The sequence below is a fragment of the Rhipicephalus microplus genome, unplaced genomic scaffold (genome assembly GCF_043290135.1).
Source record: "Rhipicephalus microplus isolate Deutch F79 unplaced genomic scaffold, USDA_Rmic scaffold_12, whole genome shotgun sequence".
Classification (NCBI taxonomy): Eukaryota; Metazoa; Arthropoda; class Arachnida; order Ixodida; family Ixodidae; genus Rhipicephalus; species Rhipicephalus microplus.
The window spans coordinates 14,466,911-14,538,999 of NW_027464585.1; the positions used below are offsets into that span (position 1 = coordinate 14,466,911).

At 53.0% G+C, this 72,089-nt stretch overlaps 8 non-coding genes across 8 annotated transcripts; all 8 read right to left on the reverse strand.

The window, feature by feature from the left end:
- Positions 1-30,995: 30,995 nt before the first annotated feature.
- On the reverse strand, positions 30,996-31,069 carry TRNAN-GUU (transfer RNA asparagine (anticodon GUU)). The gene has a single exon. It is a non-coding gene; the product is annotated as a tRNA-Asn (tRNA).
- A 5,485-nt stretch (positions 31,070-36,554) lies between these two features.
- On the reverse strand, positions 36,555-36,628 carry TRNAN-GUU (transfer RNA asparagine (anticodon GUU)). Its single transcript has one exon. It is a non-coding gene; the product is annotated as a tRNA-Asn (tRNA).
- Positions 36,629-41,971: 5,343 nt separating this feature from the next.
- Positions 41,972-42,045, reverse strand: TRNAN-GUU (transfer RNA asparagine (anticodon GUU)). The gene has a single exon. It is a non-coding gene; the product is annotated as a tRNA-Asn (tRNA).
- A 9,535-nt stretch (positions 42,046-51,580) lies between these two features.
- On the reverse strand, positions 51,581-51,654 carry TRNAN-GUU (transfer RNA asparagine (anticodon GUU)). The gene has a single exon. It is a non-coding gene; the product is annotated as a tRNA-Asn (tRNA).
- Positions 51,655-56,532: 4,878 nt separating this feature from the next.
- TRNAN-GUU (transfer RNA asparagine (anticodon GUU)) lies at positions 56,533-56,606 on the reverse strand. Its single transcript has one exon. It is a non-coding gene; the product is annotated as a tRNA-Asn (tRNA).
- A 1,378-nt stretch (positions 56,607-57,984) lies between these two features.
- Positions 57,985-58,058, reverse strand: TRNAN-GUU (transfer RNA asparagine (anticodon GUU)). Its single transcript has one exon. It is a non-coding gene; the product is annotated as a tRNA-Asn (tRNA).
- Positions 58,059-63,252: 5,194 nt separating this feature from the next.
- Positions 63,253-63,326, reverse strand: TRNAN-GUU (transfer RNA asparagine (anticodon GUU)). Its single transcript has one exon. It is a non-coding gene; the product is annotated as a tRNA-Asn (tRNA).
- Positions 63,327-66,918: 3,592 nt separating this feature from the next.
- TRNAN-GUU (transfer RNA asparagine (anticodon GUU)) lies at positions 66,919-66,992 on the reverse strand. The gene has a single exon. It is a non-coding gene; the product is annotated as a tRNA-Asn (tRNA).
- Between the last annotated feature and the right edge of the window lie 5,097 nt (positions 66,993-72,089).

Genomic DNA, 72,089 nt, shown 5'->3' on the forward strand with positions numbered 1-72,089 from the left:
TCAGCCCAAAGAAAAAAAAGCGCCACACCATTACCGGGTGGGCTCTAACCTCCAACCTTTCGGTTAACAGCCGATCGCGCTAGCCAATTACGCCACGGAGACAGTCGTGCTCCACTCTCACCACCGTCAGAACATGTCTCCAAATCTATCAGCGCAAAGAAAAAAGCAACACACCACTCCCGGGAGGGCTCGAACCTCCAAACTTTCGGTTAACAGCCGATCGCGCTGGCGAATTGCGCCACGGAGACAGTCGTGCTCCAATCTCACCATCGTCAGAACATGTCTCCAAAGCTATCAGCGCAAAGAAAAAATCGACACACCAATCCCGGGAGGGCTCGAAACTCCAACATTTTGGTTAACAGGCGATCGCGCTAGCCAATTGCGCCACGGAGACAGCCGTGCTCCAATCTCGCCACCAACAGAACACATCTTCAAATCTATCAGCGCAAAGAAAAAGCAACACACCACTCCCGAGAGGGCTCGTACCTCCAACCTTTCAGTTAACAGCCGATCGCGCTAGCCAATTACGCCACGAAGACAGTCGTGCTCCACTCTGACCACCGTCAGAACATTTCTTCAGAGCTATCAGCGCAAAAAGCAACACACCACTCCCGGGAGGGCTCGAAACTTCAACCTTTTGGTTAACAGCCGTTCGCGCTAGCCAATCGCGCCACGGAGACAGTCGTGCTCCACTGTCATCCCCATCAGAACACATCTTCAAAGCTATCAGCGCAAAGAAAAAAGCAACACACCACTCCCAGGAGGGCTCGAACCTCCAATGTTTTGGTTAACAGCCGATCGCGCTAGCCAATTGCGCCACGGAGACAGTCGTGCTCCACTCTGACCACCGTCAAAACATTTCTTCAGAGCTATCAGCCCAAAGGAAAAAAAGCGCCGCACCACCACCGCGTGGGCTCGAACCTCCAAACCTACGGTAAACAGCCCATCGCGCTAGCCAATTGCGCCACGGAGCCAGTCGTGCTCCACTCTCACCACCATCAGAACATAATTTCAAAGCTATCAGCGCAAACAAAAAAGCAACACACCACTTCCGGGAGGGCTCCAACCTCCAGTTTTTGGGTTAACAGCCGAACGTGCTAGCCGATTGAGCCACGAAGACAGTCGTGCTCCACTCTCACCACCGTCAGAACATTTCTTCACACCTATCAGCCCAAAGGAAAAAAAGCGCCCCACCACCACCGGGTGGGCTCGAACCTCCAACCTTTCGGTTAACAGCCCATCGCGCTATACAAAATTGCCATGGAGACAGTCGTGCTCCACTGTCACCACTGTCAGAACATTTCTCCAAAGCAATCAGCACAAAGAAAAAAAAGCGACACACCGTCCCCAGGAGCGCTCGAACCTCCAACCTTTCGGTTAACAGCCGATCGCGCTAGCCAATTGCGCCCCGCAGACAGTCCTGCTCCACTCTCACCTCCATCAGAACATATCTTCAAAGCTCTCAGCCCAAAGAAAAAAAAGCGCCGCACCACCACCGGTTGGGCTCGAGCCTCCAACCTTTCGGTTAACAGCCGATCGCGCTAGCCAATTGCGCCACGGTGACAGTCGTGCTCCACTCTCACCACCATCATAACACATCTTCAAAGCTATCAGCGCAAAGAAAAAAGCAACACACCACTCCCGGGAGGGCTCGAACCTTCAACCTTTCGGTTAACAGCCGATCACGCTAGAAAATTGCGCCACGGAGATAGTCGTGCTCCAATCTCACCACCGTCAGAACATTTCTCCAAAGCTATCAGCGCAAAGAAAAAAGCAACACACCACTCCCGGGAGGGCTCGAACCTCCAAACTTTCGGTTAACAGCCGATCGCGCTGGCGAATTGCGCCACGAAGACAGTCGTGCTCCAATCTCACCATCGTCAGAACATGTCTCCAAAGCTATCAGCGCAAAGATAAAATCGACACACCACTCCCGGGAAGGCTCGAAACTCCAACATTTTGGTTAACAGGCGATCGCGCTAGCCAATTGCGCCACGGAGACAGTCGTGCTCCACTCTCACCACTGTCAGAACATTTCTCCAAAGCAATCAGCACAAAGAAAAAAAAGCGACACACCGTCCCCAGGAGCGCTCGAACCTCCAACCTTTCGGTTAACAGCCGATCGTGCTAGCCAATTGCGCCCCGGAGACAGTCCTGCTCCACTCTCACCACCATCAGAACATATCTTCAAAGCTCTCAGCCCAAAGAAAAAAAAGCGCCGCACCACCACCGGGTGGGCTCGAGCCTCCAACCTTTCGTATAACAGCCGATCGCGCTAGCCAATTGCGCCACGGTGACAGTCGTGCTCCACTCTTACCACCATCATAACACATCTTCAAAGCCATCAGCGCAAAGAAAAAAGCAACACACCACTCCCGGGAGGGCTCGAACCTTCAACCTTTCGGTTAACAGCCGATCACGCTAGAAAATTGCGCCACAGAGATAGTCGTGCTCCACTCTCACCACCGTCAGACCATTTCTCCACAGCTATCAGCGCAAAGAGAAAAAGCAACACACCACTCCCGGGAGGGCTCAAACCCCCAATTTTTCGGTTAACAGCTGAACGTGCTAGCCAGTTGGGCAACCCGGACAGTCCTGCTCCACTCTCACCACCATCAGAACATATCATCAAAGCTATCAGCGCAAAGAAAAAAGCAACACACCACTCCCGGGAGGGCTCGAACCTCCAAACTTTCGGTTAACAGCCGATCGCGCTGGCGAATTGCGCCACGGAGACAGTCGTGCTCTAATCTCTCCATCGTCAGAACATGTCTCCAAAGATATCAGCGCAAAGAAAAAATCGACACACCAATCCCGGAAGGGCTCGAAACTCCAACATTTTGGTTAACAGGCGATCGCGCTAGCCAATTGCGCCACGGAGACAGTCGTGCTCCAATCTCGCCACCATCGGAACACATCTTCAAATCTATCAGCGCAAAGAAAAAAGCAACACACCACTCCCGGGAGGGCTCGAAACTTCAACCTTTTGGTTAACAGCCGTTCGCGCTAGCGAATCGCGCCACGGAGACAGTCGTGCTCCACTGTCATCCCCATCAGAACACATCTTCAAAGCTATCAGCGCAAAGAAAAAAGCAACACACCACTCCCAGGAGGGCTCGAACCTCCAACCTTTTGGTTAACAGCCGATCGCGCTAGCCAATTGCGCCACGGAGACAGTCGTGCTCCACTCTGACCACCGTCAGAACATTTCTTCAGAGCTATCAGCCCAAAGGAAAAAAAAGCGCCGCACCACCACCGCGTGGGCTCGAACCTCCAAACTTTCGGTTAACAGCCCATCGCGCTAGCCAATTGCGCCACGGAGCCAGTCGTGCTCCACTCTCACCACCATCAGAACATATTTTCAAAGCTATCAGCGCAAACAAAAAAGCAACACACCACTCCCGGGAGGGCTCCAAACTCCAGTTTTTCGGTTAACAGCCGAACGTGCTAGCCGATTGAGCCACGGAGACAGTCATGCTCCAATCTCACCACCGTCAGAACATGTCTACAAAGCTATCAGCGCAAAGATAAAAGCACCACACCACTCCCGGCAGGGCTCAAACATCCAATTTTTTCGTTAACAGCCGATTGCGCCAGCCAATTGCGCCACGGAGACAGTCGTGCTCCACTCTCACCACCGTCAGAACATTTCTTAACACCTATCAGTCCAAAGGAAAAAAAGCGCCCCACCACCACCGGGTGGGCTCGAACCTGCAACCTTTCGGTTAACAGCCCATCGTGCTATCCAAAATTGCCATGGAGACAGTCGTGCTCCACTGTCACCACTGTCAGAACATTTCTCCAAAGCAATCAGCACAAAGAAAAAAAAGCGACACACCGTCCCCAGGAGCGCTCGAACCTCCAACCTTTCGGTTAACAGCCGATCGCGCTAGCCAATTGCGCCCCGGAGACAGTCCTGCTCCACTCTCCCCTCCATCAGAACATATCTTCAAAGCTCTCAGCCCAAAGAAAAAAAAGCGCCGCACCACCACCGGGTGGGCTCGAACCTCCAACCTTTCGGGTAACAGCCGATCGCGCTAGCCAATTGCGCCATGGTGACAGTCGTGCTCTACTCTCACCACCGTCAGAACACATCTTCAAATCTATCAGCGAAAAGAAAAAAGCAACACACCACTCCCGGGAGGGCTCGAACCTTCAACCTTTCGGTTAACAGCCGATCACGCTAGAAAATTGCGCCACGGAGATAGTCGTGCTCCAATCTCACCACCGTCAGAACATTTCTCCAAAGCTATCAGCGCAAAGGAAAAAGCAACACACCATTCCCGGGAGGGCTCGAAACTCGAACTTTTTGGATAACAGCCGATCGCGCTAGCCAATTGCGCCACGGAGACAGTCGTGCTCCACTCTCACCACCGTCAAACCATTTCTCCACAGCTATCAGCGCAAAGAGAAAAAGCAACACACCACTCCCGGGAGGGCTCAAACCCCCAATTTTTCGGTTAACAGCTGAACGTGCTAGCCAGTTGGGCAACCCGGACAGTCTTGCTCCACTCCCACCACCATCAGAACATATCATCAAAGCTATCAGCCCAAAGAAAAAAAAAGCGCCGCACCATTACCGGGTGGGCTCTAACCTCCAACCTTTCGGTTAACAGCCGATCGCGCTAGCCAATTGCGCCACGGAGACAGTCGTGCTCCACTCTCACCACCGTCAGAACATGTCTCCAAAGCTATCAGCGCAAAGAAAAAAGCAACACACCACTCCCGGGAGGGCTCGAACCTCCAAACTTTCGGTTAACAGCCGATCGCGCTGGCGAATTGCGCCACGGAGACAGTCGTGCTCCAATCTCACCATCGTCAGAACATTTCTTCAGAGCTATCAGCCCAAAGGAAAAAAAGCGCCGCACCACCACCTGGTGGGCTCTAACCTCCAAACTTTCGGTTAACAGCCCATCGCGCTAGCCAATTGCGCCACTGAGACAGTCGTGCTCAACTCTCACCCCCATCAGAACATATCATCAAAACTATCAGCCCAAAGAAAAAAAGCGCCGCACCACCACCGGGTGGGCTCGAACCTCCAACCTTTCGGTTAACAGCCGATCGCGCTAGCCAATTGCGCCACGGAGACAGTCGTGCTCTACTCGCACCACCATCAGAAAACATCTTCAAAGCTATCAGCGCAAAGAAAAAAGCAACACACCACTCCCCGGGAGAGCTCGAACCGCCAACCTTTCGGTTAACGGCCGATCGCGCTAGCAAATTTCGCCACGGAGACAGTCGTGCTCCAATCTCACCATCGTCAGAACATGTCTCCAAAGCTATCATGGCAAAAAAAGCAACACACCACTCCCAGGAGGGCTCGAACCTCCAACCTTTCGGTTAACAGCCGATCGCGCTAGCCAATTGTTCCACGGAGACAGTCGTGCTCCACTCTGACCACCGTCAGAACATTTCTTCAGAGCTATCAGCTCAAAGGAAAAAAAGCGCCGCACCACCACCGCGTGGGCTCGAACCTCCAAACTTTCGGTTAACAGCCCATCGCGCTAGCCAATTGCGCCACCGAGCCAGTCGTGCTCCACTCTCACCACCATCAGAACATATTTTCAAAGCTATCAGCGCAAACAAAAAAGCAACACACCACTCACGGGAGGGCTCCAACCTTCAGTTTTTCGGTTAACAGCCGAACGTGCTAGCCGATTGCGCCACGGAGACAGTCATGCTCCAATCTCACCACCGTCAGAACATGTCTACAAAGCTATCAGCGCAAAGAAAAAAGCAACACACCACTCCCGGGAGGGCTCAAACCTCCAATTTTTCTGTTAACAGCCGATTGCGCCAGCCAATTGCGCCACGGAGACAGTCGTGCTCCACTCTCACCACCAACAGAACACATCTTCAAAGCTATCAGCGCAAAGAAAAAAGCAACACACCACTCCCGGGAGGGCTCGAACCTTCAACCTTTCGGTTAAGAGCCGATCACGCTAGAAAATTGCGCCACGGAGATAGTCGTGCTACAATCTCACCACCGTCAGAACATTTCTCCAAAGCTATCAGCGCAAAGGAAAAAGCAACACACCATTCCCGGGAGGGCTCGAAACTCGAACTTTTTGGATAACAGCCGATCGCGCCAGCCAATTGCGCCACGGAGACAGTCGTGCTCAACTCTCACCACCGTCAAACCATTTCTCCACAGCTATCAGCGCAAAGAGAAAAAGCAACACACCACTCCCGGGAGGGCTCAAACCCCCAATTTTTCGGTTAACAGCTGAACGTGCTAGCCAGTTGGGCAACCCGGACAGTCCTGCTCCACTCCCACCACCATCAGAACATATCATCAAAGCTATCAGCCCAAAGAAAAAAAAAGCGCCGCACCATTACCGGGTGGGCTCTAACCTCCATTCTTTCAGTTACCAGCCGATCGCGCGAGCCAATTGCGCCACAAGGACAGTCGTGCTCCACTCTCACTACCATCAGAACACATCCTCAAAGCTATCGGCGCAAAGAAAAAAGCAACACACCACTCCCGGGAGGGCTCGAACCTCCAAACTTTCGGTTAGCAACCGATCGCGCTAGCAAATTACGCCACGGAAACAGTCGTGCTCCAATCTCACCATCGTCAGAACATGTCTCCAAAAGTATCAGTGCAAAGAAAAAAAAGCGCCGCACCACCACCTGGTGGGCTCGAACCTCCAAACTTTCGGTTAACAGCCCATCGCGCTAGCCAATTGCGCCACTGAGACAGTCGTGCTCAACTCTCACCCCCATCAGAACATATCATCAAAGCTATCAGCCCAAAGAAAAAAAGCGCCGCACCACCACCGGGTGGGCTCGAACCTCCAACCTTTCGGTTAACAGCCGATCGCGCTAGCCAATTGCGCCACGGAGACAGTCGTGCTCCACTCGCACCACCATCAGAAAACATCTTCAAAGCTATCAGCGCAAAGAAAAAAGCAACACACCACTCCCCGGGAGGGCTCGAACCTCCAACCTTTCGGTTAACGGCCAATCGCGCTAGCAAATTGCGCCACGGAGACAGTCGCGCTCCAATCTCACCATCGTCAGAACATGTCTCCAAAGCTATCAGCGCAAAAAAAGCAACACACCACTCCCGGGAGGGCTCGAAACTCCAACCTTTTGGTTAACAGCCGTTCGCGCTAGCCAATCGCGCCACGGAGACAGTCGTGCTCCACTCTCACCACCATCAGAACATATTTTCAAAGCTATCAGCGCAAACAAAAAAGCAACACACCACTCCCGGGAGGGCTCCAACCTCCAGTTTTTCGGGTAACAGCCGAACGTGCTAGCCGATTGCGCCACGGAGACAGTCATGCTCCAATCTCACCACCGTCAGAACATGTCTACAAAGCTATCAGCGCAAAGAAAAAAGCAACACATCACTCCCGGGAGGGCTCAAACCTCCAATTTTTCCGTTAACAGCCGATTGCGCCAGCCAATTGCGCCACGGAGACAGTCGTGCTCCACTCTCACCACTGTCAGAACATTTCTTTAGACCTATCAGCCCAAAGGAAAAAAAAGCGCCCCACCACCACCGAGTGGGCCCGAACCTCCAACCTTTCGGTTAACAGCCCATTGCGCTATCCAAAATAGCCATGGAGACATTCGTGCTCCACTCTCACCACTGTCAGAACATTTCTCCAAAGCAATCAGCACAAAGAAAAAAAGCGACACACCGTCCCCGGGAGCGCTCGAACCTCCAACCTTACGGTTAACAGCCGATCGCGCTAGCCAATTGCGCCACGGAGACAGTCCTGCTCCACTCTCACCACCATCAGAACATATCTTCAAAGCTCTCAGCCCAAAGAAAAAAAAGCGCCGCACCACCACCGGGTGGGCTCGAACCTCCAACCTTTCGGTTAACAGCCGATCGCGCTAGCCAATTGCGCCACGGTGACAGTCGTGCTCCACTCTCACCCCCATCAGAACATATCATCAAAACTATCAGCCCAAAGAAAAAAAGCGCCGCACCACCACCGGGTGGGCTCGAACCTCCAACCTTTCGGTTAACAGCCGATCGCGCTAGCCAATTGCGCCACGGAGACAGTCGTGGTCCACTCGCACCACCATCAGAACATGTCTGCAAAGCTATCAGCGCAAAGAAAAAAGCAACACACCATTCCCGGTAGCGCTCGAACCTCCAACCTTTCGGTTAACAGCTGATCGCGCTAGCCAATTGCGCCACGGAGACAGTCCTGCTCCACTCTCACCACCATCAGAACATATCTTCAAAGCTAATAGCGCAAAGAAGAAAAAGCGCCGCACCACCACTGGGTGGGCTCGAACCTCCATTCTTTCGGTTACCAGCCGATCGCGCGAGCCAATTGCGCCACAAGGACAGTCGTGCTCCACTCTCACCACCATCAGAACACATCCTCAAAGCTATCGGCGCAAAGAAAAAAGCAACACACCACCCCCGGGAGGGCTCGAACCTCCAACCTTTCGGTTAACAGCCGATCGCGCTAGCAAATTGCGCCACGGAGACAGTCGTGCTCCAATCTCACCATCGTCAGAACAGGTCTCCGAAGCTATCAGCGCAAAACAAAGCTACACACCAATCCCGGGAGGGCTCGAAACTCCAACCTTTTGGTTAACAGCCGTTCGTGCTAGCCAATCGCGCCACAGAGACAGTCGTGGTCCACTGTCTTCCCCATCAGAACACATCTTCAAAGCTATCAGCGCAAAGAAAAAGCAACACACAACTCCCAGGAGGGCTCGAACCTCCAACCTTTCGGATAACAGCCGCTCGCGCTAGCCAATTGCGCCACGGACACAGTCGTGCTCCACTCTGACCACCGTCAGAACATTTCTTCAGAGCTATCAGCCCAAAGGAAAAAAGCGCCGCACCACCACCGCGTGGGCTCGAACCTCCCAGCTTTCGGCTAACAGCCCATCGCGCAAGCCAATTGCGCCACGGAGCCAGTCGTGCTCCACTCTCACCACCGTCAGAACATATTTTCAAACTATCAGCGCAAATAAAAAAGCAACACACCACTCCCGGGAGGGCTCCAACTTCTAGTTTTTCGGTTAACAGCCGAACGTGCTAGCCGATTGCGCCACGGAGACAGTCATGCTTCAATCTCACCACCGTCAGAACAAGTCTACAAAGCTATCAGCGCAAAGAAAAAAATAACACACCACCACCGGGTGGGCCCGAACCTCCAACCTTTCGGTTAACAGCCCATTGCGCTATCCAAAATTGCCATGGAGACAGTCGTGCTCCACTCTCACCACTGTCAGAACATTTCTCCAAAGCAATCAGCACAAAGAAAAAAAAGCGACACACCGTCCCCGGGAGCGCTCGAACCTCCAACCTTACGGTTAACAGCCGATCGCGCTAGCCAATTGCGCCACGGAGACAGTCCTGCTCCACTCTCACCACCATCAGAACATATCTTCAAAGCTCTCAGCCCAAAGAAAAAAAAAGCGCCGCACCACCACCGGGTGGGCTCGAACCTCCAACCTTTCGGTTAACAGCCGATCGCGCTAGCCAATTGCGCCACGGTGACAGTCGTGCTCCACTCTCACCACCAACAGAACACAACTTCAAAGTTATCAGCGCAAAGAAAAAAAGCAACACACCACTCCCGGGAGGGCTCGAACCTTCAATCTTTCGGTTAACAGCCGATCACGCTATCAAATTGCGCCGCGGAGATAGTCATGCTCCAATCTCACCACCATCAGAACATGTCTCCAAAGCTATCAGCGCAAAGAAAAAAGCAACACACCATTCCCGGTAGCGCTCGAACCTCCAACCTTTCGGTTAACAGCTGATCGCGCTAGCCAATTGCGCCACGGAGACAGTCCTGCTCCACTCTCACCACCATCAGAACATATCTTCAAAGCTAACAGCCCAAAGAAAAAAAAGCGCCGCACCACCACTGGGTGGGCTCGAACCTCCATTCTTTCAGTTACCAGCCGATCGCGCGAGCCAATTGCGCCACAAGGACAGTCGTGCTCCACTCTCACCACCATCAGAACACATCCTCAAAGCTATCGGCGCAAAGAAAAAAGCAACACACCACTCCCGGGAGGGCTCGAACCTCCAAACTTTCGGTTAGCAACCGATCGCGCTAGCAAATTACGCCACGGAAACAGTCGTGCTCCAATCTCACCATCGTCAGAACATGTCTCCAAAAGTATCAGTGCAAAGAAAAAAAAGCGCCGCACCACCACCTGGTGGGCTCGAACCTCCAAACTTTCGGTTAACAGCCCATCGCGCTAGCCAATTGCGCCACTGAGACAGTCGTGCTCAACTCTCACCCCCATCAGAACATATCATCAAAGCTATCAGCCCAAAGAAAAAAAGCGCCGCACCACCACCGGGTGGGCTCGAACCTCCAACCTTTCGGTTAACAGCCGATCGCGCTAGCCAATTGCGCCACGGAGACAGTCGTGCTCCACTCGCACCACCATCAGAAAACATCTTCAAAGCTATCAGCGCAAAGAAAAAAGCAACACACCACTCCCCGGGAGGGCTCCAACTTCTAGTTTTTCGGTTAACAGCCGAGCGTGCTAGCCGATTGCGCCACGGAGACAGTCATGCTTCAATCTCACCACCGTCAGAACAAGTCTACAAAGCTATCAGCGCAAAGAAAAAAATAACACACCACTGCCGGGAGGGCTCAAACCTCCAATTTTTCAGTTAACGGCCGATTGCGCCAGCCAATTGCGCAACGAAGACAGTCGTGCTCCTTTCTCACCACCGTCAGAACATTTCTTCAGACCTATCAGCCCAAAGGAAAAAAAGCGCCCCACCACCACCGGGTGGGCTCGAACCTCCAACCTTTCGGTTAACAGCCCATCGCGCTATCCAAAATTGCCATGAAGACAGTCGTGCTCCACTCTCACCACTGTCAGAACATGTCTCCAAAGCTATCAGCGCAAAGAAAAAAGCAACACACCATTCCCGGTAGCGCTCGAACCTCCAACCTTTCGGTTAACAGCCGATCGCGCTAGCCAATTGCGCCACGGTGACAGTCGTGCTCCACTCTCACCCCCATCAGAACATATCATCAAAACTATCAGCCCAAAGAAAAAAAGCGCCGCACCACCACCGGGTGGGCTCGAACCTCCAACCTTTCGGTTAACAGCCGATCGCGCTAGCCAATTGCGCCACGGAGACAGTCGTGCTCCACTCGCACCACCATCAGAACATGTCTCCAAAGCTATCAGCGCAAAGAAAAAAGCAACACACCATTCCCGGTAGCGCTCGAACCTCCAACCTTTCGGTTAACAGCTGATCGCGCTAGCCAATTGCGCCACGGAGACAGTCCTGCTCCACTCTCACCACCATCAGAACATATCTTCAAAGCTAATAGCGCAAAGAAGAAAAAGCGCCGCACCACCACTGGGTGGGCTCGAACCTCCATTCTTTCGGTTACCAGCCGATCGCGCGAGCCAATTGCGCCACAAGGACAGTCGTGCTCCACTCTCACCACCATCAGAACACATCCTCAAAGCTATCGGCGCAAAGAAAAAAGCAACACACCACCCCCGGGAGGGCTCGAACCTCCAACCTTTCGGTTAACAGCCGATCGCGCTAGCAAATTGCGCCACGGAGACAGTCGTGCTCCAATCTCACCATCGTCAGAACAGGTCTCCGAAGCTATCAGCGCAAAAAAAAGCTACACACCAATCCCGGGAGGGCTCGAAACTCCAACCTTTTGGTTAACAGCCGTTCGTGCTAGCCAATCGCGCCACAGAGACAGTCGTGGTCCACTGTCTTCCCCATCAGAACACATCTTCAAAGCTATCAGCGCAAAGAAAAAGCAACACACAACTCCCAGGAGGGCTCGAACCTCCAACCTTTCGGATAACAGCCGCTCGCGCTAGCCAATTGCGCCACGGACACAGTCGTGCTCCACTCTGACCACCGTCAGAACATTTCTTCAGTGCTATCAGCCCAAAGGAAAAAAGCGCCGCACCACCACCGCGTGGGCTCGAACCTCCCAGCTTTCGGCTAACAGCCCATCGCGCAAGCCAATTGCGCCACGGAGCCAGTCGTGCTCCACTCTCACCACCGTCAGAACATATTTTCAAACTATCAGCGCAAACAAAAAAGCAACACACCACTCCCGGGAGGGCTCCAACTTCTAGTTTTTCGGTTAACAGCCGAACGTGCTAGCCGATTGCGCCACGGAGACAGTCATGCTTCAATCTCACCACCGTCAGAACAAGTCTACAAAGCTATCAGCGCAAAGAAAAAAATAACACACCACCACCGGGTGGGCCCGAACCTCCAACCTTTCGGTTAACAGCCCATTGCGCTATCCAAAATTGCCATGGAGACAGTCGTGCTCCACTCTCACCACTGTCAGAACATTTCTCCAAAGCAATCAGCACAAAGAAAAAAAAGCGACACACCGTCCCCGGGAGCGCTCGAACCTCCAACCTTACGGTTAACAGCCGATCGCGCTAGCCAATTGCGCCACGGAGACAGTCCTGCTCCACTCTCACCACCATCAGAACATATCTTCAAAGCTCTCAGCCCAAAGAAAAAAAAAGCGCCGCACCACCACCGGGTGGGCTCGAACCTCCAACCTTTCGGTTAACAGCCGATCGCGCTAGCCAATTGCGCCACGGTGACAGTCGTGCTCCACTCTCACCACCAACAGAACACAACTTCAAAGTTATCAGCGCAAAGAAAAAAGCAACACACCACTCCCGGGAGGGCTCGAACCTTCAATCTTTCGGTTAACAGCCGATCACGCTATCAAATTGCGCCGCGGAGATAGTCATGCTCCAATCTCACCACCATCAGAACATGTCTCCAAAGCTATCAGCGCAAAGAAAAAAGCAACACACCATTCCCGGTAGCGCTCGAACCTCCAACCTTTCGGTTAACAGCTGATCGCGCTAGCCAATGGCGCCACGGAGACAGTCCTGCTCCACTCTCACCACCATCAGAACATATCTTCAAAGCTAACAGCCCAAAGAAAAAAAAGCGCCGCACCACCACTGGGTGGGCTCGAACCTCCATTCTTTCAGTTACCAGCCATTCGCGCGAGCCAATTGCGCCACAAGGACAGTCGTGCTCCACTCTCACCACCATCAGAACACATCCTCAAAGCTATCGGCGCAAAGAAAAAAGCAACACACCACTCCCGGGAGGGCTCGAACCTCCAAACTTTCGGTTAGCAACCGATCGCGCTAGCAAATTACGCCACGGAAACAGTCGTGCTCCAATCTCACCATCGTCAGAACATGTCTCCAAAAGTATCAGTGCAAAGAAAAAAAAGCGCCGCACCACCACCTGGTGGGCTCGAACCTCCAAACTTTCGGTTAACAGCCCATCGCGCTAGCCAATTGCGCCACTGAGACAGTCGTGCTCAACTCTCACCCCCATCAGAACATATCATCAAAGCTATCAGCCCAAAGAAAAAAAGCGCCGCACCACCTCCGGGTGGGCTCGAACCTCCAACCTTTCGGTTAACAGCCGATCGCGCTAGCCAATTGCGCCACGGAGACAGTCGTGCTCCACTCGCACCACCATCAGAAAACATCTTCAAAGCTATCAGCGCAAAGAAAAAAGCAACACACCACTCCCCGGGAGGGCTCCAACTTCTAGTTTTTCGGTTAACAGCCGAGCGTGCTAGCCGATTGCGCCACGGAGACAGTCATGCTTCAATCTCACCACCGTCAGAACAAGTCTACAAAGCTATCAGCGCAAAGAAAAAAATAACACACCACTGCCGGGAGGGCTCAAACCTCCAATTTTTCAGTTAACGGCCGATTGCGCCAGCCAATTGCGCAACGAAGACAGTCGTGCTCCTTTCTCACCACCGTCAGAACATTTCTTCAGACCTATCAGCCCAAAGGAAAAAAAGCGCCCCACCACCACCGGGTGGGCTCGAACCTCCAACCTTTCGGTTAACAGCCCATCGCGCTATCCAAAATTGCCATGAAGACAGTCGTGCTCCACTCTCACCACTGTCAGAACATTTCTCCAAAGCAATCAGCGCAAAGAAAAAAAAGCGACACACCGTCCTCGGGAGCGCTCGAACCTCCAACCTTACGGTTAACAGCCGATCGCGCTAGCCAATTGCGCCACGGAGACAGTCCTGCTCCACTCTCACCACCATCAGAACATATCTTCAAAGCTCTCAGCCCAAAGAAAAAAAAGCGCCGCACCACCACCGGGTGGGCTCGAACCTCCAACCTTTCGGTTAACAGCCGATCGCGCTAGCCAATTGCGCCACGGTGACAGTCGTGCTCCACTCTCACCACCAACAGAACACAACTTCAAAGTTATCAGCGCAAAGAAAAAAGCAACACACCACTCCCGGGAGGGCTCGAACCTTCAATCTTTCGGTTAACAGCCGATCACGCTATCAAATTGCGCCGCGGAGATAGTCATGCTCCAATCTCACCACCATCAGAACATGTCTCCAAAGCTATCAGCGCAAAGAAAAAAGCAACACACCATTCCCGGTAGCGCTCGAACCTCCAACCTTTCGGTTAACAGCTGATCGCGCTAGCCAATTGCGCTACGGAGACAGTCCTGCTCCACTCTCACCACCATCAGAACATACCTCACCATCCAATCTCACCATCGTCAGAACAGGTCTCCGAAGCTATCAGCGCAAAAAAAAGCTACACACCACTCCCGGGAGGGCTCGAAACTCCAACCTTTTGGTTAACAGCCGTTCGTGCTAGCCAATCGCGCCACAGAGACAGTCGTGGTCCACTGTCTTCCCCATCAGAACACATCTTCAAAGCTATCAGCGCAAAGAAAAAGCAACACACAACTCCCAGGAGGGCTCGAACCTCCAACCTTTCGGATAACAGCCGCTCGCGCTAGCCAATTCCGCCACGGACACAGTCGTGCTCCACTCTGACCACCGTCAGAACATTTCTTCAGAGCTATCAGCCCAAAGGAAAAAAGCGCCGCACCACCACCGCGTGGGCTCGAACCTCCCAGCTTTCGGCTAACAGCCCATCGCCCAAGCCAATTGCGCCATGGAGCCAGTCGTGCTCCACTCTCACCACCGTCAGAACATATTTTCAAACTATCAGCGCAAACAAAAAAGCAACACACCACTCCCGGGAGGGCTCCAACTTCTAGTTTTTCGGTTAACAGCCGAACGTGCTAGCCGATTGCGCCACGGAGACAGTCATGCTTCAATCTCACCACCGTCAGAACAAGTCTACAAAGCTATCAGCGCAAAGAAAAAAATAACACACCACCACCGGGTGGGCCCGAACCTCCAACCTTTCGGTTAACAGCCCATTGCGCTATCCAAAATTGCCATGGAGACAGTCGTGCTCCACTCTCACCACTGTCAGAACATTTCTCCAAAGCAATCAGCACAAAGAAAAAAAAGCGACACACCGTCCCCGGGAGCGCTCGAACCTCCAACCTTACGGTTAACAGCCGATCGCGCTAGCCAATTGCGCCACGGAGACAGTCCTGCTCCACTCTCACCACCATCAGAACATATCTTCAAAGCTCTCAGCCCAAAGAAAAAAAAAGCGCCGCACTACCACCGGGTGGGCTCGAACCTCCAACCTTTCGGTTAACAGCCGATCGCGCTAGCCAATTGCGCCACGGTGACAGTCGTGCTCCACTCTCACCACCAACAGAACACAACTTCAAAGTTATCAGCGCAAAGAAAAAAGCAACACACCACTCCCGGGAGGGCTCGAACCTTCAATCTTTCGGTTAACAGCCGATCACGCTATCAAATTGCGCCGCGGAGATAGTCATGCTCCAATCTCACCACCATCAGAACATGTCTCCAAAGCTATCAGCGCAAAGAAAAAAGCAACACACCATTCCCGGTAGCGCTCGAACCTCCAACCTTTCGGTTAACAGCTGATCGCGCTAGCCAATTGCGCCACGGAGACAGTCCTGCTCCACTCTCACCACCATCAGAACATATCTTCAAAGCTAACAGCCCAAAGAAAAAAAAGCGCCGCACCACCACTGGGTGGGCTCGAACCTCCATTCTTTCAGTTACCAGCCGATCGCGCGAGCCAAGTGCGCCACAAGGACAGTCGTGCTCCACTCTCACCACCATCAGAACACATCCTCAAAGCTATCGGCGCAAAGAAAAAAGCAACACACCACTCCCGGGAGGGCTCGAACCTCCAAACTTTCGGTTAGCAACCGATCGCGCTAGCAAATTACGCCACGGAAACAGTCGTGCTCCAATCTCACCATCGTCAGAACATGTCTCCAAAAGTATCAGTGCAAAGAAAAAAAAGCGCCGCACCACCACCTGGTGGGCTCGAACCTCCAAACTTTCGGTTAACAGCCCATCGCGCTAGCCAATTGCGCCACTGAGACAGTCGTGCTCAACTCTCACCCCCATCAGAACATATCATCAAAGCTATCAGCCCAAAGAAAAAAAGCGCCGCACCACCACCGGGTGGGCTCGAACCTCCAACCTTTCGGTTAACAGCCGATCGCGCTAGCCAATTGCGCCACGGAGACAGTCGTGCTCCACTCGCACCACCATCAGAAAACATCTTCAAAGCTATCAGCGCAAAGAAAAAAGCAACACACCACTCCCCGGGAGGGCTCCAACTTCTAGTTTTTCGGTTAACAGCCGAGCGTGCTAGCCGATTGCGCCACGGAGACAGTCATGCTTCAATCTCACCACCGTCAGAACAAGTCTACAAAGCTATCAGCGCAAAGAAAAAAATAACACACCACTGCCGGGAGGGCTCAAACCTCCAATTTTTCAGTTAACGGCCGATTGCGCCAGCCAATTGCGCAACGAAGACAGTCGTGCTCCTTTCTCACCACCGTCAGAACATTTCTTCAGACCTATCAGCCCAAAGGAAAAAAAGCGCCCCACCACCACCGGGTGGGCTCGAACCTCCAACCTTTCGGTTAACAGCCCATCGCGCTATCCAAAATTGCCATGAAGACAGTCGTGCTCCACTCTCACCACTGTCAGAACATTTCTCCAAAGCAATCAGCGCAAAGAAAAAAAAGCGACACACCGTCCTCGGGAGCGCTCGAACCTCCAACCTTACGGTTAACAGCCGATCGCGCTAGCCAATTGCGCCACGGAGACAGTCCTGCTCCACTCTCACCACCATCAGAACATATCTTCAAAGCTCTCAGCCCAAAGAAAAAAAAGCGCCGCACCACCACCGGGTGGGCTCGAACCTCCAACCTTTCGGTTAACAGCCGATCGCGCTAGCCAATTGCGCCACGGTGACAGTCGTGCTCCACTCTCACCACCAACAGAACACAACTTCAAAGTTATCAGCGCAAAGAAAAAAGCAACACACCACTCCCGGGAGGGCTCGAACCTTCAATCTTTCGGTTAACAGCCGATCACGCTATCAAATTGCGCCGCGGAGATAGTCATGCTCCAATCTCACCACCATCAGAACATGTCTCCAAAGCTATCAGCGCAAAGAAAAAAGCAACACACCATTCCCGGTAGCGCTCGAACCTCCAACCTTTCGGTTTACAGCTGATCGCGCTAGCCAATTGCGCTACGGAGACAGTCCTGCTCCACTCTCACCACCATCAGAACATACCTCACCATCCAATCTCACCATCGTCAGAACAGGTCTCCGAAGCTATCAGCGCAAAAAAAAGCTACACACCACTCCCGGGAGGGCTCGAAACTCCAACCTTTTGGTTAACAGCCGTTCGTGCTAGCCAATCGCGCCACAGAGACAGTCGTGGTCCACTGTCTTCCCCATCAGAACACATCTTCAAAGCTATCAGCGCAAAGAAAAAGCAACACACAACTCCCAGGAGGGCTCGAACCTCCAACCTTTCGGATAACAGCCGCTCGCGCTAGCCAATTGCGCCACGGACACAGTCGTGCTCCACTCTGACCACCGTCAGAACATTTCTTCAGAGCTATCAGCCCAAAGGAAAAAAGCGCCGTACCACCACCGCGTGGGCTCGAACCTCCCAGCTTTCGGCTAACAGCCCATCGCGCAAGCCAATTGTGCCACGGAGCCAGTCGTGCTCCACTCTCACCACCGTCAGAACATATTTTCAAACTATCAGCGCAAACAAAAAAGCAACACACCACTCCCGGGAGGGCTCCAACTTCTAGTTTTTCGGTTAACAGCCGAACGTGCTAGCCGATTGCGCCACGGAGACAGTCATGCTTCAATCTCACCACCGTCAGAACAAGTCTACAAAGCTATCAGCGCAAAGAAAAAAATAACACACCACTGCCGGGAGGGCTCAAACCTCCAATTTTTCAGTTAACGGCCGATTGCGCCAGCCAATTGCGCAACGAAGACAGTCGTGCTCCTTTCTCACCACCGTCAGAACATTTCTTCAGACCTATCAGCCCAAAGGAAAAATAGCGCCCCACCACCACCGGGTGGGCTCGAACCTCCAACCTTTCGGTTAACAGCCCATCGCGCTATCCAAAATTGCCATGAAGACAGTCGTGCTCCACTCTCACCACTGTCAGAACATTTCTCCAAAGCAATCAGCGCAAAGAAAAAAAAGCGACACACCGTCCTCGGGAGCGCTCGAACCTCCAACCTTTCGGTTAACAGCCGATCGCGCTAGCCAATTGTGCCACGGAGACAGTCCTGCTCCACTCTCACCACCATCAGAACATATCTTCAAAGCTCTCAGCCCAAAGAAAAAAAAGCGCCGCACCACCACCGGGTGGGCTCGAACCTCCAACCTTTCGGGTAACAGCCGATCGCGCTAGCCAATTGCGCCATGGTGACAGTCGTGCTCCACTCTCACCACCGTCAGAACATGTCTCCAAAGCTATCAGAGAAAAGAAAAAAACAACACACCACTCCCGGGAGGGCTCGAAACTCCAACCTTTTGGCTAACAGCTGATCGCGCTAGCCAATTGCGCCACGGAGACAGTCGTACTCCACTCTCACCACCGTCAGAACATTTCTTCAAAGCTATCAGCGCAAAGAAAAAAGCAACACCCCACTCCAGGGAGGGCTCGAACCTCCAACCTTTCGGCTAACAGCCGCACGTGCTAGCCAATTGCGCCACGGAGACGGTCGTGCTCCAATCTCACCACCGTCAGAACATTTCTCCAAAGCTATCAGCGCAAAGAAAAAAGCAACACACCACTCCCGGAAGGGCTCGAACCTCCAATTTTTCGGTTAACAGCCGAACGTGCTAGCCAATTGCGCGACGGAGACATTCGTGCTCCAATCTCACCACCGTCAGAACATGTCTCCAAAGCTATCAGCGCAAACAAAAAAGCAACACACCACTCCCGGGAGGGCTCCAACCTCTAGTTTTTCGGTTAACAGCCGAACGTGCTAGCCGATTGCGCCACGGAGACAGTCATGCTCCAATCTCACCACCGTCAGAACATGTCTACAAAGCTATCAGCGCAAAGAAAAAAGCAACAAACCACTCCCGGGAGGGCTCAAACCTCGAATTTTTCGGTTAACAGCCGATTGCGCCAGCCAATTGCGCAACGAAGACAGTCGTGCTTCACTCTCACCACCGTCAGAACATTTCTTCAGACCTATCAGCCCAAAGGAAAAAAAGCCCCCACCACCACCGGGTGGGCTCGAACCTCCAACCTTTCGGTTAACAGCCGATCGCGCTAGCAAATTGCGCCACGGAGACAGTCGTGCTCCAATCTCACCATCGTCAGAACATGTCTCCAAAGCTATCAGCGGAAAAAAAGCCACACACCACTCCCGGGAGGGCTCGAAACTCCAACCTTTTGGTTAACAGCCATTCGCGCTAGCCAATTGCGCCACGGACACAGTCGTGCTCCACTCTGACCACCGTCAGAACATTTTTTCAGAGCTATCAGCCCAAAGGAAAAAAGCACCACACCACCACCGCGTGCGCTCGAACCTCCAACCTTTCGGTTAACGGCCAATCGCGCTAGCAAATTGCGCCACGGAGACAGTCGTGCTCCAATCTCACCATCGTCAGAACATGTCTCCAAAGCTATCAGCGCAAACAAAAAAGCAACACACCACTCTCGGGAGGGCTCCAACTTCTAGTTTTTCGGTTAACAGCCGAACGTGCTAGCCGATTGCGCCACGGAGACAGTCATGCTTCAATCTCACCACCGTCAGAACAAGTCTACAAAGCTATCAGCGCAAAGAAAAAAATAACACACCACTGCCGGGAGGGCTCAAACCTCCAATTTTTCAGTTAACGGCCGATTGCGCCAGCCAATTGCGCAACGAAGACAGTCGTGCTCCTTTCTCACCACCGTCAGAACATTTCTTCAGACCTATCAGCCCAAAGGAAAAAAAGCGCCCCACCACCACCGGGTGGGCTCGAACCTCCAACCTTTCGGTTAACAGCCCATCGCGCTATCCAAAATAGCCATGAAGACAGTCGTGCTCCACTCTCACCACTGTCAGAACATTTCTCCAAAGCAATCAGTGCAAAGAAAAAAAAGCGACACACCGTCCTCGGGAGCGCTCGAACCTCCAACCTTTCGGTTAACAGCCGAACGTGCTAGCCAATTGCGCGACGGAGACATTCGTGCTGCAATCTCACCACCGTCAGAACTTGTCTCCAAAGCTATCAGCGCAAAGAAAAAAGCAACACACAACTCCCGGGAGGGCTCCAAACTCCAACCTTTTGGTTAACAGCCGATTGCGCCAGCCAAATGCGCAACGGAGACAGTCCTGCTCCACTCTCACCACCATCAGTACATATCATCAGAGCTATCAGCCCAAAGAAAAAAAGCGCCGCACCACCACCGGGTGGGCTCGAACCTCCAACCTTTCGGTTAACAGCCGATCCCGCTAGCTGATTGCGCCACGAAGACAGTCGTGCTCCACTCGCACCACCATCAGAATACATCTTAAAAGCTATCAGCGCAAAGAAAAAAGCAACACACCACTCCCCGGGAGGGCTCGAACCTCCAACCTTTCGGTTAACAGCCGATCGCGCTAGCAAATTGCGCCACGGAGACAGTCGTGCTCTAATCTCACCATCGTCAGAACATGTCTCCAAAGCTATCAGCGGAAAAAAAGCCACACACCACTCCCGGGAGGGCTCGAAACTCCAACCTTTTGGTTAACAGCTTTTCGCGCTAGCCAATTGCGCCACGGACACAGTCGTGCTCCACTCTGACCACCGTCAGAACATTTCTTCAGAGCTATCAGCCCAAAGGAAAAAAGCACCACACCACCACCGCGTGCGCTCGAACCTCTAAACTTTCGGTTAACAGCCCATCGCGCTAGCCAATTGCGCCACGAAGCCAATCGTGCTCCACTCTCACCACCATCATAACATATTTTCAAACTATCAGCGCAAACAAAAAAGCAACACACCACTCCCGGGAGGGCTCCAACCTCTAGTTTTTCGGTTAACAGCCGAACGTGCTAGCCGATTGCGCCACGGAGACAGTCATGCTCCAATCTCACCACCGTCAGAACATGTCTACAAAGCTATCAGCGCAAAGAAAAAAGCAACAAACCACTCCCGAGAGGGCTCAAACCTCCAATTTTTCGGTTAACAGCCGATTGCGCCAGTCAATTGCGCAACGAAGACAGTCGTGCTTCACTCTCACCACCGTCAGAACATTTCTTCAGACCTATCAGCCCAAAGGAAAAAAAGCGCCCCACCACCACCGGGTGGGCTCGAACCTCCAACCTTTCGGTTAACAGCCCATCGCACTATCCAAAATTGCCATGGAGACAGTCGTGCTCCACTCTCACCACTGTCAGAACATTTCTCCAAAGCAATCAGCGCAAAGAAAAAAAAGCGACACACCGTCCCCGGGAGCGCTCGAACCTCCAACCTTTCGGTTAACAGCCGATCGCGCTAGAAATTTGCGCCACGGAGACAGTCCTGCTCCACTCTCACCACCATCAAAACATATCTTCAAAGCTCTCAGCCCAAAGAAAAAAAGCGCCGCACCACCACCGGGTGGGCTCGAACCTCCAAACTTTCGGGTAACAGCCGATCGCGCTAGCCAATTGCGCCACGGTGACAGTCGTGCTCCACTCTCACCACCGTCAGAACACATCTTCAAAGCTATCAGCGCAAAGAAAAAAGAAACACACCACTCCCCGGGATGGCTCGAACCTCCAACCTTTCGGTTAACAGCCGATCGCGCTAGCAAATTGCGCCACGGAGACAGTCGTGCTCCAATCTCACCATCGTGAGAACATGTCTCCAAAGCTATCAGCGCAAAAAAAAGCTACACACCACTCCCGGGAGGGCTCGAAACTCCAACCTTTTGGTTAACAGCCGTTCGTGCTAGCCAATCGCGCCACAGAGACAGTCGTGGTCCACTGTCATCCCCATCAGAACACATCTTCAAAGCTATCAGCGCAAAGAAAAAGCAACACACAACTCCCAGGAGGGCTCGAACCTCCAACCTTTCGGATAACAGCCGCTCGCGCTAGCCAATTGCGCCACGGACACAGTCGTGCTCCACTCTGACCACCGTCAGAACATTTCTTCAGAGCTATCAGCCCAAAGGAAAAAAGCGCCGCACCACCACCGCGTGGGCTCGAACCTCCCAACTTTCGGCTAACAGCCCATCGCGCAAGCCAATTGCGCCACGGAGCCAGTCGTGCTCCACTCTCACCACCGTCAGAACATATTTTCAAACTATCAGCGCAAACAAAAAAGCAACACACCACTCCCGGGAGGGCTCCAACTTCTAGTTTTTCGGTTAACAGCCGAACGTGCTAGCCGATTGCGCCACGGAGACAGTCATGCTTCAATCTCACCACCGTCAGAACAAGTCTACAAAGCTATCAGCGCAAAGAAAAAAATAACACACCACTGCCGGGAGGGCTCAAACCTCCAATTTTTCAGTTAACGGCCGATTGCGCCAGCCAATTGCGCAACGAAGACAGTCGTGCTCCTTTCTCACCACCGTCAGAACATTTCTTCAGACCTATCAGCCCAAACGAAAAAAAGCGCCCCACCACCACCGGGTGGGCTCGAACCTCCAACCTTTCGGTTAACAGCCCATCGCGCTATCCAAAATTGCCATGAAGACAGTCGTGCTCCACTCTCACCACTGTCAGAACATTTCTCCAAAGCAATCAGCGCAAAGAAAAAAAAGCGACACACCGTCCTCGGGAGCGCTCGAACCTCCAACCTTTCGGTTAACAGCCGATCGCGCTAGCCAATTGTGCCACGGAGACAGTCCTGCTCCACTCTCACCACCATCAGAACATATCTTCAAAGCTCTCAGCCCAAAGAAAAAAAGCGCCGCACCACCACCGGGTGGGCTCGAACCTCCAACCTTTCGGGTAACAGCCGATCGCGCTAGCCAATTGCGCCATGGTGACAGTCGTGCTCCACTCTCACCACCGTCAGAACATGTCTCCAAAGCTATCAGAGAAAAGAAAAAAACAACACACCACTCCCGGGAGGGCTCGAAACTCCAACCTTTTGGCTAACAGCTGATCGCGCTAGCCAATTGCGCCACGGAGACATTCGTGCTCCAATCTCACCACCGTCAGAACATGTCTCCAAAGCTATCAGCGCAAACAAAAAAGCAACACACCACTCCCGGGAGGGCTCCAACCTCTAGTTTTTCGGTTAACAGCCGAACGTGCTAGCCGATTGCGCCACGGAGACAGTCATGCTCCAATCTCACCACCGTCAGAACATGTCTACAAAGCTATCAGCGCAAAGAAAAAAGCAACAAACCACTCCCGGGAGGGCTCAAACCTCCAATTTTTCGGTTAACAGCCGATTGCGCCAGCCAATTGCGCAACGAAGACAGTCGTGCTTCACTCTCACCACCGTCAGAACATTTCTTCAGACCTATCAGCCCAAAGGAAAAAAAGCGCCCCACCACCACCGGGTGGGCTCGAACCTCCAACCTTTCGGTTAACAGCCGATCGCGCTAGCAAATTGCGCCACGGAGACAGTCGTGCTCCAATCTCACCATCGTCAGAACATGTCTCCAAAGCTATTAGCGGAAAAAAAGCCACACACCACTCCCGGGAGGGCTCGAAACTCCAACCTTTTGGTTAACAGCCATTCGCGCTAGCCAATTGCGCCACGGACACAGTCGTGCTCCACTCTGACCACCGTCAGAACATTTCTTCAGAGCCATCAGCCCAAAGGAAAAAAGCACCACACCACCACCGCGTGCGCTCGAACCTCCAAACTTTCGGTTAACAGCCCATCGCGCTAGCCAATTGCGCCACGAAGCCAATCGTGCTCCACTCTCCCCACCATCATAACATATTTTCAAACTATCAGCGCAAACAAAAAAGCAACACACCACTCCCGAGAAGGCTTCAACCTCTAGTTTTTCGGTTAACAGCCGAACGTGCTAGCCGATTGCGCCACGGAGACAGTCATGCTCCAATCTCACCACCGTCAGAACATGTCTACAAAGCTATCAGCGCAAAGAAAAAAGCAACAAACCACTCCCGGGAGGGCTCAAACCTCCAATTTTTCGGTTAACAGCCGATTGCGCCAGCCAATCGCGCAACGAAGACAGTCGTGCTTCACTCTCACCACCGTCAGAACATTTCTTCAGACCTATCAGCCCGAAGGAAAAAAAGCGCCCCACCACCACCGGGTGGGCTCGAACCTCCAACCTTTCGGTTAACAGCCCATCGCGCTATCCAAAATTGCCATGGAGACAGTCGTGCTCCACTCTCACCACTGTCAGAACATTTCTCCAAAGCAATCAGCGCAAAGAAAAAAAGCGACACACCGTCCTCGGGAGCGCTCGAACCTCCAACCTTTCAGTTAACAGCCGATCGCGCTAGCCAATTGCGCCATGGTGACAGTCGTGCTCCACTCTCACCACCGTCAGAACATTTCTCCAAAGCTATCAGCGCAAAGAAAAAAGCAACACACCACTCCCGGGAGGGCTCGAACCTCCAATTTTTCGGTTAACAGCCGAACGTGCTAGCCAATTGCGCGACGGAGACATTCGTGCTCCAATCTCACCACCGTCAGAACATTTCTTCAAAGATATCAGCGCAAAGAAAAAAGCAACACCCCACTCCAGGGAGGGCTCGAACCTCCAACCTTTCGGCTAACAGCCGCACGTGCTAGCCAATTGCGCCACGGAGACGGTCGTGCTCCAATCTCACCACCGTCAGAACATTTCTCCAAAGCTATCAGCGCAAAGAAAAAAGCAACACACCACTCCCGGGAGGGCTCGAACCTCCAATTTTTCGGTTAACAGCCGACCGTGCTAGCCAATTGCGCGACGGAGACAGTCATGCTCCAATCTCACCACCGTCAGAACATGTCTACAAAGCTATCAGCGCAAAGAAAAAAGCAACAAACCACTCCCGGGAGGGCTCAAACCTCCAATTTTTCGGTTAACAGCCGATTGCGCCAGCCAATTGCGCAACGAAGACAGTCGTGCTTCACTTTCACCACCGTCAGAACATTTCTTCAGACCTATCAGCCCAAAGGAAAAAAAGCGCCCCACCACCACCGGGTGGGCTCGAATCTCCAACCTTTCGGTTAACAGCAGATCGCGCTAGCAAATTGCGCCACGGAGACAGTCGTGCTCCAATCTCACCATCGTCAGAACATGTCTCCAAAGCTATCAGCGGAAAAAAAGCCACACACCACTCCCGGGAGGGCTCGAAACTCCAACCTTTTGGTTAACAGCCATTCGCGCTAGCCAATTGCGCCACAGACACAGCCGTGCTCCACTCTGACCACCGTCAGAACATTTCTTCAGAGCTATCAGCCCAAAGGAAAAAAGCACCACACCACCACCGCGTGCGCTCGAACCTCCAAACTTTCGGTTAACAGCCCATCGCGCTAGCCAATTGCGCCACGAAGCCAATCGTGCTCCACTCTCACCACCATCAGAAAACATCTTAAAAGCTATCAGCGCAAAGAAAAAAGCAACACACCACTCCCCGGGAGGGCTCGAACCTCCAACCTTTCGGTTAACAGCCGATCGCGCTAGCAAATTGCGCCACGGAGACAGTCGTGCTCCAATCTCACCATCGTCAGAACATGTCTCCAAAGCTATCAGCGGAAAAAAAGCCACACACCACTCCCGGGAGGGCTCGAAACTCCAACCTTTTGGTTAACAGCCATTCGCGCTAGCCAATTGCGCCACAGACACAGTCGTGCTCCACTCTGACCACCGTCAGAACATTTCTTCAGAGCTATCAGCCCAAAGGAAAAAAGCACCACACCACCACCGCGTGCGCTCGAACCTCCAAACTTTCGGTTAACAGCCCATCGCGCTAGCCAATTGCGCCACGAAGCCAATCGTGCTCCACTCTCACCACCATCATAACATATTTTCAAACTATCAGCGCAAACAAAAAAGCAACACACCACTCCCGGGAGGGCTCCAACCTCTAGTTTTTCGGTTAACAGCCGAACGTGCTAGCCGATTGCGCCACGGAGACAGTCATGCTCCAATCTCACCACCGTCAGAACATGTCTACAAAGCTATCAGCGCAAAGAAAAAAGCAACAAACCACTCCCGGGAGGGCTCAAACCTCCAATTTTTCGGTTAACAGCCGATTGCGCCAGCCAACTGCGCAACGAAGACAGTCGTGCTTCACTCTCACCACCGTCAGAACATTTCTTCAGACCTATCAGCCCAAAGGAAAAAAAGCGCCCCACCACCACCGGGTGGGCTCGAACCTCCAACCCTTCGGTTAACAGCCCATCGCGCTATCCAAAATTGCCATGGAGACAGTCGTGCTCCACTCTCACCACTGTCAGAACATTTCTCCAAAGCAATTAGCGCAAAGAAAAAAAAGCGACACACCGTCCCCGGGAGCGCTCGAACCTCCAACCTTTCGGTTAACAGCCGATCGCGCTAGAAATTTGCGCCACGGAGACAGTCCTGCTCCACTCTCACCACCATCAAAACATATCTTCAAAGCTCTCAGCCCAAAGAAAAAAAAACGCCGCACCACCACCGGGTGGGCTCGAACCTCCAAACTTTCGGGTAACAGCCGATCGCGCTAGCCAATTGCGCCACGGTGACAGTCGTGCTCCACTTTCACCACCGTCGGAACACATCTTCAAAGCTATCAGCGCAAAGAAAAAAGGAACACACCACTCCCCGGGATGGCTCGAACCTCCAACCTTTCGGTTAACAGCCGATCGCGCTAGCGAATTGCGCCACGGAGACAGTCGTGCTCCAATCTCACCATCGTCAGAACATGTCTCCAAAGCTATCAGCGCAAAAAAAAAGCTACACACCACTCCCGGGAGGGCTTGAAACTCCAACCTTTTGGTTAACAGCCGTTCGTGCTAGCCAATCGCGCCACAGAGACAGTCGTGGTCCACTGTCATCCCCATCAGAACACATCTTCAAAGCTATCAGCGCAAAGAAAAAGCAACACACAACTCCCAGGAGGGCTCGAACCTCCAACCTTTCGGATAACAGCCCATCGCGCAAGCCAATTGCGCCACGGAGCCAGTCGTGCTCCACTCTCACCACCGTCAGAACATATTTTCAAACTATCAGCGCAAACAAAAAAGCAACACACCACTCCCGGGAGGGCTCCAACTTCTAGTTTTTCGGTTAACAGCCGAACGTGCTAGCCGATTGCGCCACGGAGACAGTCATGCTTCAATCTCACCACCGTCAGAACAAGTCTACAAAGCTATCAGCGCAAAGAAAAAAATAACACACCACTGCCGGGAGGGCTCAAACCTCCAATTTTTCAGTTAACGGCCGATTGCGCCAGCCAATTGCGCAACGAAGACAGTAGTGCTCCTTTCTCACCACCGTCAGAACATTTCTTCAGACCTATCAGCCCAAAGGAAAAAAAGCGCCCCACCACCACCGGGTGGGCTCGAACCTCCAACCTTTCGGTTAACAGCCCATCGCGCTATCCAAAATTGCCATGAAGACAGTCGTGCTCCACTCTCACCACTGTCAGAACATTTCTCCAAAGCAATCAGCGCAAAGAAAAAAAAGCGACACACCGTCCTCGGGAGCGCTCAAACCTCCAACCTTTCGGTTAACAGCCGAACGTGCTAGCCAATTGCGCGACGGAGACATTCGTGCTCCAATCTCACCACCGTCAGAACATATCTTCAAAGCTCTCAGCCCAAAGAAAAAAAAGCGCCGCACCACCACCGGGTGGGCTCGAACCTCCAACCTTTCGGGTAACAGCCGATCGCGCTAGCCAATTGCGCCATGGTGACAGTCGTGCTCCACTCTCAACACCGTCAGAACACATCTTCAAATCTATCAGCGAAAAGAAAAAAGCAACACACCACTCCCGGGAGGGCTCGAACCTTCAACCTTTCGGTTAACAGCCGATCGCGCTAGCAAATAGCGCCACGGAGATAGTCGTGCTCCACTCTGACCACCGTCAGAACATTTCTTCAGAGCTATCAGCCCAAAAGAAAAAAGCGCCGCACCACCACCGCGTGCGCTCGAACCTCCAAACATTCGGTTAACAACCCATCGCGCTAGCCAATTGCGCCACGGAGCCAGTCGTGCTCCACTCTCACCACCATCAGAACATATTTTTCAAACTATCAGCGCAAACAAAAAAGCAACACACCACTCCTGGGATGGCTCCAACCTCTAGTTTTTCGGTTAACAGCCGAACGTGCTAGCCGATTGCGCCACGGAGACAGTCATGCTCCAATCTCACCACCGTCAGAACATGTCTAGAAAGCTATCAGCGCAAAGAAAAAAGCAACAAACCACTCCCGGGAGGGCTCAAACCTCCAATTTTTCGGTTAACAGCCGATCGCGCTAGCCAATTGCGCCATGGTGACAGTCGTGCTCCACTCTCACCACCGTCAGAACATGTCTCCAAAGCTATCAGAGAAAAGAAAAAAACAACACACCACTCCCGGGAGGGCTCGAAACTCCAACCTTTTGGCTAACAGCTGATCGCGCTAGCCAATTGCGCCACGGAGACATTCGTGCTCCAATCTCACCACCGTCAGAACATGTCTCCAAAGCTATCAGCGCAAACAAAAAAGCAACACACCACTCCCGGGAGGGCTCCAACCTCTAGTTTTTCGGTTAACAGCCGAACGTGCTAGCCGATTGCGCCACGGAGACAGTCATGCTCCAATCTCACCACCGTCAGAACATGTCTACAAAGCTATCAGCGCAAAGAAAAAAGCAACAAACCACTCCCGGGAGGGCTCAAACCTCCAATTTTTCGGTTAACAGCCGATTGCGCCAGCCAATTGCGCAACGAAGACAGTCGTGCTTCACTCTCACCACCGTCAGAACATTTCTTCAGACCTATCAGCCCAAAGGAAAAAAAGCGCCCCACCACCACCGGGTGGGCTCGAACCTCCAACCTTTCGGTTAACAGCCGATCGCGCTAGCAAATTGCGCCACGGAGACAGTCGTGCTCCAATCTCACCATCGTCAGAACATGTCTCCAAAGCTATTAGCGGAAAAAAAGCCACACACCACTCCCGGGAGGGCTCGAAACTCCAACCTTTTGGTTAACAGCCATTCGCGCTAGCCAATTGCGCCACGGACACAGTCGTGCTCCACTCTGACCACCGTCAGAACATTTCTTCAGAGCCATCAGCCCAAAGGAAAAAAGCACCACACCACCACCGCGTGCGCTCGAACCTCCAAACTTTCGGTTAACAGCCCATCGCGCTAGCCAATTGCGCCACGAAGCCAATCGTGCTCCACTCTCCCCACCATCATAACATATTTTCAAACTATCAGCGCAAACAAAAAAGCAACACACCACTCCCGAGAAGGCTCCAACCTCTAGTTTTTCGGTTAACAGCCGATCGCGCTAGAAATTTGCGCCACGGAGACAGTCCTGCTCCACTCTCACCACCATCAAAACATATCTTCAAAGCTCTCAGCCCAAAGAAAAAAAAACGCCGCACCACCACCGGGTGGGCTCGAACCTCCAAACTTTCGGGTAACACCCGCTCGCGCTAGCCAATTGCGCCACGGTGACAGTCGTGCTCCACTCTCACCACCGTCAGAACACATCTTCAAATCTATCAGCGAAAAGAAAAAAGCCACACACCACCACCGGGTGGGCTCGAACCTCCAACCTTTCGGTTAACAGCCCATCGCTCTATCCAAAATTGCCATGGAGACAGACGTGCTCCAATCTCACCACCGTCAGAACATGTCTCCAAAGCTATTAGCGCAAAGGAAAATCAACACACCATTCCCGGGAGGGCTCGAAACTCGAACCTTTTGGATAACAGCCGATCGCGCTAGGCAATTGCGCCACGGAGCCAGTCCTGCTCCACTCTCACCACCGTCAGAACATGTCTCCAAAGCTATCAGCGCAAAGAAAAAAGCCAACCACCGGGTGGGCTCGAACCTCCAACGTTTCGGTTAACAGCCAATCGCGCTAGCCAATTGCGCCACGGAGACAGTCGTGCTCCACTCTCACCTCCGTCAGAACATTTCTTCAAAGCTATCAGCGCAAAGAAAAAAGCGGCACACCACTCCCGGGAGGGCTCGAAACTCCAAATTTTCGGTTAACAGCCGAACGTGCTAGCCAATTGGGCGACCGAGACAGTCCTGCTCCACTCTCACCACCATCGGAACACATCTTCAAAGCTATCAGAGCAAAGAAAAAACAACACACCACTCCCTGGAGGGCTCGAACCTCCAGCCTTTCGGTTAACAGCCGATTGCGCTAGGCAATTGCGCCACGGAGCCAGTCCTGCTCCACTCTCACCACCGTCAGAACATGTCTCCAAAGCTATCAGCGCAAAGAAAAAAGGAAACCACCGGGGGGGCTCGAACCTCCAACCTTTCGGTTAACAGCCGATCGCACTAGCCAATTGCGCCACGGAGACAGTCAGGCTCCACACTCACCACCATCAGAACACATCTTCAAAGCTATCAGAGCAAAGAAAAAAACAACACACCACTCCCTGGAGGGCTCGAACCTCCAGCCTTTCGGTTAACAGCCGATCGCGCTAGCAAATTGCGCCACGGAGACAGTCGTGCTCCAATCTCACCACCGTCAGAACATGTCTCCAAAGCTATCAGAGCAAAGAAAAAAAAGCGCCACACCACCACCGGGTGGGCTCGAACCTCCAACCTTTCGGTTAACAGCCCATCGAGCTATCCAAATTTGCCATGGAGACTGTCGTGCTCCACTCTCACCACTGTCAGAACATTTCTCCAAAGCAATCAGCGCAAAGAAAAAAAGCGACACACCGTCCCCGGGAGCGCTCGAACCTCCAACCTTTCGGTTAACAGCCGATCGCGCTAGCCAATTGCGCCACGGAGACAGTCCTGCTCCACTCTCACCACCATCAGAACATATCTTCAAAGCTCTAAGCCCAAAGAAAAAAAACCGCCGCACCACCACCGGGTGGGCTCGAACCTCCAACCTTTCGGGTAACAGCCGCTCGCGCTAGCCATTTGCGCCACGGTGACAGTCGTGCTCCACTCTCACCACCGTCAGAACACATCTTCAAATCTAACAGCGAAAAGAAAAAAGCAACACACCACCACCGGGTGGGCTCGAACCTCCAACCTTTCGGTTAACAGCCCATCGCGCTACCCAAAATTGCCATGGAGACAGTCGTGCTCCACTCTCACCATTGTCAGAACACATCTTCAAAGCTATCAGCGTAAAGAAAAAAGCAACACACCACTCCCGGGAGGGCTCGAACCTTCAACCTTTCGGTTAACAGCCGATCGCGCTAGCAAATTGCGCCACGGAGATAGACGTGCTCCAATCTCACCACCGTCAGAACATGCCTCCAAAGCTATTAGCGCAAAGGAAAAAGCAACACACCATTCCCGGGAGGGCTCGAAACTCGAACCTTTTGGATAACAGCTGATCGCGCTAGCCAATCGCGCCACGGAGACAGTCGTGCTCCAGTCTCACCTCCGTCAGAACATTTCTTCAAAGCTATCAGCGCAAAGAAAAAAGCGACACACCACTCCCGGGAGGGCTGGAAACTCCAATTTTCTGGTTAACAGCCGAACGTGCTAGCCAATTGGGCGACCGAGACAGTCCTGCTCCACTCTCACCACCATCAGAACATATCATCAAAGCTATCTGCTCAAAGAAAAAGAAAGCGCCGTACCATTACCGGGTGGGCTCGAACCTCCAACCTTTCGGTTAACAGCCGATTGCGCTAGCCAATTGCGCCACGGAGACAGTCGTGCTCCACTCTCACCACCGTCAGAACATTTTTTCGGAGCTATCAGCCTAAAGGAGAAAAAGCGCCGCACCACCACCGGGTGGGCTCGAACCTCCAACCTTTCGGTTAACAGCCCATCGCGCTAGCGAAAATCGCCACGGAGACAGTCGTGCTCCACTCTCACCACTGTCAGAGCATTTCTCCAAAGCTATCAGCGCAAAGAAAAAAAGCGACACACCATCCCCGGGAGCGCTCGAACTTCCAGCATTTCGGTTAACAGGCGATTGCGCTAGGCAATTGCGCCACGGAGCCAGTCCTGCTCCACTGTCACCACCGTCAGAACATGTCTCCAAAGCTATCAGCGCAAAGAAAAAAGCAAACCATCGGGTGGGCTCGAACCTCCAACCTTTCGGGTAACAGCCGATCGCGCTAGCCAATTGCGCCACGGAGACAGTCGTGCTCCACACTCACCACCATCAGAACACATCTTCAAAGCTATCAGCGCAAAGAAAAAAGCAAAACACCACTCCCGGGAGGGCTCGAACCTCCAACCTTTCGGTTAACAGCCGATCGCGCTAGCTGATTGCGTCCACGGAGACAGTCGTGCTCCACTCTCACCACCATCAGAACACATCCTCAAAGCTATCGGCGCAGAGAAAAAAGCAACACACCACTCCCGGGAGGGCTCGAACCTCCAACCTTTCGGTTAAGAGCCGATTGCGCTAGCCAATTGCGCCACGGAGACAGTCGTGCTCCACTCTCACCACCGTCAGAACATTTTTTCGGAGCTATCAGCCTAAAGGAAAAAAAGCGCCGCACCACCACCGGGTGGGCTCGAACCTCCAACCTTTCGGTTAACAGCCCATCGCGCTAGCGAAAATCGCCACGGAGACAGTCGTGCTCCACTCTCACCACTGTCAGAGCATTTCTCCAAAGCTATCAGCGCAAAGAAAAAAAGCGACACACCATCCCCGGGAGCGCTCGAACTTCCAGCATTTCGGTTAACAGGCGATTGCGCTAGGCAATTGCGCCACGGAGCCAGTCCTGCTCCACTGTCACCACCGTCAGAACATGTCTCCAAAGCTATCAGCGCAAAGAAAAAAGCAAACCATCGGGTGGGCTCGAACCTCCAACCTTTCGGGTAACAGCCGATCGCGCTAGCCAATTGCGCCACGGAGACAGTCGTGCTCCACACTCACCACCATCAGAACACATCTTCAAAGCTATCAGCGCAAAGAAAAAAGCAATACACCACTCCCGGGAGGGCTCGAACCTCCAACCTTTCGGTTAACAGCCGATCGCGCTAGCTGATTGCGTCCACGGAGACAGTCGTGCTCCACTCTCACCACCATCAGAACACATCCTCAAAGCTATCGGCGCAGAGAAAAAAGCAACACACCACTCCCGGGAGGGCTCGAACCTCCAACCTTTCGGTTAACAGCCGATCGCGCTAGCAAATTGCGCCACGGAGACAGTCGTGCTCCAATCTCACCACCGTCAGAACATGTCTCCAAAGCTATCAGAGCAAAGAAAAAAACAACACACCACTCCCGGGAGGGCTCGAACCTCCAACCTTTTGGCTAACAGCCGATCGCGCTAGCCAATTGCGCCACGGAGACAGTCGTGCTCCACTCTCACCTCCGTCAGAACATTTCTTCAAAGCTATCAGCGCAAAGAAAAAAACGAAAAACCACTCCCGGGAGGGCTCGAAACTCCAATTTTTCGGTTAACAGCCCATCGCGCTAGCCAATTGCGCCACGGAGCCAGTCGTGCTCTACTCTCACCACCATCAGAACATATTTTCAAACTATCAGCGTAAACAAAAAAGCAACACACCACTCCCGGGAGGGCTCCAACCTCTAGTTTTTCGGTTAACAACCGAACGTGCTAGCCGATTGCGCCACGGAGACAGTCATGCTCCAATCTCACAACCGTCATGACATGTCTACAAAGCTATCAGCGCAAAGAAAAAAGCAACACACCACTCCCGGGAGGGCTCAAACCTCCAATTTTTCGGTTAACAGCCGATTGCGCCAGCTAATTGCGCAACGGAGACAGTCGTGCTTCACTCTCACCACCGTCAGAACATTTCTTCAGACCTATCAGCCCAAAGGAAAAAAGCGCCCCACCACCTCCGGGTGGGCTCGAACCTCCAACCTTTCGGTTAACAGCCCATCGCGCTATCCAAAATTGCCATGGAGACAGTCGTGTTCCACTCTCACCACCGTCAGAACATGCTTCCAAAGCTACTAGCGCAAAAGAAAAAGCAACACACCATTCCCAGGAGGGCTCGAAACTCGAACCTTTTGGACAACAGCTGATCGCGCTAGCCAATTGCGCCACGGAGACAGTCGTGCTCCAGTCTCACCTCCGTCAGAACATTTCTTCAAAGCTATCAGCCTAAAGGAAAAAAAGCGCCGCACCACCACCGGGTGGGCTCGAACCTCGAACCTTTCGGTTAACAGCACATCGCGCTAGCGAAAATCGCCACGGAGACAGTCGTGGTCCACTCTCACCACTGTCAGAACATTTCTCCAAAGCTATCAGCGCAAAGAAAAAAAAAGCGACACACCATCCCCGGGAGCGCTCGAACCTCCAGCCTTTCGGTTAACAGCCGATTGCGCTAGGCAATTGCGCCACGGAGCCAGTCCTGCTCCACTCTCACCACCGTCAGAACATGTCTCCAAAGCTATCAGCGCAAAGAAAAAAGCAAACCATCGGGTGGGCTCGAACCTCCAACCTTTCGGGTAACAGCCGATCGCGCTAGCCAATTGCGCCACGGAGACAGTCGTGCTCCACACTCACCACCATCAGAACACATCTTCAAAGCTATCAGCGCAAAGAAAAAAGCAACACACGACTCCCGGGAGGGCTCGAACCTCCAACCTTTCGGTTAACAGCCGATCGCGCTAGCCGATTGCGTCCACGGAGACAGTCGTACTCCACTCTCACCACCATCAGAACACATCCTCAAAGCTATCGGCGCCAAGAAAAAAGCAACACACCACTCCCGGGAGGGCTCGAACCTCCAACCTTTCGGTTAACAGCCGATCGCGCTAGCAAATTGCGCCACGGAGACAGTCGTGCTTCACTCTCACCACCGTCAGAACATTTCTTCAGACCTATCAGCCCAAAGGAAAAAAAGCGCCCCACCACCACCGGGTGGGCTCGAACCTCCAACCTTTCGGTTAACAGCCCATCGCGCTATCCAAAATTGCCATGGAGACAGTCGTGCTCCACTCTCACCACTGTCAGAACATTTCTCCAAAGCAATCAGCGCAAAGAAAAAAAGCGACACACCGTTCCCGGGAGCGCACGAACTTCCAACTTTTCGGTTAACAGCCGATCGCGGTAGCCAATTGCGCCACGGAGACAGTCGTGCTCCACTCTCACCACCATCAGAACATATCTTCCAAGCTCTTAGCCCAAAGAAAAAAAAGCGCCGCACCACCACCGGGTGGGCTCGAACCTCCAACCTTTCGGGTAAGAGCCGATCGCGCTAGCCTATTGCGCCACGGTGACAGTCGTGCTCCACTCTCACCACCGTCAGAACATATCATCAAAGCTATCAGCTCAAAAAAAAGAAAGCGCCGCACCATTACCGGGTGGGCTCGAACCTCCAACCTTTCGGTTAACAGCCGATCGCGCTAGCCAATGGCGCCACGGAGACAGTCGTGCTCCACTCTCACCACCGTCAGAACATTTCTTCGGAGCTATCAGCCTAAAGGAAAAAAAGCGCCGCACCACCACCGGGTGGGCTCGAACCTCCAACCTTTCGGTTAACAGCCCATCGCGCTAGCGAAAATCGCCACGGAGACAGTCATGCTCCACTCTCACCACTGTCAGAACATTTCCCCAAAGCTATCAGCGCAAAGAAAAAAAAGCGACACACCATCCCCGGGAGCGCTCGAACCTCCAGCCTTTCGGTTAACAGCCGATTGCGCTAGGCAATTGCGCCACGGAGCCAACCCTGCTCCACTCTCACCATCGTCAGAACATGTCTCCAAAGCTATCAGCGCAAAGAAGAAAGCAAACCACCCGGTGGGCTCGAACCTCCAACCTTTCGGTTAACAGCCGATCGCGCTAGCCAATTGCGCCACGGAGACAGTCGTGCTCCACACTCACCACCATCAGAACACATCTTCAAAGCTATCAGCGCAAAGAAAAAAGAAACACACCACTCCCGGGAGGGCTCGAACCTCCAACCTTTCGGTTAACAGCCGATCGCGCTAGCCAATTGCGTCCACGGAGACAGTCGTGCTTCACTCTCACCACCATCAGAACACATCCTCAGAGCTATCGGCGCCAAGAAAAAAGCAACACACCACTCCCGGGAGGGCTCGAACCTCCAATTTTTCGGTTAACAGCCGATTGCGCTAGCAAATTGCGCCACGGAGACAGTCGTGCTTCACTCTCACCACCGTCAGAACATTTCTTCAGACCTATCAGCCCAAAGGAAAAAAAGCGCCCCACCACCACCGGGTGGGCTCGAACCTCCAACCTTTCGGTTAACAGCCCATCGCGCTATCCAAAATTGCCATGGAGACAGTCGTGCTCCACTCTCACCACTGTCAGAACATTTCTCGAAAGCAATCAGCGCAAAGAAAAAAAAGCGACACACCGTCCCCGGGAGCGCTCGAACCTCCAACCTTTCGGTTAACAGCCGATCGCGCTAGCCAATTGCGCCACGGAGACAGTCCTGCTCTACTCTCACCACCATCAGAACATATCTTCAAAGCTCTCAGCCCAAAGAAAAAAAAGCGCCGCACCACTACCGGGTGTGCTCGAACCTCCAACCTTTCGGTTAACAGCCGATTGCACCAGCCAATTGCGCAACGGAGACAGTCGTGCTCCACTCTCACCACCGTCAGAACATTTCTTCAGACCTATCAGCCCAAAGGAAAAAAAGCGCCCCACCACCACCGGGTGGGCTCGAACCTCCAACCTTTCGGTTAACAGCCCATGGCGCTATCCAAAATTGCCATGGAGACAGTCGTGCTCCACTCTCAACACTGTGAGAACATTTCTCCAAAGCAATCAGCGCAAAGAAAAAAAGCGACACACCGTCCCCGGGAGCGCACGAACTTCCAACCTTTCGGTTAACAGCCGATCGCGGTAGCCAATTGCGCCACGGAGACAGTCCTGCTCCACTCTCACCACCTTCAGAACATATCTTCAAAGATCTCAGCCCAATGAAAAAAAAGCGCCGCACCACCACCGGTTGGGCTCGAACCTCCAACCTTTCGGGTAACAGCCGATCGCGCTAGCCAATTGCGCCACGGTGACAGTCGTGCTCCACTCTCACCACCGTCAGAACATATCATCAAAGCTATCAGCTCAAAGAAAAAGAAAGCGCCGCACCATTACCGGGTGGGCTCGAACCTCCAACCTTTCGGTTAACAGCCGATCGCGCTAGCCAATTGCGCCACGGAGACAGTCGTGCTCCACTCTCACGACCGTCAGAACATTTCTTCGGAGCTATCAGCCTAAAGAAAAAAAAGCGCCGCACCACCACCGGGTGGGCTCGAACCTCCAACCTTTCGGTTAACAGCCCATCGCGCTAGCGAAAATCGCCACGGAGACAGTCGTGCTCCACTCTCACCACTGTCAGAACATTTCTCCAAAGCTATCAGCGCAAAGAAAAAAAAGCGACACACCATCCCCGGGAGCGCTCGAACCTCCAGCCTTTCGGTTAACAGCCGATTGCGCTAGGCAATTGTGCCACGGAGCCAACCCTGCTCCACTCTCACCACCGTCAGAACATGTCTCCAAAGCTATCAGCGCAAAGAAAAAAGCAAACCACCGGGTGGGCTCGAACCTCCAACCTTTCGGTTAACAGCCGATCGCGCTAGCCAATTGCGCCATGGAGACAGTCGTGCTCCACACTCACCACCATCAGAACACATCTTCAAAGCTATCAGCGCAAAGAAAAAAGCAACACACCACTCCCGGGAGGGCTCGAACCTCCAACCTTTCGGTTAACAGCCGATCGCGCTAGCCAATTGCGCCACGGAGCCAGTCGTGCTCTACTCTCACCACCATCACAACATCTTTTCAAACTATCAGCGCAAACAAAAAAGCAACACACCACTCCCGGGAAGGCTCCAACCTCTAGTTTTTCTGTTAACAACCGAACGTGCTAGCAGATTGCGCCACGGAGACAGTCATGCCCCAATCTCACCACCGTCATGACATGTCTACAAAGCTATCAGCGCAAAGAAAAAGCAACACACCACTCCCGGGAGGGCTCGAAACTCCAACCTTTTGGCTAACAGCCGATCGCGCTAGCCAATTGCGCCACGGAGACAGTCGTGCTCCACTCTCACCTCCGTCAGAACATTTCTTCAAAGCTATCAGCGCAAAGAGAAAAGCGACACACCACTCCCGGGAGGGCTCGAAACTCCAATTTTTCGGTTAACAGCCCATCGCGCTAGCCAATTGCGCCACGGAGCCAGTCGTGCTCTACTCTCACCACCATCAGAACATATTTTCAAACTATCAGCGCAAACAAAAAAGCAACACACCACTCCCGGGAAGGCTCCAACCTCTAGTTTTTCGGTTAACAACCGAACGTGCTAGCCGATATCGCCACGGAGACAGTCATGCTCCAATCTCACCACCGTCATGACATGTCTACAAAGCTATCAGCGCAAAGAAAAAAGCAACACACCACTCCCGGGAGGGCTCAAACCTCCAATTTTTCGGTTAACAGCCGATTGCGCCAGCCAATTGCGCAACGGAGACAGTCGTGCTTCACTCTCACCACCGTCAGAACATTTCTTCAGACCTATCAGCCCAAAGGAAAAAAAGCGCCCCACCACCACCGGGTGGGCTCGAACTTCCAACCTTTCGGTTAACAGCCCATCGCGCTATCCAAAATTGCCATGGAGACAGTCGTGCTCCACTCTCACCACTGTCAGAACATTTCTCCAAAGCAATCAGCGCAAAGAAAAAAAAGCGACACACCATCCCCGGGAGCGCTCGAACCTCAAATGGTTCGGTTAACAGCCGATCGCGCTAGCCAATTGCGCCACGGAGACAGTCCTGCTCCACTCTCACCCCCATCAGAACATATCTTCAAAGCTCTCAGCCCAAAGAAAGAAAAGCGCCGCACCACCACCGGGTGGGCTCGAACCTCCAACCTTTCGGTTAACAGCCGATTGCGCCAGCCAATTGCGCAACGGAGACACTTGTGCTCCACTCTCACCACCGTCAGAACATTTCTTCAGACCTATCAGCCCAAAGGAAAAAAAGCGACACACCACTCCCGGGAGGGCTCGAAACTCCAATTTTTCGGTTAACAGCCGAACGTGCTAGCCAATTGCGCCACGGAGACGGTCGTGCTCCAATCTCACCACCGTCAGAACAATTCTCCAAAGCTATCAGCGCAAAGAAAAAAAAGCGCCCCACCACCACCGGGTGGGCTCGAACCTCCAACCTTTCGGTTAACAGCCCATCGCGCTAGCGAAAATCGCCACGGAGACAGTCGTGCTCCACTCTCACCACTGTCAGAACATTTCTCCAGAGCTATCAGCGCAAAGAAAAAAAGCGACACACCATCCCCGGGAGCGCTCGAACCTCCAGCCTTTCGGTTAACAGCCGATTGCTCTAGGCAATTGCGCCACGGAGCCAGTCCTGCTCCACTCTCACCACCGTCAGAACATGTCTCCAAAGCTATCAGCGCAAAGAAAAAAGCAAACCACCGGGTGGGCTCGAACCTCCAACCTTTCGGTAAACAACCGATCGCGCTAGCCAATTGCGCCACGGAGACAGTCGTGCTCCACTCCCACCTCCGTCAGAACATTTCTTCAAAGCTATCAGCGCAAAAGAAAAAAGCGACACACCACTCCCGGGAGGGCTCGAAACTCCAATTTTTCGGTTGACAGCCGAACGTGCTAGCCAATTGCGCCACGGAGACGGTCGTGCTCCAATCTCACCACCGTCAGAACATGTCTCCAAAGCTATCAGCGCAAAGAAAAAAGCAACACACCACTCCCGGGAGGGCTCGAAACTCCAACCTTTTGGTTAACAGCCATTCGCGCTAGCCAATCGCGCCACGGAGACAGTCGTGCTCCACTGTCATCCCCATCAGAACACATCTTCAAAGCTATCAGCGCAAAGAAAAAAGCAACACACCACTCCCAGGAGGGCTCAAACCTCCAACCTTTCGGTTAACAGCCGCTCGCGCTAGCCAATTGCGCCACGGACACAGTCGTGCTCCACTCTGACCACCGTCAGAACATTTCTTCAGAGCTATCAGCCCAAAGAAAAAAAGCGCCGCACCACCACCGCGTGGGCTCGAACCTCCAAACTTTCGGTTAACAGCCCATCGCGCTAGCCAATTGCGCCACGGAGCCAGTCGTGCTCCACTCTCACCACCATCAGAACATATTTTCAAACTATCAGTGCATACAAAATAGCAACACACCACTCCCGGGAGGGCTCCAACCTCTAGTTTTTCGGTCAACAGCCGAACGTGCTAGCCGATTGCGCCACGAAGACAGTCATGCTCCGATTTCACCACCGTCCGAACATGTCTACAAAGCTATCAGCGCAAAGAAAAAAGCAACACACCACTCCCGGGAGGGCTCGAACCTCCAATTTTTCGGTTAACAGCCGATTGCGCCAGCCCATTGCGCAACGGAGACAGTCGTGCTCCACTCTCACCACCGTCAGAACATTTGTTCAGACCTATCAGCCCAAAGGAAAAAAAGCGCCCCACCACCATCGGGTTGGCTCGAACCTCCATCCTTTTGGTTAACAGCCCATCACGCTATCTAAAATTGCCATGGAGACAGTCGTGCTCCACTCTCACCACTGTCAGAACATTTCTCCACAGCTATCAGCGCAAAGAGAAAAAGCAACACACCACTCCCGGGAGGGCTCAAACCTCCAATTTTTCGGTTAACAGCCGAACGTGCTAGCCAATTGGGCGACCGAGACAGTCCTGCTCCACTCTCACCACCATCAGAACATATCATCAAAGCTATCAGCCCAAAGAAAAAAAAAAGCGCCGCACCATTACCGGGTGGGCTCGAACCTCCGACCTTTTGGTTAACAGCCGATCGCGCTAGCCAATTGTGCCACGGAGACTGTCGTGCTCCACTCTCACCACCGTCAGAACATGTCTCCAAAGCTATCAGCGCAAAGAAAAAAGCAACACACCACTCCCGGGAGGGCTCGAAACTCCATCCTTTTGGTTAACAGCCGTTCGCGCTAGCCAATCGCGCCACGGAGACAGTCGTGCTCCACTGTCATCCCCATCAGAACACATCTTCAAAGCTATCAGCGCAAAGAAAAAAGCAACACACCACTTCCAGGAGGGCGCCAACCTCCAACATTTCGGTTAACAGCCGATCGCGCTAGCCAATTGCGCCACGGACACAGTCGTGCTCCACTCTGACCACCGTCAGAACATTTCTTCAGAGCTATCAGCCCAAAGGAATAAAAGCGCCGCACCACCACCGCGTGGGCTCGAACCTCCAAACTTTCGGTTCACAGCCCATCGCGCTAGCCAATTGCGCCACGGAGCCAGTCGTGCTCCACTCTCACCACCATCAGAACATATTTTCAAACTATCAGCGCAAACAAAAAAGCAACACACCACTACCGGGAGGGCTCCTACCTCTAGTTTTTCGGTTCACAGCCGAACATGCTAGCCGATTGCGCCACGGAGACTCCAATCTCACCAACGTCATGACATCACTACAAAGCTATCAGCGCAAATAAAAAAGCAACACACCACTCCCGCGAGGGCTCAAACCTCCAATTTTTCGGTTAACAGCCGATTGCGCCAGCCAATTGCGCAACGGAGACAGTCGTGCTCCACTCTCACCACCGTCAGAACATTTCTTCAGACCTATCGGCCCAAAGGAAAAAAAGCGCCCCACCACCACCGGGTGGGCTCGAACCTCCAACCTTTCGGTTAACAGCCCATCGCGCTATCCAAAATTGCCATGGAGACAGTCGTGCTCCACTCTCACCACTGTCAGAACATTTCTCCAAAGGAATCAGCGCAAAGAAAAAAAAGCGACACACCGTCCCCGGGAGCGCTCGAACCTCCAACCTTTCGGTTAACAGCCGACCGCGCTAGCCAATTGCGCCACAGAGACAGTCCTGCTCCACTCTCACCACCATCAGAACATATCTTCAAAGCTCTCAGCCCAAAGAAAAAAAAGCGCCGCACCACCACCGGGTGGGCTCGAACCTCCAACCTTCCGGGTAACAGCCGATCGCGCTAGCCAATTGCTCCACGGTGACAGTCGTGCTCCGCTCTCACCACCGTCAGAACACATCTTCAAAGCTATCAGCGCAAAGAAAAAAGCAACACACCACTCCCGGGAGGGCTCGAACATTCAACCTTTCGGTTACCAGCCGATCGCGCTAGCAAATTGCGCCACGGAGATAATCGTGCTCCAATCTCACCACCGTCAGAACATGTCTCCAAAGCTATCAGCGTAAAGGCAAAAGCAACACACCTTCCCGGGAGGGCTCGAAACTCCAGCCTTTCGGTTAACAGCCCATCGCGCTATCCAATATTGCCATGGAGACAGTCGTGCTCCACTCTCACCACTGTCAGAACATTTCTCCAAAGCAATCAGCGCAAAGAAAAAAAGCGACACACCGTCCCCGGGAGCGCACGAACTTCCAACCTTTCGGTTAACAGCCGATCGCGGTAGCCAATTGCGCCACGGAGACAGTCCTGCTCCACTCTCACCACCATCAGAACATATCTTCAAAGCTCTCAGCCCAATGAAAAAAAAGCGCCGCACCACCACCGGGTGGGCTCGAAGCTCCAACCTTTCGGGTAACAGCCGATCGCGCTAGCCAATTGCGCCACGGTGACAGTCGTGCTCCACTCTCACCACCGTCAGAACATATCATCAAAGCTATCAGCTCAAAGAAAAAGAAAGCACCGCACCATTACCGGGTGTGCTCGAACCTCCAACCTTTCGGTTAACAGCCGATCGCGCTAGCCAATTGCGCCACGGAGACAGTCGTGCTCCACTCTCACGACCGTCAGAACATTTCTTCGGAGCTATCAGCCTAAAGGAAAAAAAGCGCCGCACCACCACCGGGTGGGCTCGAACCTCCAACCTTTCGGTTAACAGCCCATCGCGCTATCCAAAATTGCCATGAAGACAGTCGTGCTCCACTCTCACCACTGTCAGAACATTTCTCCAAAGCAATCAGCGCAAAGAAAAAAAGCGACACACCGTCCCCGGGAGCGCACGAACTTCCAACCTTTCGGTTAACAGCCGATCGCGGTAGCCAATTGCGCCACGGAGACAGTCCTGCTCCACTCTCACCACCATCAGAACATATCTTCAAAGCTCTCAGCCCAATGAAAAAAAAGCGCCGCACCACCACCGGGTGGGCTCGAAGCTCCAACCTTTCGGGTAACAGCCGAACGTGCTAGCCGATTGCGCCACGGAGACAGTCATGCTTCAATCTCACCACCGTCAGAACAAGTCTACAAAGCTATCAGCGCAAAGAAAAAAATAACACACCACTGCCGGGAGGGCTCAAACCTCCAATTTTTCAGTTAACGGCCGATTGCGCCAGCCAATTGCGCAACGAAGACAGTCGTGCTCCTTTCTCACCACCGTCAGAACATTTCTTCAGACCTATCAGCCCAAACGAAAAAAAGCGCCCCACCACCACCGGGTGGGCTCGAACCTCCAACCTTTCGGTTAACAGCCCATCGCGCTATCCAAAATTGCCATGAAGACAGTCGTGCTCCACTCTCACCACTGTCAGAACATTTCTCCAAAGCAATCAGCGCAAAGAAAAAAAAGCGACACACCGTCCTCGGGAGCGCTCGAACCTCCAACCTTTCGGTTAACAGCCGATCGCGCTAGCCAATTGTGCCACGGAGACAGTCCTGCTCCACTCTCACCACCATCAGAACATATCTTCAAAGCTCTCAGCCCAAAGAAATAAGCGCCGCACCACCACCGGGTGGGCTCGAACCTCCAACCTTTCGGGTAACAGCCGATCGCGCTAGCCAATTGCGCCATGGTGACAGTCGTGCTCCACTCTCACCACCGTCAGAACATGTCTCCAAAGCTATCAGAGAAAAGAAAAAAACAACACACCACTCCCGGGAGGGCTCGAAACTCCAACCTTTTGGCTAACAGCTGATCGCGCTAGCCAATTGCGCCACGGAGACATTCGTGCTCCAATCTCACCACCGTCAGAACATGTCTCCAAAGCTATCAGCGCAAACAAAAAAGCAACACACCACTCCCGGGAGGGCTCCAACCTCTAGTTTTTCGGTTAACAGCCGAACGTGCTAGCCGATTGCGCCACGGAGACAGTCATGCTCCAATCTCACCACCGTCAGAACATGTCTACAAAGCTATCAGCGCAAAGAAAAAAGCAACAAACCACTCCCGGGAGGGCTCAAACCTCCAATTTTTCGGTTAACAGCCGATTGCGCCAGCCAATTGCGCAACGAAGACAGTCGTGCTTCACTCTCACCACCGTCAGAACATTTCTTCAGACCTATCAGCCCAAAGGAAAAAAAGCGCCCCACCACCACCGGGTGGGCTCGAACCTCCAACCTTTCGGTTAACAGCCGATCGCGCTAGCAAATTGCGCCACGGAGACAGTCGTGCTCCAATCTCACCATCGTCAGAACATGTCTCCAAAGCTATTAGCGGAAAAAAAGCCACACACCACTCCCGGGAGGGCTCGAAACTCCAACCTTTTGGTTAACAGCCATTCGCGCTAGCCAATTGCGCCACGGACACAGTCGTGCTCCACTCTGACCACCGTCAGAACATTTCTTCAGAGCCATCAGCCCAAAGGAAAAAAGCACCACACCACCACCGCGTGCGCTCGAACCTCCAAACTTTCGGTTAACAGCCCATCGCGCTAGCCAATTGCGCCACGAAGCCAATCGTGCTCCACTCTCCCCACCATCATAACATATTTTCAAACTATCAGCGCAAACAAAAAAGCAACACACCACTCCCGAGAAGGCTCCAACCTCTAGTTTTTCGGTTAACAGCCGAACGTGCTAGCCGATTGCGCCACGGAGACAGTCATGCTCCAATCTCACCACCGTCAGAACATGTCTACAAAGCTATCAGCGCAAAGAAAAAAGCAACAAACCACTCCCGGGAGGGCTCAAACCTCCAATTTTTCGGTTAACAGCCGATTGCGCCAGCCAATCGCGCAACGAAGACAGTCGTGCTTCACTCTCACCACCGTCAGAACATTTCTTCAGACCTATCAGCCCAAAGGAAAAAAAGCGCCCCACCACCACCGGGTGGGCTCGAACCTCCAACCTTTCGGTTAACAGCCCATCGCGCTATCCAAAATTGCCATGGAGACAGTCGTGCTCCACTCTCACCACTGTCAGAACATTTCTCCAAAGCAATCAGCGCAAAGAAAAAAAGCGACACACCGTCCTCGGGAGCGCTCGAACCTCCAACCTTTCAGTTAACAGCCGATCGCGCTAGCCAATTGTGCCACGGAGACAGTCCTGCTCCACTCTCACCACCATCAGAACATATCTTCAAAGCTCTCAGCCCAAAGAAAAAAAAGCGCCGCACCACCACCGGTTGGGCTCGAACCTCCAACCTTTCGGGTAACAGCCGATCGCGCTAGCCAATTGCGCCATGGTGACAGTCGTGCTCCACTCTCACCACCGTCAGAACATTTCTCCAAAGCTATCAGCGCAAAGAAAAAAGCAACACACCACTCCCGGGAGGGCTCGAACCTCCAATTTTTCGGTTAACAGCCGAACGTGCTAGCCAATTGCGCGACGGAGACATTCGTGCTCCAATCTCACCACCGTCAGAACATTTCTTCAAAGCTATCAGCGCAAAGAAAAAAGCAACACCCCACTCCAGGGAGGGCTCGAACCTCCAACCTTTCGGCTAACAGCCGCACGTGCTAGCCAATTGCGCCACGGAGACGGTCGTGCTCCAATCTCACCACCGTCAGAACATTTCTCCAAAGCTATCAGCGCAAAGAAAAAAGCAACACACCACTCCCGGGAGGGCTCGAACCTCCAATTTTTCGGTTAACAGCCGAACGTGCTAGCCAATTGCGCGACGGAGACATTCGTGCTCCAATCTCACCACCGTCAGAACATGTCTCCAAAGCTATCAGCGCAAACAAAAAAGCAACACACCACTCCCGGGAGGGCTCCAACCTCTAGTTTTTCGGTTAACAGCCGAACGTGCTAGCTGATTGCGCCACGGAGACAGTCATGCTCCAATCTCACCACCGTCAGAACATGTCTAGAAAGCTATCAGCGCAAAGAAAAAAGCAACAAACCACTCCCGGGAGGGCTCAAACCTCCAATTTTTCGGTTAACAGCCGATTGCGCCAGCCAATTGCGCAACGAAGACAGTCGTGCTTCACTTTCACCACCGTCAGAACATTTCTTCAGACCTATCAGCCCAAAGGAAAAAAAGCGCCCCACCACCACCGGGTGGGCTCGAATCTCCAACCTTTCGGTTAACAGCAGATCGCGCTAGCAAATTGCGCCACGGAGACAGTCGTGCTCCAATCTCACCATCGTCAGAACATGTCTCCAAAGCTATCAGCGGAAAAAAAGCCACACACCACTCCCGGGAGGGCTCGAAACTCCAACCTTTTGGTTAACAGCCATTCGCGCTAGCCAATTGCGCCACAGACACAGCCGTGCTCCACTCTGACCACCGTCAGAACATTTCTTCAGAGCTATCAGCCCAAAGGAAAAAAGCACCACACCACCACCGCGTGCGCTCGAACCTCCAAACTTTCGGTTAACAGCCCATCGCGCTAGCCAATTGCGCCACGAAGCCAATCGTGCTCCAATCTCACCATCGTCAGAACATGTCTCCAAAGCTATCAGCGCAAAAAAAAAAGCTACACACCACTCCCGGGAGGGTTCGAAACTCCAACCTTTTGGTTAACAGCCGTTCGTGCTAGCCAATCGCGCCACAGAGACAGTCGTGGTCCACTGTCATCCCCATCAGAACACATCTTCAAAGCTATCAGCGCAAAGAAAAAGCAACACACAACTCCCAGGAGGGCTCGAACCTCCAACCTTTCGGATAACAGCCGCTTGCGCTAGCCAATTGCGCCACGGACACAGTCGTGCTCCACTCTGACCACCGTCAGAACATTTCTTCAGAGCTATCAGCCCAAAGGAAAAAAGCGCCGCACCACCACCGCGTGGGCTCGAACCTCCCAACTTTCGGCTAACAGCCCATCGCGCAAGCCAATTGCGCCACGAAGCCAATCGTGCTGCACTCTCACCACCATCATTACATATTTTCAAACTATCAGCGCAAACAAAAAAGCAACACACCACTCCCGGGAGGGCTCCAACCTCTAGTTTTTCGGTTAACAGCCGAACGTGCTAGCCGATTGCGCCACGGAGACAGTCATGCTCCAATCTCACCACCGTCAGAACATGTCTACAAAGCTATCAGCGCAAAGAAAAAAGCAACAAACCACTCCCGGGAGGGCTCAAACCTCCAATTTTTCGGTTAACAGCCGATTGCGCCAGCGAACTGCGCAACGGAGACAGTCGTGCTTCACTCTCACCACCGTCAGAACATTTCTTCAGACCTATCAGCCCAAAGGAAAAAAAGCGCCCCACCACCACCGGGTGGGCTCGAACCTCCAACCCTTCGGTTAACAGCCCATCGCGCTATCCAAAATTGCCATGGAGACAGTCGTGCTCCACTCTCACCACTGTCAGAACATTTCTCCAAAGCAATCAGCGCAAAGAAAAAAAAGCGACACACCGTCCCCGGGAGCGCTCGAACCTCCAACCTTTCGGTTAACAGCCGATCGCGCTAGAAATTTGCGCCACGGAGACAGTCCTGCTCCACTCTCACCACCATCAAAACATATCTTCAAAGCTCTCAGCCAAAAGAAAAAAAAACGCCGCACCACCACCGGGTGGGCTCGAACCTCCAAACTTTCGGGTAACAGCCGATCGCGCTAGCCAATTGCGCCACGGTGACAGTCGTGCTCCACTTTCACCACCGTCGGAACACCTTTCGGTTAACAGCCCATCGCGCTATCCAAAATTGCCATGAAGACAGTCGTGCTCCACTCTCACCACTGTCAGAACATTTCTCCAAAGCAATCAGCGCAAAGAAAAAAAAGCGACACACCGTCCTCGGGAGCGCTCGAACCTCCAACCTTTCGGTTAACAGCCGAACGTGCTAGCCAATTGCGCGACGGAGACATTCGTGCTCCAATCTCACCACCGTCAGAACATGTCTCCAAAGCTATCAGCGCAAAGAAAAAAGCAACACACAACTCCCGGGAGGGCTCCAAACTCCAACCTTTTGGTTAACAGCCGATTGCGCTAGCCAAATGCGCCACGGAGACAGTCCTGCTCCACTCTCACCACCATCAGTACATATCATCAGAGCTATCAGCCCAAAGAAAAAAAGCGCCGCACCACCACCGGGTGGGCCTGAACCTCCAACCTTTCGGTTAACAGCCGATCCCGCTAGCTGATTGCGCCACGAAGACAGTCGTGCTTCACTTGCACCACCATCAGAAAACATCTTAAAAGCTATCAGCGCAAAGAAAAAAGCAACACACCACTCCCCGGGAGGGCTCGAACCTCCAACCTTTCGGTTAACAGCCGATCGCGCTAGCAAATAGCGCCACGGAGATAGTCGTGCTCCAATCTCACCACCGTCAGAACATGTCTCCAAAGCTATCAGCGCAAAGGAAAAAGCAACTCACCATTCCCGGGAGGGCTCGAAACTCGAACCTTTTGAATAACAGCCGATCGCGCTAGCCAATTGCGCCACGGAGACAGTCGTGCTCCACTCTCACCACCGTCAGAACATATCATCAAAGCTATCAGCCCCCACCAAAAAAAAGCGCCGCACCATTACCGGGTGGGCTCGAACCTCCAACCTTTCGGTTAACAGCCGATCGCGCTAGCCAATTGCGCCACGGAGACAGTCGTGCTCCACTCTCAACACCGTCAGAACATGTCTCCAAAGCTATCAGCGCAAAGAAAAAAGCAACACACCACTCCTAGGAGGGCTCGAACCTCCAACCATTCGTTTAACAGCCGCTCGCGCTAGCCAATTGCGCAACGGACACAGTCGTGCTCCACTCTGACCACCGTCAGAACATTTCTTCAGAGCTATCAGCCCAAAAGAAAAAAGCGCCGCTCCACCACAGCGTGCGCTCGAACCTCCAAACATTCGGTTAACAACCCATCGCGCTAGCCAATTGCGCCACGGAGCCAGTCGTGCTCCACTCTCACCACCATCAGAACATATTTTTCAAACTATCAGCGCAAACAAAAAAGCAACACACCACTCCTGGGAGGGCTCCAACCTCTAGTTTTTCGGTTAACAGCCGAACGTGCTAGCCGATTGCGCCACGGAGACAGTCATGCTCCAATCTCACCATCGTCAGAACATGTCTACGAAGCTATCAGCGCAAAGAAAAAAGCAACACACCACTCCCGGGAGGGCTCAAACCTCCAATTTTTCGGTTAACAGCCGATTGCGCCAGCCAATTGCGCAACGAAGACAGTCGTGCTCCACTCTCACCACCGTCAGAACACATCTTCAAAGCTATCAGCGCAAAGAAAAAAGGAACACACCACTCCCCGGGAGGGCTCGAACCTCCAACCTTTCGGTTAACAGCCGATCGCGCTAGCAAATTGCGCCACGGAGACAGTCGTGCTCCAATCTCACCATCGTCAGAACATGTCTCCAAAGCTATCAGCGCACAAAAAGCAACACACCACTCCCGGGAGGGCTCGAAACTCCAACCTTTTGGTTACAGCCGTTCGCGCTAGCCAATCGCGCCACAGAGACAGTCGTGCTCCACTGTCATCCCCATCAGAACACATCTCCAAAGCTATCAGCGCAAAGAAAAAGGCAACACAAAACTCCTAGGAGGGCTCGAACCTCCAACCTTTCGGTTAACAGCCGCTCGCGCTAGCCAATTGCGCCAGGAACACAGTCGTGCTCCACTCTGACCACCGTCACAACATTTCTTCAGAGCTATCAGCCCAAAGGAAAAAAGCGCCGCACCACCGCCGCGTGGGCTCGAACCTCCAAACTTTCGGTTAACAGCCCATCGCGCTAGCCAAAATTGCCATGGAGACAGTCGTGCTCCACTCTCACCACTGTCAGAACATTTCTCCAAAGCTATCAGCGCAAAGAAAAAAGCAACACACCACTCCCGGGAGGGCTCGAACCTCCAAAGTTTCGGTTAACAGCCGATCACGCTAGCGAATTGCGCCACGGAGACAGTCGTTCTCCAATCTCACCATCGTCAGAACATGTCTCCAAAGCTATCAGCGCAAAGAAAAAAGCAACACACCACTCCCGGAACGGCTCGAACCTCCAAACTTTCGGTTATCAGCCGAACGTGCTAGCCGATTGCGCCACGGAGACAGCCATGCTCCAATCTCACCACCGTCATGATATGTCTACAAAGCTATCAGCGCAAAGAAAAAAGCAACACACCACTCCCGGGAGGGCTCAAACCTCCAATTTTTCGGTTAACAGCCAATTGCGCCAGCCAATTGCGCAACGGAGACAGTCGTGCTCCACTCTCACCACCGTCAGAACATTTCTTCAGACCTATCAACCCAAAGGAAAAAAAGCGCCCCACCACCACCGGGTGGGCTCGAACCTGCAACCTTTCGGTTAACAGCCCATCGCGCTATCCAAAATTGCCATGTAGACAGTCGTGCTCCACTCTCACCACTGTCAGAACATTTCTCCGAAGCAATCAGCGCAAAGAAAAAAAAGCGACACACTGTCCCCGGGAGCGCTCGAACCTCCAACCTTTCGGTTAACAGCCGATCGCGCTAGCCATTTGCGCCACGGAGACAGTCCTGCTCCACTCTCACCACCATCAGAACATATCTTCAAAGCTCTCAGCCCAAAGAAAAAAAAGCGCCGCACCACCACCGGGTGGGCTCGAACCTCCAACCTTTCGGGTAACAGCCGCTCGCGCTAGCCAATTGCGCCACGGTGACAGTCGTGCTCCACTCTCACCACCGTCAGAACACATCTTCAAATCTATCAGCGAAAAGAAAAAGCAACACACCACTCCCGGGAGGGCTCGAACCTTCAACCTTTCAGTTAACAGCCCATCGCGCTATCCAAAATTGCCATGGAGACAGTCGTGCTCCACTCTCACCACTGTCAGAACACATCTTCAAAGCTATCAGCGCAAAGAAAAAAGCAACAAATCACTCCCGGGAGGGCTCGAACCTTCAACCTTTCGGTTAACAGGCGATCGCGCTAGCAAACTGCGCCACGGAGACAGTCATGCTCCAATCTCAACACCGTCATGACATGTCTACAAAGCTATCAGCGCAAAGAAAAAAGCAACACACCACTCCCGGGAGGGCTCAAACCTCCAATTTTTCGGTTAACAGCCGATTGCGCCAGCCAATTGCGCAACGGAGACAGTCGTGCTCCACTCTCACCACCGTCAGAACATTTCTTCAGACCTATCAGCCCAAAGGAAAAAAAGCGCCCCACCACCACCGGGTGGGCTCGAACCTTCAACCTTTCGGTTAACAGCCCATCGCGCTATCCAAAATTGCCATGGAGACAGTCGTGCTCCACTCTCACCACTGTCAGAACATTTCTCCAAAGCAATCAGCGCGAAGAAAAAAAAGCGAGACACCGTCCCCGGGAGCGCTCGAACCTCCAACCTTTCGGTTAACAGCCGATCGCGCTAGCCGATTGCGCCACGGAGACAGTCCTGCTCCACTCTCACCACCATCAGAACATATCTTCAAAGCTCTAAGCCCAAAGAAAAAAAAGCGCCGCACCACCACCGGGTGGGCTCGAACCTCCAACCTTTCGGTTAACAGCCCATCGCGCTAGCGAAAATCGCCACGGAGACAGTCGTGCTCCACTCTCACCACTGACAGAACATTTCTCCAAAGCTATCAGCGCAAAGAAAAAAAAGCGACACACCATCCCCGGGAGCGCTCGAACTTCCAGCCTTTCGGTTAACAGCCGATTGCGCTAGGCAATTGCGCCACGGAGCCAGTCCTGCTCCACTCTCACCACCGTCAGAACATGTCTCCAAAGCTATCAGCGCAAAGAAAAAAGCAAATCACCGGGTGGGCTCGAACCTCCAACCTTTCGGTTAACAGCCGATCGCGCTAGCCAATTGCGCCACAGAGACAGTCGTGCTCCACACTCACCACCATCAGAACACATCTTTAAAGCTATCAGCGCAAAGAAAAAAAGCAACACATCACTCCCGGGAGGGCTTGAACCTCCAACCTTTCGGTTAACAGCCGATCGCGCTAGCCAATTGCGTCCACGGAGACTGTCGTGCTTCACTCTCACCACCATTTAGAACACATCCTCAAAGCTATCGGCGCAAAGAAAAAAGCAACCCACCATTCCCAGGAGGGCTCGAACCTCCAACCTTTCGGTTAACAGCCGATCGTGCTAGCAAATTGCGCCACGGAGACAGTCGTGCTCCAATCTCACCACCGTCAGAACATGTCTCCAAAGCTATCAGAGCAAAGAAAAAAACAACACACCACTCCCGGGAGGGCTCGAAACTCCAACCTTTTGGCTAACAGCCGATCGCGCTAGCCAATTGCGCCACGTAGACAGTCGCGCTCCACTTTCACCTCCGTCAGAACATTTCTTCAAAGCTATCAGCGCAAAGAAAAAAGCGACACACCACTCCCGGGAGGGCTCGAAACTCCTATTTTTCGGTTAACAGCCGAACGTGCTAGCCAATTGCGCCACAGAGACGGTCGTGCTCCAATCTCACCACCGTCAGAACATTTCTCCAAAGCTATCAGCGCAAAGAAAAAAGCAACACACCACTCCCGGGAGGGCTCGAAACTCGAACCTTTTGGATAACAGCCGATCGCGCTAGCCAATTGCGCCACGGAGACAGTCGTGCTCCACTCTCACCTCCGTCAGAACATTTCTTCAAAGCTATCAGCGAGAAGAAAAAAGCGACACACCACTCCCGGGAGGGCTCGAAACTCCAATTTTTCGGTTAACAGCCGAACGTGCTAGCCAATTGGGCGACCTAGACAGTCCTGCTCCACTCTCACCACCATCAGAACATATCATCAAAGCTATCAGCTCAAAGAAAAAGAAAGCGCCGCACCATTACCGGGTGGGCTCGAACCTGCAACCTTTCGGTTAACAGCCGATCGCGCTAGCCAATTGCGCCACGGAGACAGTCGTGCTCCACTCTCACCACCGTCAGAACACATCTTCAAATCTATCAGCAAAAAGAAAAAAGCAACACACCACCACCAGGTGGGCTCGAACCTCCAGCCTTTCGGTTAACAGCCGATTGCGCTAGGCAATTGCGCCACGGAGCCAGTCCTGCTTCACTCTCACCACCGTCAGAACATGTCTCCAAAGGTATCAGTGCAAAGAAAAAAGCAAACCACCGGGTGGGCTCGAACCTTCAACCTTTCGGTTAACAGCCGATCGCGCTAGCCAATTGCGCCACGGAGACAGTCGGGCTCCACACTCACCACCATCAGAACACATCTTCAAAGCTATCAGCGCAAAGAAAAAAGCAACACACCGTTCCCGGGAGGGCTCGAAACTCGAACCTTTTGGATAACAGCCGATCGCGCTAGCCAATTGCGCCACGGAGACAGTCGTGCTCCACTCTCACCTCCGTCAGAACATTTCTTCAAAGCTATCAGCGCAAAGAAAAAAGCGACACACCACTCCCGGGAGGGCTCGAAACTCCAATTTTTCGGTTAACAGCCGAACGTGCTAGCCAATTGGGCGACCGAGACAGTCCTGCTCCGCTCTCACCACCATCGGAACATATCATCAAAGCTATCAGCTCAAAGAAAAAGAAAGCGCCGCACCATTACCGGGTGGGCTCGAACCTCCAACCTTTCGGTTAACAGCCGATCGCGCTAGCCAATTGCGCCACGGAGACAGTCGTGCTCCACTCTCACCACCGTCAGAACATTTCTTCGGAGCTATCAGCCTAAAGGAAAAAAAGCACCGCACCACCACCGGGTGGGCTCGAACCTCCAACCTTTCGGTTAACAGCCCATCGCACTAGCGAAAATCGCCACGGAGACAGTCGTGCTCCACTCTCACCACTGTCAGAACATTTCTCCAAAGCTATCAGCGCAAAGAAAAAAAAGCGACACACCATCACCGGGAGCGCTCGAACCTCCAGCCTTTCGGTTAACAGCCGATTGCGCTAGGCAATTGCGCCACGGAGCCAGTCCTGCTCCACTCTCACCACCGTCAGAACATGTCTCGAAAGCTATCAGCGCAAAGAAAAAAGCAAACCACCGGGAGCGCTCGAACCTCCAGCCTTTCGGTTAACAGCCGATTGCGCTAGGCAATAGCGCCACGGAGCCAGTCCTGCTCCACTCTCACCACCGTCAGAACATGTCTCCAAAGCTATCAGCGCAAAGAAAAAAGCAAACCACCGGGTGGGCTCGAACCTCCAACCTTTCGGTTAACAGCCGATCGCGCTAGCCAATTGCGCCACGGAGACAGTCGTGATCCACACTCACCACCATCAGAACACATCTTCAAAGCTATCAGCGCAAAGAAAAAAGCAACACACCACTCCCGGGAGGGCTCGAACCTCCAACCTTTCGGTTAACAGCCGATCGCGCTAGCAAATTGCGCCACGGAGATAGTCGTGCTCCAATCTCACCACCGTCAGGACATGTCTCCAAAGCTATCAGAGCAAAGAAAAAAACAACACACCACCACCGGGTGGGCTCGAACCTCCAACCTTTCGGTTAACAGCCCATCGCGCTATCCAAACTTGCCATAGAGACAGTCGTGCTCCACTCTCACCACTGTCAGAACACATCTTCAAAGCTATCAGCGCAAAGAAAAAAGCAACACACCACTCCCGGGAGGATCGAACCTTCAACCTTTCGGTTAACAGCCGATCGCGCTAGCAAATTGCGCCATGGAGATAGACGTTCTCCAATCTCACCACCGTCAGAACATGTCTCCAAAGCTATTAGCGCAAAGGAAAAAGCAACACACCATTCCCGGGAGGGCTCGAAACTCGAACCTTTTGGATAACAGCCGATCGCGCTAGCCAATTGCGCCACGGAGACAGTCGTGCTCCACTCTCACCTCCGTCAGAACATTTCTTCAAAGCTATCAGCAAAAAGAAAAAAGCGACACACCACTCCAGGGAGGGCTCGAAACTCCAATTTTTCGGTTAACAGCCGAACGTGCTAGCCAATTGGGCGACCGAGACAGTCCAGCTCCACTCTCACCACCATCAGAACATATCATCAAAGCTATCAGCTCAAAGAAAAAGAAAGCGCCGCACCATTACCGGGCGGGCTCGAACCTCCAACCTTTCGGTCTACAGCCGATCGCGCTAGCCAATTCCGCCACGGAGACAGTCGTGCTCTACTCTCACCACCGTCAGAACATTTCTTCGGAGCTATCAGCCTAAAGGAAAAAAAGCGCCGCACCACCACCGGGGGTGCTCGAACCTCCAACCTTTCGGTTAACAGCCCATCGCGCTAGCGAAAATCGCCACGGAGACAGTCGTGCTCCACTCTCACCACTGTCAGAACATTTCTCCAAAGCTATCAGCGCAAAAAAAAAGCGACACACCATCCCCGGGAACGCTCGAACCTCCAGCCTTCCGGTTAACAGCCGATTGCGCTAGCCAATTGCGCCACGGAGCCAGTCCTGCTCCACTCTCACCACCGTCAGAACATGTATCCAAAGCTATCAGCGCAAAGAAAAAAGCAAACCACCGGGTGGGCTCGAACCTCCAACCTTTCGGTTAACAGCCGACGCGCTAGCCAATTGCGCCACGGAGACAGTCGTGCTCCACACTCACCACCATCAGAACACATCTTCAAAGCTATCAGAGCAAAGAAAAAAGCAACACACCACTCCCGGGAGGGCTCAAACCTCCAAACTTTCGGTTAACAGCCGATCGCGCTAGCAAATTGCGCCACGGAGACAGTCGTGCTCCAATCTCACCACCGTCAGAACATGTCTCCAAAGCTATCAGAGCAAAGAAAAAAACAACACACCACTCCCGGGAGGGCTCGAAACTCCAACCTTTTGGCTAACAGCCAATCGTGCTAGCCAATTGCGCCACGGAGACAATCGTGCTCCACTCTCACCTCCGTCAGAACATTTCTTCAAAGCTATCAGCGCAAAGAAAAAAGCGACACACCACTCCCGGGAGGGCTCGAAACTCCAATTTTTCGGTTAACAGCCGAACGTGCTAGCCAATTGCGCCACGGAGACGGTCATGCTCCAATCTCACCACCGTCAGAACATTTCTCCAAAGCTATCAGCGCAAAGAAAAAAGCAACACACCACTCCCGGGAGGGCTCAAACCTCCAATTTTTCGGTTAGCAGCCGATTGCGCCAGCCAATTGCGCAATGGAGACAGTCGTGCTCTCACCACCGTCAGAACATTTCTTCAGACCTATCAGCCCAAAGGAAAAAAAGCGCCCCACCACCACCGGGTGGGCTCGAACCTCCAACCTTTCGGTTAACAGCCCATCGCGCTATCCAAAATTGCCATGGAGACTGTCGTGCTCCACTCTCACCACTGTCAGAACATTTCTCCAAAGCAATCAGCGCAAAGAAAAAAAATCGACACACCGTCCCCGGGAGCGCTCGAACCTCCAACCTTTCGGTTAACAGCCGATCGCGCTAGCCAATTGCGCCACGGAGACAGTCCTGCTCCACTCTCACCACCATCAGAACATATCTTCAAAGCTCTAAGCCCAAAGAAAAAAAAGCGCCGCACCACCACCGGGTTGGCTCGAACCTCCAACCTTTCGGGTAACACCCGCTCGCGCTAGCCAATTGCGCCACGGTGACAGTCGTGCTCCACTCTCACCACCGTCAGAACACATCTTCAAATCTATCAGCGAAAAGAAAAAAGCCACACACCACCACCGGGTGGGCTCGAACCTCCAACCTTTCGGTTAACAGCCCATCGCTCTATCCAAAATTGCCATGGAGACAGACGTGCTCCAATCTCACCACCGTCAGAACATGTCTCCAAAGCTATTAGCGCAAAGGAAAATCAACACACCATTCCCGGGAGGGCTCGAAACTCGAACCTTTTGGATAACAGCCGATCGCGCTAGGCAATTGCGCCACGGAGCCAGTCCTGCTCCACTCTCACCACCGTCAGAACATGTCTCCAAAGCTATCAGCGCAAAGAAAAAAGCCAACCACCGGGTGGGCTCGAACCTCCAACGTTTCGGTTAACAGCCGATCGCGCTAGCCAATTGCGCCACGGAGACAGTCGTGCTCCACTCTCACCTCCGTCAGAACATTTCTTCAAAGCTATCAGCGCAAAGAAAAAAGCGGCACACCACTCCCGGGAGGGCTCGAAACTCCAAATTTTCGGTTAACAGCCGAACGTGCTAGCCAATTGGGCGACCGAGACAGTCCTGCTCCACTCTCACCACCATCGGAACACATCTTCAAAGCTATCAGAGCAAAGAAAAAACAACACACCACTCCCTGGAGGGCTCGAACCTCCAGCCTTTCGGTTAACAGCCGATTGCGCTAGGCAATTGCGCCACGGAGCCAGTCCTGCTCCACTCTCACCACCGTCAGAACATGTCTCCAAAGCTATCAGCGCAAAGAAAAAAGGAAACCACCGGGGGGGCTCGAACCTCCAACCTTTCGGTTAACAGCCGATCGCACTAGCCAATTGCGCCACGGAGACAGTCAGGCTCCACACTCACCACCATCAGAACACATCTTCAAAGCTATCAGAGCAAAGAAAAAAACAACACACCACTCCCTGGAGGGCTCGAACCTCCAGCCTTTCGGTTAACAGCCGATCGCGCTAGCAAATTGCGCCACGGAGACAGTCGTGCTCCAATCTCACCACCGTCAGAACATGTCTCCAAAGCTATCAGAGCAAAGAAAAAAAAGCGCCACACCACCACCGGGTGGGCTCGAACCTCCAACCTTTCGGTTAACAGCCCATCGAGCTATCCAAATTTGCCATGGAGACTGTCGTGCTCCACTCTCACCACTGTCAGAACATTTCTCCAAAGCAATCAGCGCAAAGAAAAAAAAGCGACACACCGTCCCCGGGAGCGCTCGAACCTCCAACCTTTCGGTTAACAGCCGATCGCGCTAGCCAATTGCGCCACGGAGACAGTCCTGCTCCACTCTCACCACCATCAGAACATATCTTCAAAGCTCTAAGCCCAAAGAAAAAAAACCGCCGCACCACCACCGGGTGGGCTCGAACCTCCAACCTTTCGGGTAACAGCCGCTCGCGCTAGCCATTTGCGCCACGGTGACAGTCGTGCTCCACTCTCACCACCGTCAGAACACATCTTCAAATCTAACAGCGAAAAGAAAAAAGCAACACACCACCACCGGGTGGGCTCGAACCTCCAACCTTTCGGTTAACAGCCCATCGCGCTACCCAAAATTGCCATGGAGACAGTCGTGCTCCACTCTCACCATTGTCAGAACACATCTTCAAAGCTATCAGCGTAAAGAAAAAAGCAACACACCACTCCCGGGAGGGCTCGAACCTTCAACCTTTCGGTTAACAGCCGATCGCGCTAGCAAATTGCGCCACGGAGATAGACGTGCTCCAATCTCACCACCGTCAGAACATGCCTCCAAAGCTATTAGCGCAAAGGAAAAAGCAACACACCATTCCCGGGAGGGCTCGAAACTCGAACCTTTTGGATAACAGCTGATCGCGCTAGCCAATCGCGCCACGGAGACAGTCGTGCTCCAGTCTCACCTCCGTCAGAACATTTCTTCAAAGCTATCAGCGCAAAGAAAAAAGCGACACACCACTCCCGGGAGGGCTGGAAACTCCAATTTTTTGGTTAACAGCCGAACGTGCTAGCCAATTGGGCGACCGAGACAGTCCTGCTCCACTCTCACCACCATCAGAACATATCATCAAAGCTATCTGCTCAAAGAAAAAGAAAGCGCCGTACCATTACCGGGTGGGCTCGAACCTCCAACCTTTCGGTTAACAGCCGATTGCGCTAGCCAATTGCGCCACGGAGACAGTCGTGCTCCACTCTCACCACCGTCAGAACATTTTTTCGGAGCTATCAGCCTAAAGGAAAAAAAGCGCCGCACCACCACCGGGTGGGCTCGAACCTCCAACCTTTCGGTTAACAGCCCATCGCGCTAGCGAAAATCGCCACGGAGACAGTCGTGCTCCACTCTCACCACTGTCAGAGCATTTCTCCAAAGCTATCAGCGCAAAGAAAAAAAGCGACACACCATCCCCGGGAGCGCTCGAACTTCCAGCATTTCGGTTAACAGGCGATTGCGGTAGGCAATTGCGCCACGGAGCCAGTCCTGCTCCACTGTCACCACCGTCAGAACATGTCTCCAAAGCTATCAGCGCAAAGAAAAAAGCAAACCATCGGGTGGGCTCGAACCTCCAACCTTTCGGGTAACAGCCGATCGCGCTAGCCAATTGCGCCACGGAGACAGTCGTGCTCCACACTCACCACCATCAGAACACATCTTCAAAGCTATCAGCGCAAAGAAAAAAGCAATACACCACTCCCGGGAGGGCTCGAACCTCCAACCTTTCGGTTAACAGCCGATCGCGCTAGCTGATTGCGTCCACGGAGACAGTCGTGCTCCACTCTCACCACCATCAGAACACATCCTCAAAGCTATCGGCGCAGAGAAAAAAGCAACACACCACTCCCGGGAGGGCTCGAACCTCCAACCTTTCGGTTAACAGCCGATCGCGCTAGCAAATTGCGCCACGGAGACAGTCGTGCTCCAATCTCACCACCGTCAGAACATGTCTCCAAAGCTATCAGAGCAAAGAAAAAAACAACACACCACTCCCGGGAGGGCTCGAACCTCCAACCTTTTGGCTAACAGCCGATCGCGCTAGCCAATTGCGCCACGGAGACAGTCGTGCTCCACTCTCACCTCCGTCAGAACATTTCTTCAAAGCTATCAGCGCAAAGAAAAAAACGAAAAACCACTCCCGGGAGGGCTAGAAACTCCAATTTTTCGGTTAACAGCCCATCGCGCTAGCCAATTGCGCCACGGAGCCAGTCGTGCTCTACTCTCACCACCATCAGAACATATTTTCAAACTATCAGCGTAAACAAAAAAGCAACACACCACTCCCGGGAGGGCTCCAACCTCTAGTTTTTCGGTTAACAACCGAACGTGCTAGCCGATTGCGCCACGGAGACAGTCATGCTCCAATCTCACAACCGTCATGACATGTCTACAAAGCTATCAGCGCAAAGAAAAAAGCAACACACCACTCCCGGGAGGGCTCAAACCTCCAATTTTTCGGTTAACAGCCGATTGCGCCAGCTAATTGCGCAACGGAGACAGTCGTGCTTCACTCTCACCACCGTCAGAACATTTCTTCAGACCTATCAGCCCAAAGGAAAAAAGCGCCCCACCACCTCCGGGTGGGCTCGAACCTCCAACCTTTCGGTTAACAGCCCATCGCGCTATCCAAAATTGCCATGGAGACAGTCGTGTTCCACTCTCACCACCGTCAGAACATGCTTCCAAAGCTACTAGCGCAAAAGAAAAAGCAACACACCATTCCCAGGAGGGCTCGAAACTCGAACCTTTTGGACAACAGCTGATCGCGCTAGCCAATTGCGCCACGGAGACAGTCGTGCTCCAGTCTCACCTCCGTCAGAACATTTCTTCAAAGCTATCAGCCTAAAGGAAAAAAAGCGCCGCACCACCACCGGGTGGGCTCGAACCTCGAACCTTTCGGTTAACAGCACATCGCGCTAGCGAAAATCGCCACGGAGACAGTCGTGGTCCACTCTCACCACTGTCAGAACATTTCTCCAAAGCTATCAGCGCAAAGAAAAAAAAAGCGACACACCATCCCCGGGAGCGCTCGAACCTCCAGCCTTTCGGTTAACAGCCGATTGCGCTAGGCAATTGCGCCACGGAGCCAGTCCTGCTCCACTCTCACCACCGTCAGAACATGTCTCCAAAGCTATCAGCGCAAAGAAAAAAGCAAACCATCGGGTGGGCTCGAACCTCCAACCTTTCGGGTAACAGCCGATCGCGCTAGCCAATTGCGCCACGGAGACAGTCGTGCTCCACACTCACCACCATCAGAACACATCTTCAAAGCTATCAGCGCAAAGAAAAAAGCAACACACGACTCCCGGGAGGGCTCGAACCTCCAACCTTTCGGTTAACAGCCGATCGCGCTAGCCGATTGCGTCCACGGAGACAGTCGTACTCCACTCTCACCACCATCAGAACACATCCTCAAAGCTATCGCCGCCAAGAAAAAAGCAACACACCACTCCCGGGAGGGCTCGAACCTCCAACCTTTCGGTTAACAGCCGATCGCGCTAGCAAATTGCGCCACGGAGACAGTCGTGCTCCACTCTCACCTCCGTCAGAACATTTCTTCAAAGCTATCAGCGCAAACAAAAAAGCGAAAAACCACTCCCGGGAGGGCTCGAAACTCCAATTTTTCGGTTAGCAGCCCATCGCGCTAGCCAATTGCGCCACGGAGCCAGTCGTGCTCTACTCTCACCACCATCAGAACATATTTTCAAACTATCAGCGCAAACAAAAAAGCAACACACCACTCCCGGGAGGGCTCCAACCTCTAGTTTTTCGGTTAACAACCGAACGTGCTAGCCGATTGCGCCACGGAGACAGTCATGCTCCAATCTCACCACTGTCATGACATGTCTACAAAGCTATCAGCGCAAAGAAAAAAGCAACACACCACTCCCGGGAGGGCTCAAACCTCCAATTTTTCGGTTAACAGCCGATTGCGCCAGCAAATTGCGCAACGGAGACAGTCGTTCTTCACTCTCACCACCGTCAGAACATTTCTTCAGACCTATCAGCCCAAAGGAAAAAAAGCGCCCCACCACCACCGGGTGGGCTCGAACCTCCAACCTTTCGGTTAACAGCCCATCGCGCTATCCAAAATTGCCATGGAGACAGTCGTGCTCCACTCTCACCACTGTCAGAACATTTCTCCAAAGCAATCAGCGCAAAGAAAAAAAGCGACACACCGTTCCCGGGAGCGCACGAACTTCCAACTTTTCGGTTAACAGCCGATCGCGGTAGCCAATTGCGCCACGGAGACAGTCGTGCTCCACTCTCACCACCATCAGAACATATCTTCCAAGCTCTTAGTCCAAAGAAAAAAAAGCGCCGCACCACCACCGGGTGGGCTCGAACCTCCAACCTTTCGGGTAACAGCCGATCGCGCTAGCCTATTGCGCCACGGTGACAGTCGTGCTCCACTCTCACCACCGTCAGAACATATCATCAAAGCTATCAGCTCAAAAAAAAGAAAGCGCCGCACCATTACCGGGTGGGCTCGAACCTCCAACCTTTCGGTTAACAGCCGATCGCGCTAGCCAATGGCGCCACGGAGACAGTCGTGCTCCACTCTCACCACCGTCAGAACATTTCTTCGGAGCTATCAGCCTAAAGGAAAAAAAGCGCCGCACCACCACCGGGTGGGCTCGAACCTCCAACCTTTCGGTTAACAGCCCATCGCGCTAGCGAAAATCGCCACGGAGACAGTCATGCTCCACTCTCACCACTGTCAGAACATTTCCCCAAAGCTATCAGCGCAAAGAAAAAAAAGCGACACACCATCCCCGGGAGCGCTCGAACCTCCAGCCTTTCGGTTAACAGCCGATTGCGCTAGGCAATTGCGCCACGGAGCCAACCCTGCTCCACTCTCACCATCGTCAGAACATGTCTCCAAAGCTATCAGCGCAAAGAAGAAAGCAAACCACCCGGTGGGCTCGAACCTCCAACCTTTCGGTTAACAGCCGATCGCGCTAGCCAATTGCGCCACGGAGACAGTCGTGCTCCACACTCACCACCATCAGAACACATCTTCAAAGCTATCAGCGCAAAGAAAAAAGAAACACACCACTCCCGGGAGGGCTCGAACCTCCAACCTTTCGGTTAACAGCCGATCGCGCTAGCCAATTGCGTCCACGGAGATAGTCGTGCTTCACTCTCACCACCATCAGAACACATCCTCAGAGCTATCGGCGCCAAGAAAAAAGCAACACACCACTCCCGGGAGGGCTCGAACCTCCAATTTTTCGGTTAACAGCCGATTGCGCTAGCAAATTGCGCCACGGAGACAGTCGTGCTTCACTCTCACCACCGTCAGAACATTTCTTCAGACCTATCAGCCCAAAGGAAAAAAAGCGCCCCACCACCACCGGGTGGGCTCGAACCTCCAACCTTTCGGTTAACAGCCCATCGCGCTATCCAAAATTGCCATGGAGACAGTCGTGCTCCACTCTCACCACTGTCAGAACATTTCTCCAAAGCAATCAGCGCAAAGAAAAAAAAGCGACACACCGTCCCCGGGAGCGCTCGAACCTCCAACCTTTCGGTTAACAGCCGATCGCGCTAGCCAATTGCGCCACGGAGACAGTCCTGCTCTACTCTCACCACCATCAGAACATATCTTCAAAGCTCTCAGCCCAAAGAAAAAAAAGCGCCGCACCACTACCGGGTGTGCTCGAACCTCCAACCTTTCGGTTAACAGCCGATTGCACCAGCCAATTGCGCAACGGAGACAGTCGTGCTCCACTCTCACCACCGTCAGAACATTTCTTCAGACCTATCAGCCCAAAGGAAAAAAAGCGCCCCACCACCACCGGGTGGGCTCGAACCTCCAACCTTTCGGTTAACAGCCCATGGCGCTATCCAAAATTGCCATGGAGACAGTCGTGCTCCACTCTCAACACTGTGAGAACATTTCTCCAAAGCAATCAGCGCAAAGAAAAAAAGCGACACACCGTCCCCGGGAGCGCACGAACTTCCAACCTTTCGGTTAACAGCCGATCGCGGTAGCCAATTGCGCCACGGAGACAGTCCTGCTCCACTCTCACCACCTTCAGAACATATCTTCAAAGATCTCAGCCCAATGAAAAAAAAGCGCCGCACCACCACCGGTTGGGCTCGAACCTCCAACCTTTCGGGTAACAGCCGATCGCGCTAGCCAATTGCGCCACGGTGACAGTCGTGCTCCACTCTCACCACCGTCAGAACATATCATCAAAGCTATCAGCTCAAAGAAAAAGAAAGCGCCGCACCATTACCGGGTGGGCTCGAACCTCCAACCTTTCGGTTAACAGCCGATCGCGCTAGCCAATTGCGCCACGGAGACAGTCGTGCTCCACTCTCACGACCGTCAGAACATTTCTTCGGAGCTATCAGCCTAAAGAAAAAAAAGCGCCGCACCACCACCGGGTGGGCTCGAACCTCCAACCTTTCGGTTAACAGCCCATCGCGCTAGCGAAAATCGCCACGGAGACAGTCGTGCTCCACTCTCACCACTGTCAGAACATTTCTCCAAAGCTATCAGCGCAAAGAAAAAAAAGCGACACACCATCCCCGGGAGCGCTCGAACCTCCAGCCTTTCGGTTAACAGCCGATTGCGCTAGGCAATTGTGCCACGGAGCCAACCCTGCTCCACTCTCACCACCGTCAGAACATGTCTCCAAAGCTATCAGCGCAAAGAAAAAAGCAAACCACCGGGTGGGCTCGAACCTCCAACCTTTCGGTTAACAGCCGATCGCGCTAGCCAATTGCGCCATGGAGACAGTCGTGCTCCACACTCACCACCATCAGAACACATCTTCAAAGCTATCAGCGCAAAGAAAAAAGCAACACACCACTCCCGGGAGGGCTCGAACCTCCAACCTTTCGGTTAACAGCCGATCGCGCTAGCCAATTGCGCCACGGAGCCAGTCGTGCTCTACTCTCACCACCATCAGAACATATTTTCAAACTATCAGCGCAAACAAAAAAGCAACACACCACTCCCGGGAAGGCTCCAACCTCTAGTTTTTCTGTTAACAACCGAACGTGCTAGCCGATTGCGCCACGGAGACAGTCATGCCCCAATCTCACCACCGTCATGACATGTCTACAAAGCTATCAGCGCAAAGAAAAAGCAACACACCACTCCCGGGAGGGCTCGAAACTCCAACCTTTTGGCTAACAGCCGATCGCGCTAGCCAATTGCGCCACGGAGACAGTCGTGCTCCACTCTCACCTCCGTCAGAACATTTCTTCAAAGCTATCAGCGCAAAGAGAAAAGCGACACACCACTCCCGGGAGGGCTCGAAACTCCAATTTTTCGGTTAACAGCCCATCGCGCTAGCCAATTGCGCCACGGAGCCAGTCGTGCTCTACTCTCACCACCATCAGAACATATTTTCAAACTATCAGCGCAAACAAAAAAGCAACACACCACTCCCGGGAAGGCTCCAACCTCTAGTTTTTCGGTTAACAACCGAACGTGCTAGCCGATATCGCCACGGAGACAGTCATGCTCCAATCTCACCACCGTCATGACATGTCTACAAAGCTATCAGCGCAAAGAAAAAAGCAACACACCACTCCCGGGAGGGCTCAAACCTCCAATTTTTCGGTTAACAGCCGATTGCGCCAGCCAATTGCGCAACGGAGACAGTCGTGCTTCACTCTCACCACCGTCAGAACATTTCTTCAGACCTATCAGCCCAAAGGAAAAAAAGCGCCCCACCACCACCGGGTGGGCTCGAACTTCCAACCTTTCGGTTAACAGCCCATCGCGCTATCCAAAATTGCCATGGAGACAGTCGTGCTCCACTCTCACCACTGTCAGAACATTTCTCCAAAGCAATCAGCGCAAAGAAAAAAAAGCGACACACCATCCCCGGGAGCGCTCGAACCTCAAATGGTTCGGTTAACAGCCGATCGCGCTAGCCAATTGCGCCACGGAGACAGTCCTGCTCCACTCTCACCCCCATCAGAACATATCTTCCAAGCTCTTAGTCCAAAGAAAAAAAAGCGCCGCACCACCACCGGGTGGGCTCGAACCTCCAACCTTTCGGGTAACAGCCGATCGCGCTAGCCTATTGCGCCACGGTGACAGTCGTGCTCCACTCTCACCACCGTCAGAACATATCATCAAAGCTATCAGCTCAAAAAAAAGAAAGCGCCGCACCATTACCGGGTGGGCTCGAACCTCCAACCTTTCGGTTAACAGCCGATCGCGCTAGCCAATGGCGCCACGGAGACAGTCGTGCTCCACTCTCACCACCGTCAGAACATTTCTTCGGAGCTATCAGCCTAAAGGAAAAAAAGCGCCGCACCACCACCGGGTGGGCTCGAACCTCCAACCTTTCGGTTAACAGCCCATCGCGCTAGCGAAAATCGCCACGGAGACAGTCATGCTCCACTCTCACCACTGTCAGAACATTTCCCCAAAGCTATCAGCGCAAAGAAAAAAAAGCGACACACCATCCCCGGGAGCGCTCGAACCTCCAGCCTTTCGGTTAACAGCCGATTGCGCTAGGCAATTGCGCCACGGAGCCAACCCTGCTCCACTCTCACCATCGTCAGAACATGTCTCCAAAGCTATCAGCGCAAAGAAGAAAGCAAACCACCCGGTGGGCTCGAACCTCCAACCTTTCGGTTAACAGCCGATCGCGCTAGCCAATTGCGCCACGGAGACAGTCGTGCTCCACACTCACCACCATCAGAACACATCTTCAAAGCTATCAGCGCAAAGAAAAAAGAAACACACCACTCCCGGGAGGGCTCGAACCTCCAACCTTTCGGTTAACAGCCGATCGCGCTAGCCAATTGCGTCCACGGAGATAGTCGTGCTTCACTCTCACCACCATCAGAACACATCCTCAGAGCTATCGGCGCCAAGAAAAAAGCAACACACCACTCCCGGGAGGGCTCGAACCTCCAATTTTTCGGTTAACAGCCGATTGCGCTAGCAAATTGCGCCACGGAGACAGTCGTGCTTCACTCTCACCACCGTCAGAACATTTCTTCAGACCTATCAGCCCAAAGGAAAAAAAGCGCCCCACCACCACCGGGTGGGCTCGAACCTCCAACCTTTCGGTTAACAGCCCATCGCGCTATCCAAAATTGCCATGGAGACAGTCGTGCTCCACTCTCACCACTGTCAGAACATTTCTCCAAAGCAATCAGCGCAAAGAAAAAAAAGCGACACACCGTCCCCGGGAGCGCTCGAACCTCCAACCTTTCGGTTAACAGCCGATCGCGCTAGCCAATTGCGCCACGGAGACAGTCCTGCTCTACTCTCACCACCATCAGAACATATCTTCAAAGCTCTCAGCCCAAAGAAAAAAAAGCGCCGCACCACTACCGGGTGTGCTCGAACCTCCAACCTTTCGGTTAACAGCCGATTGCACCAGCCAATTGCGCAACGGAGACAGTCGTGCTCCACTCTCACCACCGTCAGAACATTTCTTCAGACCTATCAGCCCAAAGGAAAAAAAGCGCCCCACCACCACCGGGTGGGCTCGAACCTCCAACCTTTCGGTTAACAGCCCATGGCGCTATCCAAAATTGCCATGGAGACAGTCGTGCTCCACTCTCAACACTGTGAGAACATTTCTCCAAAGCAATCAGCGCAAAGAAAAAAAGCGACACACCGTCCCCGGGAGCGCACGAACTTCCAACCTTTCGGTTAACAGCCGATCGCGGTAGCCAATTGCGCCACGGAGACAGTCCTGCTCCACTCTCACCACCTTCAGAACATATCTTCAAAGATCTCAGCCCAATGAAAAAAAAGCGCCGCACCACCACCGGTTGGGCTCGAACCTCCAACCTTTCGGGTAACAGCCGATCGCGCTAGCCAATTGCGCCACGGTGACAGTCGTGCTCCACTCTCACCACCGTCAGAACATATCATCAAAGCTATCAGCTCAAAGAAAAAGAAAGCGCCGCACCATTACCGGGTGGGCTCGAACCTCCAACCTTTCGGTTAACAGCCGATCGCGCTAGCCAATTGCGCCACGGAGACAGTCGTGCTCCACTCTCACGACCGTCAGAACATTTCTTCGGAGCTATCAGCCTAAAGAAAAAAAAGCGCCGCACCACCACCGGGTGGGCTCGAACCTCCAACCTTTCGGTTAACAGCCCATCGCGCTAGCGAAAATCGCCACGGAGACAGTCGTGCTCCACTCTCACCACTGTCAGAACATTTCTCCAAAGCTATCAGCGCAAAGAAAAAAAAGCGACACACCATCCCCGGGAGCGCTCGAACCTCCAGCCTTTCGGTTAACAGCCGATTGCGCTAGGCAATTGTGCCACGGAGCCAACCCTGCTCCACTCTCACCACCGTCAGAACATGTCTCCAAAGCTATCAGCGCAAAGAAAAAAGCAAACCACCGGGTGGGCTCGAACCTCCAACCTTTCGGTTAACAGCCGATCGCGCTAGCCAATTGCGCCATGGAGACAGTCGTGCTCCACACTCACCACCATCAGAACACATCTTCAAAGCTATCAGCGCAAAGAAAAAAGCAACACACCACTCCCGGGAGGGCTCGAACCTCCAACCTTTCGGTTAACAGCCGATCGCGCTAGCCAATTGCGCCACGGAGCCAGTCGTGCTCTACTCTCACCACCATCAGAACATATTTTCAAACTATCAGCGCAAACAAAAAAGCAACACACCACTCCCGGGAAGGCTCCAACCTCTAGTTTTTCTGTTAACAACCGAACGTGCTAGCCGATTGCGCCACGGAGACAGTCATGCCCCAATCTCACCACCGTCATGACATGTCTACAAAGCTATCAGCGCAAAGAAAAAGCAACACACCACTCCCGGGAGGGCTCGAAACTCCAACCTTTTGGCTAACAGCCGATCGCGCTAGCCAATTGCGCCACGGAGACAGTCGTGCTCCACTCTCACCTCCGTCAGAACATTTCTTCAAAGCTATCAGCGCAAAGAGAAAAGCGACACACCACTCCCGGGAGGGCTCGAAACTCCAATTTTTCGGTTAACAGCCCATCGCGCTAGCCAATTGCGCCACGGAGCCAGTCGTGCTCTACTCTCACCACCATCAGAACATATTTTCAAACTATCAGCGCAAACAAAAAAGCAACACACCACTCCCGGGAAGGCTCCAACCTCTAGTTTTTCGGTTAACAACCGAACGTGCTAGCCGATATCGCCACGGAGACAGTCATGCTCCAATCTCACCACCGTCATGACATGTCTACAAAGCTATCAGCGCAAAGAAAAAAGCAACACACCACTCCCGGGAGGGCTCAAACCTCCAATTTTTCGGTTAACAGCCGATTGCGCCAGCCAATTGCGCAACGGAGACAGTCGTGCTTCACTCTCACCACCGTCAGAACATTTCTTCAGACCTATCAGCCCAAAGGAAAAAAAGCGCCCCACCACCACCGGGTGGGCTCGAACTTCCAACCTTTCGGTTAACAGCCCATCGCGCTATCCAAAATTGCCATGGAGACAGTCGTGCTCCACTCTCACCACTGTCAGAACATTTCTCCAAAGCAATCAGCGCAAAGAAAAAAAAGCGACACACCATCCCCGGGAGCGCTCGAACCTCAAATGGTTCGGTTAACAGCCGATCGCGCTAGCCAATTGCGCCACGGAGACAGTCCTGCTCCACTCTCACCCCCATCAGAACATATCTTCAAAGCTCTCAGCCCAAAGAAAGAAAAGCGCCGCACCACCACCGGGTGGGCTCGAACCTCCAACCTTTCGGTTAACAGCCGATTGCGCCAGCCAATTGCGCAACGGAGACAGTTGTGCTCCACTCTCACCACCGTCAGAACATTTCTTCAGACCTATCAGCCCAAAGGAAAAAAAGCGACACACCACTCCCGGGAGGGCTCGAAACTCCAATTTTTCGGTTAACAGCCGAACGTGCTAGCCAATTGCGCCACGGAGACGGTCGTGCTCCAATCTCACCACCGTCAGAACAATTCTCCAAAGCTATCAGCGCAAAGAAAAAAAAGCGCCCCACCACCACCGGGTGGGCTCGAACCTCCAACCTTTCGGTTAACAGCCCATCGCGCTAGCGAAAATCGCCACGGAGACAGTCGTGCTCCACTCTCACCACTGTCAGAACATTTCTCCAGAGCTATCAGCGCAAAGAAAAAAAGCGACACACCATCCCCGGGAGCGCTCGAACCTCCAGCCTTTCGGTTAACAGCCGATTGCTCTAGGCAATTGCGCCACGGAGCCAGTCCTGCTCCACTCTCACCACCGTCAGAACATGTCTCCAAAGCTATCAGCGCAAAGAAAAAGCAAACCACCGGGTGGGCTCGAACCTCCAACCTTTCGGTAAACAACCGATCGCGCTAGCCAATTGCGCCACGGAGACAGTCGTGCTCCACTCCCACCTCCGTCAGAACATTTCTTCAAAGCTATCAGCGCAAAAGAAAAAAGCGACACACCACTCCCGGGAGGGCTCGAAACTCCAATTTTTCGGTTGACAGCCGAACGTGCTAGCCAATTGCGCCACGGAGACGGTCGTGCTCCAATCTCACCACCGTCAGAACATGTCTCCAAAGCTATCAGCGCAAAGAAAAAAGCAACACACCACTCCCGGGAGGGCTCGAAACTCCAACCTTTTGGTTAACAGCCATTCGCGCTAGCCAATCGCGCCACGGAGACAGTCGTGCTCCACTGTCATCCCCATCAGAACACATCTTCAAAGCTATCAGCGCAAAGAAAAAAGCAACACACCACTCCCAGGAGGGCTCAAACCTCCAACCTTTCGGTTAACAGCCGCTCGCGCTAGCCAATTGCGCCACGGACACAGTCGTGCTCCACTCTGACCACCGTCAGAACATTTCTTCAGAGCTATCAGCCCAAAGAAAAAAAGCGCCGCACCACCACCGCGTGGGCTCGAACCTCCAAACTTTCGGTTAACAGCCCATCGCGCTAGCCAATTGCGCAACGGAGCCAGTCGTGCTCCACTCTCACCACCATCAGAACATATTTTCAAACTATCAGTGCATACAAAATAGCAACACACCACTCCCGGGAGGGCTCCAACCTCTAGTTTTTCGGTCAACAGCCGAACGTGCTAGCCGATTGCGCCACGAAGACAGTCATGCTCCGATTTCACCACCGTCCGAACATGTCTACAAAGCTATCAGCGCAAAGAAAAAAGCAACACACCACTCCCGGGAGGGCTCGAACCTCCAATTTTTCGGTTAACAGCCGATTGCGCCAGCCCATTGCGCAACGGAGACAGTCGTGCTCCACTCTCACCACCGTCAGAACATTTGTTCAGACCTATCAGCCCAAAGGAAAAAAAGCGCCCCACCACCATCGGGTTGGCTCGAACCTCCATCCTTTTGGTTAACAGCCCATCACGCTATCTAAAATTGCCATGGAGACAGTCGTGCTCCACTCTCACCACTGTCAGAACATTTCTCCACAGCTATCAGCGCAAAGAGAAAAAGCAACACACCACTCCCGGGAGGGCTCAAACCTCCAATTTTTCGGTTAACAGCCGAACGTGCTAGCCAATTGGGCGACCGAGACAGTCCTGCTCCACTCTCACCACCATCAGAACATATCATCAAAGCTATCAGCCCAAAGAAAAAAAAAGCGCCGCACCATTACCGGGTGGGCTCGAACCTCCGACCTTTTGGTTAACAGCCGATCGCGCTAGCCAATTGTGCCACGGAGACTGTCGTGCTCCACTCTCACCACCGTCAGAACATGTCTCCAAAGCTATCAGCGCAAAGAAAAAAGCAACACACCACTCCCGGGAGGGCTCGAAACTCCATCCTTTTGGTTAACAGCCGTTCGCGCTAGCCAATCGCGCCACGGAGACAGTCGTGCTCCACTGTCATCCCCATCAGAACACATCTTCAAAGCTATCAGCGCAAAGAAAAAAGCAACACACCACTTCCAGGAGGGCGCCAACCTCCAACATTTCGGTTAACAGCCGATCGCGCTAGCCAATTGCGCCACGGACACAGTCGTGCTCCACTCTGACCACCGTCAGAACATTTCTTCAGAGCTATCAGCCCAAAGGAAAAAAAGCGCCGCACCACCACCGCGTGGGCTCGAACCTCCAAACTTTCGGTTCACAGCCCATCGCGCTAGCCAATTGCGCCACGGAGCCAGTCGTGCTCCACTCTCACCACCATCAGAACATATTTTCAAACTATCAGCGCAAACAAAAAAGCAACACACCACTACCGGGAGGGCTCCTACCTCTAGTTTTTCGGTTCACAGCCGAACATGCTAGCCGATTGCGCCACGGAGACTCCAATCTCACCAACGTCATGACATCACTACAAAGCTATCAGCGCAAATAAAAAAGCAACACACCACTCCCGCGAGGGCTCAAACCTCCAATTTTTCGGTTAACAGCCGATTGCGC